This window comes from Diadema antillarum, unplaced genomic scaffold (assembly GCF_040938485.1).
Source record: "Diadema antillarum isolate AM-2024a unplaced genomic scaffold, OU_Dant_1.0 seq00002073_RagTag, whole genome shotgun sequence".
Classification (NCBI taxonomy): domain Eukaryota; kingdom Metazoa; phylum Echinodermata; class Echinoidea; order Diadematoida; family Diadematidae; genus Diadema; species Diadema antillarum.
Window position 1 is genome coordinate 13,461 of NW_027272720.1, and position 72,089 is coordinate 85,549.

At 38.3% G+C, this 72,089-nt stretch overlaps 5 protein-coding genes across 6 annotated transcripts in view; 2 read left to right on the forward strand and 3 right to left on the reverse strand.

The window, feature by feature from the left end:
• Positions 1 to 2,613: 2,613 nt before the first annotated feature.
• On the forward strand, positions 2,614 to 3,662 carry LOC139713830 (uncharacterized). Its single transcript, XM_071625535.1, has 2 exons — positions 2,614 to 2,675; positions 3,263 to 3,662. The coding sequence occupies exons 1-2, from the start codon at positions 2,617 to 2,619 to the stop codon at positions 3,621 to 3,623; spliced, it is 420 nt and encodes a 139-aa protein (XP_071481636.1). The 5' UTR covers positions 2,614 to 2,616; the 3' UTR covers positions 3,624 to 3,662.
• A 1,309-nt stretch (positions 3,663 to 4,971) lies between these two features.
• On the reverse strand, positions 4,972 to 32,980 carry LOC139713832 (neuronal acetylcholine receptor subunit alpha-6-like). 2 transcript variants are annotated; one of them, XM_071625539.1, is made up of 8 exons: positions 32,910 to 32,980; positions 20,365 to 20,452; positions 18,461 to 18,576; positions 17,697 to 17,741; positions 16,399 to 16,508; positions 11,725 to 11,857; positions 7,940 to 8,425; positions 4,972 to 7,701 (listed from the first exon to the last, which is right to left on the reverse strand). In XM_071625539.1, the coding sequence occupies exons 2-8, from the start codon at positions 20,423 to 20,425 to the stop codon at positions 7,582 to 7,584; spliced, it is 1,071 nt and encodes a 356-aa protein (XP_071481640.1). In that variant the 5' UTR covers positions 20,426 to 20,452; positions 32,910 to 32,980; the 3' UTR covers positions 4,972 to 7,581. The 2 variants fall into 2 exon arrangements, with proteins under 2 accessions (XP_071481640.1, XP_071481639.1); XM_071625538.1 differs by lacking the exon at positions 32,910 to 32,980 and adding an exon at positions 29,957 to 29,994.
• A 4,380-nt stretch (positions 32,981 to 37,360) lies between these two features.
• Positions 37,361 to 43,814, reverse strand: LOC139713837 (UDP-glucuronosyltransferase-like). Its single transcript, XM_071625544.1, has 5 exons — positions 42,699 to 43,814; positions 42,259 to 42,315; positions 41,789 to 41,954; positions 40,400 to 40,619; positions 37,361 to 38,590 (listed from the first exon to the last, which is right to left on the reverse strand). The coding sequence occupies exons 1-5, from the start codon at positions 43,659 to 43,661 to the stop codon at positions 38,311 to 38,313; spliced, it is 1,686 nt and encodes a 561-aa protein (XP_071481645.1). The 5' UTR covers positions 43,662 to 43,814; the 3' UTR covers positions 37,361 to 38,310.
• A 14,026-nt stretch (positions 43,815 to 57,840) lies between these two features.
• LOC139713833 (UDP-glucuronosyltransferase 2A3-like) lies at positions 57,841 to 58,719 on the reverse strand. Its single transcript, XM_071625540.1, has one exon. The coding sequence runs from the start codon at positions 58,717 to 58,719 to the stop codon at positions 57,841 to 57,843; it is 879 nt and encodes a 292-aa protein (XP_071481641.1).
• An 8,084-nt stretch (positions 58,720 to 66,803) lies between these two features.
• Positions 66,804 to 72,089, forward strand: part of LOC139713836 (regulator of microtubule dynamics protein 1-like) — a 9,239-nt gene continuing 3,953 nt past the window's right edge. Inside the window, exons 1-5 of the mRNA XM_071625543.1 lie at positions 66,804 to 66,959; positions 68,648 to 68,765; positions 69,520 to 69,794; positions 71,087 to 71,176; positions 71,877 to 71,932. Coding sequence (XP_071481644.1) covers positions 66,858 to 66,959; positions 68,648 to 68,765; positions 69,520 to 69,794; positions 71,087 to 71,176; positions 71,877 to 71,932 — 641 coding nt within the window. The 5' untranslated portion in view covers positions 66,804 to 66,857. The remainder of the gene's footprint in view (positions 66,960 to 68,647; positions 68,766 to 69,519; positions 69,795 to 71,086; positions 71,177 to 71,876; positions 71,933 to 72,089) is intronic.

Here is a 72,089-nt window from a genome sequence, read left to right on the forward strand (position 1 = left end):
TGGTGGAAGTTTGGGTCATGAGGTCAAAGGTCAAAGGTCAAAAGGTCAGGGTCAAATACATAAAATTTCACTATTTCCACCATATCTATTGAATGCTTGAAGATATTTGCTTGAAACTTAGTGTATACTTGTATTACCCAATTAAGATTCTCTGGTGAAAGTTTGGGTCATGAGGTCAAAGGTCAAAGGTCAAAAGGTCAAGTAAAAATATTAAAACTTATTTTTTTTCTCCGTACCTTGGAAAATTGTTCAAGGTATCTTCATGGAACATAGTATATACATGTACTGACTGGAAGTGATTATCTAGAGAATGTAGGGTTCATGGGGTCAAAGGTCAGGGGTCAAAGGTCAAGTGCAACACTTCAAAATTTTACTATTTCCCTCATATTCATGCAATGCCAGCAGGGTTATTTTTTTTTACACTTGGTGTATGCATGTGTAACCTAATAGAAATTCTCTGGAAAGTTTTTTTTTTCTTCTTTTTTTGCCTCAAAGGTCAAAAGGTCAAAGATCAAGTGAAAGTGCTGAACTAACTTTTTCCTCCATATCTCGGAAGTGGCTCAATCTTGAAACTTAAGTACATATTATGCATGTTCTACCTGAAAGTGATTATCTTATGAATTTTAAGGTCAAGGGCCAGATGAAAATGGTAACAATTTACTATTCAATTCAGAAATTGCACTTTTTTCTCCACACCTGTACCTTGAAAATTACTCAATGCCTAAATGTATGAATGGGTCAAAGTCAAGTTAAAGTCCTTAAATCCCTAGATACATGCTCTCCTATTCATCCAATTAAACCTAGGTCAAGGAAGGTGAACATTCAACACATTTGTGACAAACTTGTCATTTCAATATTTTGCCAATTTTGTGAAAATGTAATCACACATTGTCCACATGTACTATCTAGACCATAGAGATGTATACTAAGAACACTAGAGGGCGGACTCCGTAAAATCCCTGTGACCGATAGAAGGAGGCGTTCGCCATTTTGGTCCGGGCAAATTTCGACTAGCGACCGTACCGATAACGTGTAGCGCTACGGAGCATTCAGGGAGATCGACGACGGGATGCAACGGCAGTAGGCTGGCATCTATGCCAAGGTCTCCATCGGAGTTTGGAAATCGAAAAATGTTCTTAAATTCGCAAATTCTACTTAAAGTAGCATAGATCTATGTTGCAAAATGCCTGGTTCATGTGCTGCTTTTGGATGTAGAAACAGGAGAAAAGAAGGGGAGCGGAGATTCCTTTCACAAGTAACTAAAATTACATTTATAGTGTGTGTTAAACAGATTGATTCAAGGCAAAAAAAAAAAGAAGGAAAAAGAAAAGAAAAGGTCTTGCAAAATTCGTCAGGGGCACTCCGCCCTCCCTCAGCTATTCTCGATCTATTGCTACTATAATATAGATAGCTAATACAGTACATAACTTTATGCAAGGTCGACGGAACGGGGGAGGGGGCATTTGCCCCATTTCAAAAAAAAAGGAAACTCCCCTTTTTAAGTTAAAAAAGTGCTCATTTCTAAGTGCCCTATTTGGCCATTGAGCCTTCCCCCCCCAAAAAAAAAAAAAAAAAAAAAAATCGTTCCTCCACCCTTTGCTATACCAGCAGTTAATTTCACTAAGATAGTGTGAGAAAAGCTCAGAATACGTAATTATATGCCTGGTGACAGGACATATGCTCCGGCATTGATATCTTTCTGAAAGTAGAATTACCATCATGGGTCTGATTGGGCTTTTGGTTCTTGTAAGAAAGGCAGGGTGAGGATTAGGATTAGGGTCACCGTGGGTGTTATGATTTGGGTTAGGGTTTATGTAAGCTTCAACATTAGCATTTCGAGCTTGAACATCAATATGTCATGGAACCAATATGCCTACACGTACTTATAAAAATGATTTATTTCATTTCCACCACCACCAGAAAAAAAAAATACAATGAAACACTCGTATACACAGATAGGACTATAGAATGCAGTCCCCTCATACAGAAAAAAAAATATAACTGCAAAAAAAAAAAAATACAAATACAAAAATTGACGCAGTATACTGTATCACAAGGGGCATCCGGCAGTCTAGAGACCAAGAGAACCCTTTGTATTGCATGGACCATGGTCGTGTTGGTCGGCTTGAAAGTATTACCTCGTTGAGAATAAAGTAATTTTTTTATATTTTCATTTTCTTTACCACTCACAATAAGAGATTGCTAGCAACTTAAATTTTTGAGTTGTTTCCTTCTCTCATCTCCGACCCCCTCGTCTTTTTGCTGAAAGGCAATACGTGTTTGAGCGCTTGTTGTATACGTGTTCACGTGTCCACCACTACTGCGCTGCCCGGACCGATGCTTGTTTTTGCCCGGACAAAGATGGCGCGCGGCCTCTTCATCTCGGCACACGAGCACTGCGTACGCGCCACACGCAGTCCGCGCTCTAGTATATTATTAGTATACATCTCTATGATCTAGACCTATTTGGAAAATCATGCATTATGGCGGAGGCATACCAGTCGCCAAAGCGACATTTCTAGTTCTTCTTAATCTGACAGTAAAACCAGATGAAATTTGTAATTGAGTCTGAGGAATTCTTTCTTCTTTTTGCTTCGACAGGAAGAAGAACCTGCGATGCGAGTGTACAAGTCTGTCGTCACGATGAACTGCATCCAGTATACCTCTAGTGTATGGTGAGTCAACATTTCACAGTGATTTGGTCACATGACTGATAGTCCCTTTGTCACATGACTAGTGAGTGGATGGCACACACTGTACATGCCTCAACTGCACCATACCATTTTCTTTGGTAGATAAACAAAAAATTAGCCTATATTCAGTCTTAATGACTACTAGAAAAATGAACTGTTTCACTATTTTCTGATCAAAACAATATTATTCTTTTAAAGCTTATATTTGTTGGTGAAGACTCTGATGATCATATTATTTTACAGTGCAACATACAAACATGCTTTATGTAGCTATGTTTTAGGGGACAAAGGAATGATACAGAAAATTAGAAATGACGAGGTGCACAGTTTGGAGTCGGGAGCAAAACTTTTTTACCTTCTTTCTTATTTTACGTCAAAGTGTAATGAAACCTCTCCCATTGTCTTTGTCTGAATTTACTGGATTTATCAAAGCTTACTTGAGCATGATATGGTATTGAACCTAGCCCTAATTCTGCTTTCTTTGCCATTAATTTAAGTAATTAAAGGGTCAAACAATCCTCTTCCATCAAGAATTCAGGCCACAATGTCTCACATGTCGCCCTCTATAGGGAGAAGAGCAAGAAGAATGCAGAGCAGGCTGCTGCGGCAGTGTGTGCCATGGAACTAGGACTGTCCCTGGAGTGCCCAGTGAAGTCCGACAGCCTCGCCGAGCCGAAGGAGACCAGTGGAATTTGCGAGAGGGCGCTCTCCACTGGCACCGATCCCACGAGAGGAGAGTCATTCCGTGACGGCAGAAATGAACGATCCAATGGAGGAGCGGGGGAGGTTGGGAACAAGGAAAACACTCTGAATGTAGTGTTGGCCGGAAACTCTTCACAAGATTTAGAGTGTGGAGACTCACTGCAAAAGCCGGTGACAGAAATAGCCAAAACAGACAAATTTGAGGGACAGAGTGCAGAACAGAGGTGACATGCCGTGCAGTGGCACACACTCACCTTTTCTCATGGAATTATTTAATTCTATAGCATATAACCTTTTATTATACATGTGTGAAGCAACTATTTTTATAGTATTATAACTTGTAGCATGTCTTCTTGCAAAATGTTGTAACTTGATTACATTTTCCCTATCAAGATATCACATTTTTTGTGCGTTTCTGACAAGCGCTGTTGCTGACATTTGGCTGTCATATTAGTTAGAAAGCTCAAAAACTTTATTTGAATGTTACCAATAATTTTTTTCAAGCAAGGAACTTGGGGAAATGTTCCGTACCTCAACCACTGAGGAAGATGCTTAGTCTAAGATATGAACATGAAGTAGGCGAGGCAGACTAGGCATTGATTAGATAGGCCCTGCGAAAGCTGTCACAACCAATTTTATGAGTCTTTGCATACACACTTTTGATAGAATCTGTGATGCAATAGATGAATGCTTTGGTAGGTTCACATCAGTATACATTAAGTATACATGTATATACAGGTGTGTGTTGAGGTGGTCTAGAAGAACTACAGTCATGTTAGGATTGTAATGAGGTGTGACATTTTACTTGCTTATGACTCCTTGTTAAATTCAACGAATGCTTTCATTTCCTCCAGTGAAGTACCCTTCACAGACACATCCACAACACAATATGTAAATCATCCATAGAACCTGTCTTATATGAACTGTAATGTACTATTACTTACTAAGTTTGGTTTTGGGGGTTTGTTTTGTGTTTTTTAATAGAAGAAGAGTAGAGTGAGCTCCAAGGTATAGTGGGCAAAGCTTTGGATTTGTTGGGTTTGGAGTTCAAATCCTGCATGGTGCATTCATCTTTTCACTCTCAAGTGCAATTTCATCATTGAATTTTGAATAATCATAATTTTTAAACCAAATTACTGTGATTCTAAGTGTGATTTTGTCACCATTCCCATACTGGGACTTTTAAAAATCAAAATTTGCGTATTACAATATTCCAGAAGACAGACAAACACATAGGAGCATACACTGTATAACCTTTACCTTTTGTTATCAGAGATTCCTTTTTAATAAACACGCTGTTTGTTCTAAGAAGTGAACAAAATGTGTGTAAATGTGATGTCCTTTTAGTATCATCATGCAAACATTACTATAAACTACTAAAGGCTTGATGCTTTTTGTATTCATTGATGGAACTTTGAACTCGGCAGAAAACAGTAATCATAATATCAATCATTACTGTAATTCTGCTTGCAATTAAATCATGAAATTACATAATCAGCATTTTCATTTATTATGTTCGGTCACAAATGAAGAAAGACACTAGTTGAGGTTCATTTGGATGAAATATTCACTTTATTCACAGCAATTCCAGCCAACCAAGATAAGGCACATTATTCCTGAAAGCAGTATACACCAGAACTCTCTTTACACCTGCCACAGGTGGCGCTATGCATCAAAACACACAAACAACCTTGAGTGATTAACATTGACTGGCTTATATCACAAATCATCATACTAAATGTAATGATAGCAAGTTCTGAAGTATGTATGCCATATCTCTTATTGCTTACATGCTTAAAAATTAATGGATGCAGATTATAATCATACTTACTGTCTAAATAAGAAAAAAAGGAGATAGATATCAAATCATCAAATACACTGTACTCTATATGCAATTATAGAACCATATTTTTACCCTTTTTTCAATGTTTTTCAAAAAGAACTACATAATTATGAACCACATAATTATGAACCACATAATTATCAGGTTAGTGAATATGTAAATTGGTGCATCAAATGCATTACTTGATAGGTTCACATTGACTGATAACTGTTCCTGTATGCCAAGTTTTGACTGTTGAATCTTTACTGTATATGTAATATTAATGTACACTGTATTTGTATTTATAAATGATTGTGTAAACATATGGTGCTAGAAAAGACTTTGATATGTACTTTTGAACTGTTAGGTGATGGCATCATGTAGGACTGGTATGTTGGTGGATAAAAATTAGTGTACAGCAATTAGACACTGCTTTAAATCAACCAAGAATTGCAAACGCAGTCAAAGCAAACAGTAAATAAAATGAAAATATTACAATAATTTCTTTGAAAACCACTGAGATGCATTTTTTTCTTTGACAATATGGAAAGATTGAATACTGTAGCAATTTTACCACAATCACTATCCATAGAATCCTGAATGCACACATAATGTGTGCGTCTAAAACAGGTATGACTTGCACAATCTGTGTAGTGGAAAGACACTACATATGTACACTGTACCATATTTTGAACTGAGCAATGTGATAGTTTTGCATGTTCACACTTCTTCAAACAAAAGTAGCATCAACAGGTGACTCCCATTATGTCCTTGGGACTTGCAATTTTCTTTCGTTGTATTGAAATTCATTACATAATCTAAGGAAATTTTGCCTCAAACTTAATACATGTAATGATGATTTTGGTACCTGAATTCTTACTTTGTTTTTAAAAAATTATTTTATGCACTACAGTTTTGTTCATTGTAATGGGAGCACCCTGTATCTCTACTGACAGTTCTGTACAGTGCACTCCCGTTATAATGAAATGCTCGGGACGGGCAGTTTTCTTTCGTTATAACCGAACAAATACAATATAATCAAAACAAGGAAACCACGCATATATCATATTCTGTTTGTTGAATACTCATCTTACACTGTGCAGCTATGTGAAACGGGATGGTACACTGTACCTTTTAAATTTCGCTTGGATATTACATTGAAGAGAGCATAAAATTGACAGAAACTGTCCGTGACACACAGAGCGAACACACCGTGATGTGAAGCGTTTGCCCATGCTTGTTCCGCTACGTATTTTCGAAAGCGATCCACATTTCGTTATAATGGATCACATTTCTTCTTTTTTTCTTTGTCCGTGGGGCTCGGAAAAGACTTTGTTATAACGAATATTTCTCTATAACCGTGTTCGTTAGAAGCGAATTTTGTACCATAGACATTAATGGCGATAATTTTGGGACCAGAAGTTTTACTTCGTTATAACCGTGTTCGTTGTAACGGGAGTGCACTGTATTGAGATGAGAGAAGGTAGCCTGACAAAGATGGAATAAATACATTGATAAAATGAGCATATATCTTGAAGTAATAGTAGTACAAGATGTTTAATGTTTGATGTCAGATATTTCTACTACATAGTACTTTGTCTCGTTTCTTATCTTTATGTCACTGTGTGTGCGTGTTTGCTTTTGTCAAATTATCAGTCATAAGTTCACAGAGATACGCACCATGCAGGTCTACATGTTCGCTTGAATCTACAGTCAATTCTGAATATGAATAATGATATAAGTGGCCCATTAGGAAGCACTGTGTGCTATACACACACTCTATAATAATATACATGTACTCACAGGCTCCCACAGTCCCTTTCAAAGGACTAGGCTATGAGCTAAAGTGTCATGTCAAAGGTCAGGGGGGCATTTCATGAAGCATATTGTCAAGATTTATTTATTTTTTTCCTATTGACAAACTGATATAGGCCACTGAATTCCTTGTACGGTATCTGATTGGCTGAGAGCAATTTTGTCAGCAAATGTATCAGCCCTAAGTGCTTCATGAAGTGCCCCCAGGCACACCCGGTACTGTAAGGAAACTCAAACCAGGGACCTCAATGTTGAAAACATGTGGCTTATCCACAGATGAGACAAAACAGCTCTCACTATTTTATTGATTGCTGGTACATAACATCTTACCTATATATACCTATAGGAAACACAGCGTGACCCATGCACTTACTTTTATGCATAGAATATTTATGTGTCAATGGAGAAACTAATCTAAATTGGCTAATTACACACATCATAATAAATGTTAGTAATGCATAGTGAAATGGAAGATAGCTCGTACACACAATGGAAGAATCAGACACAAGATACACCTGTAAACTCCCACGGTATCATCATGGCATAAGCTCAGGAAAAGAGGGCGCCCGTGATTATCGCCAGAAGGATCGTGGAGATGAACAGGAGGCCAAGATTGATGATCAGGAAGAATCGACGTCGATCCTGGTTGGCTGGAGCCTCCTGTATATCCTGTCAAAGACAACAATGTCGGAAGAAAAACAATGTTGTGTTAATTTTACATATCAGACATGCATAATTTGTGTGTATGTGTGATTTGCACAACATGTAAGAATTATTCATAGAGCGTGTATGAAACAGTTTTGAGATCAATTGCATAATACATATACTGCTTTTGTCAATGCAGAGGCATGAAAAATTATGGTCTACTGGTATACATTACGGTATGCCAATGCGAGAGACAACCCACCTTTGATGGCAAAGGACTGTCCCGCCGATAGAAGCTGAACAGCACTGCGTTGATTAGCGTGATGATGGCAGTGAGAACCATGCTCGCCAGTAGATACCGACCGAGCCGAGTGGTCATGTACGCTGGCACCTCGCTGCTCAGCGCCATTGCCTGGACGACCAGGGCGATGAACACGATCCCGCCGAAGATGACTCTTTCCCCCGATCCCTCGGGCCTCAGGATGAAGACGACAAGGATCAGCCAGGCAGTGATGACGGCTGGTCCGATGAGGGAGCTCGAGTTCTTGCGGGCGATCACGACGGTGCCTTTGATCTGATCGTAAGATTCTGCACAGCACGGATACTTTTTACGATTCAGTTCGAGCTTGTAGTCGATCACATCCCAGTTTTTATTGTCGAGGATCTCGTCGAAGCCAGCCAACTTGTCAACTATGAGCGCGATGTTTTCAGTGTGGTGTGCCCACGAGCCCCATATTAGCTCACATGTCTGCAAATAAATACATAATAATGTACTGTAAACGATTCAGAGAGATACAAACCCTCGTAGAAAAACGTCACGACATCCTCAAAAACAAAACAAACAAAGCAAAGCAAAGCAAAAATCAAAACAAAACAAACGCTTGGTGTAAATAGCTGCAAGTGAGTATAACACCCATTTAAGTACGGAAATTGAATGCACTTAGGTTATGATAGAAAACCCATTTTCACGACAGCTGAGAATTTTGCCCTAAACATTCAAAGGAAGCGATAGGTTTGCAGGGTCAAAGCAAAGGGTCTAGGCTGCTGAATGAAAGCTTTTATGTTCATGAAATAAAATGTAAATACATGTAGCTTGTTAATAAAGTCCTATAAAACTCTAAGAACTTTATACTTCTTACAGTGTCGACTCCTACTACCTTGGTAAACTTTTCAGCTGCATCTGATGGAATTGACAGTGAGTTATGCAACAAAATCATTCCTTTTTCAATACAAATAAATTTGACCAAAAGATTAGATGCATGGAATTAGGAAAATCTTCATGGAAACTTCACATACAAAGGCAATAAATAAGACATTGTGCTGCAGACGCAAATTGATAATAATCAAAGAAAAAGTGAAAACAAATTGAATATAGGTCCGCAAAAACTCACTGTTCGTTTGTTTGTTTATTTGTTTGTTTGTTAGGACAGACTTGCAACAGCAATTGATAATTCTGTGCTGTTCCATCTCTGATGTTGTTGGATTGTATTGTGAATATAGAAAAGAGCGACTGCGGAGGTTATGACATGCTAGTTTAAGTATTCAGATGAGTCAATTGGGGGAAAAGATATTGAGGAATTTGAGAATTGGAGAACGCAGCTCGATGACAAATGTTGGTTTTGTTGAAATTCAAATGTGATTGGTCTCTTTCCTTGATACTTTAATCCCAAAATGTAGAAACAAATCTTTAAAAAAATAGTGAAAAGATGTGATACTTAAAGAACTGTGGAAAGTTTAATGGAAGCTACACATAAACAATACAATTGAAATGACGAAACGGAATTGTATTTTCTTTTTCTATAATATATAGTAAATAGAATATGATTGAAAGATGACAATTCCAAACCCCGATAATATTTCATCAAAATTGAATTACTGCGGAGAATGCAATACTGTACCTAATTCGAAAAAAAAAAAAATACTTTGCAATTAGTTTGATTTCTTTTTTTTAATTCTTTTAATTGTTTAGTATGAGTATGAGTACTAACAAAACACGTGGTCATGTTTTCAACTGTGGCATTATGTCACTTATCTTCTGGTATTTTAGATATTTTGTGTTCATCCATGTTTTCGCATATTTAGATTATCATTGCAACATGTCACATGCTTACTGATCATGTCATTATTGTTGTAATCCAATTGCTAATTTTCAGTAGTATTTTTTCATCTTCTATACCATGCGCTATTAATGTTTCGTTGCGATGCACATGTCAAAAGAAAAGAAAAAAAAAACAAACGGCAAATTTCTTGAGGTCATCTTCCTACATTTTTTAAATGGGCGCGCATTCGACAAGAATTTGAGAATTGATTTATTTATTGTTGCCACACTTTCAAGCTATGCTGAAGTGTCAACCCCTGTAATACTATGAAACATTCTGTGACAGAAAATATAATTCAAGAACTTGTATCATATCAGAATGATTTGTATCACAAAATCAAAACAAGGAAAAGCAGAAATTACGCGGTGCGTAATATATGTCCCCACCGGAAGTAGCATTTTGTAGCAAAATGTACAATATAGGTCAAAAATAAAGGTCAAAGGTCAAAGAAGTCAAAGGTCAAAATTCTGTGTAGAAGTTTTGAAGCCCTCACCTAGTGCCATCACATAAAGCAAACGGAATCGAAATCGGGTTAGAAATGGCGAAGGAGTAGCATTTTGTAGCCAATGTACAATAAAATGTAGGTCAAAAATCAAGGTCAAAGGTCAAAGAAGTCAAAGGTCAAAATTCTGTGTAGAAGTTTTGAAGCCCTCACCTAGTGCCATCACATAAAGCAAACGGAATCGAAATCGGGTTAGAAATGGCGAAGGAGTAGCATTTTGTAGCAAAATGTACAATACAGGTCAAAAATCAAGGTCAAAGGTCAAAGAAGTCAAAGGTCAAAATTCTGTGTAGAAGTTTTGAAGCCCTCACGTAGTGCCATCACATAAAGCAAACGGAATCGAAATCGGGTTAGAAATGGCGAAGGAGTAGCATGTTTTGTAGCAAAAATGTACATTATAGGTCAAAAATCGAAAGGTCAAAGGTCAAAGAAGTCAAATGTCAAAATTCTGTGTAGAAGTTTTGAAGCCCTCACCTAGTGCCATCACATAAAGCAAACGGAATCGAAATCAGGTTAGAAATGGCGAAGGAGTAGCATTTTGTAGCAAAATGTACAATACAGGTCAAAAATAAAGGTCAAAGGTCAAAGAAGTCAAAGGTCAAAATTCTGTGTAGAAGTTTTGAAACCCTCACGTAGTGACATCACATAAAGCAAACGGAATCGAAATCGGGTTAGAAATGGTGAAGGAGTAGCATTTTGTAGCAAAATGTACAATACAGGTAAAAAATCAAGGTCAAAGGTCAAAGAAGTCAAAGGTCAAAATTCTGTGTAGAAGTTTTGAAGCCCTCACGTAGTGCCATCACATAAAGCAAACGGAATCGAAATCGGGTTAGAAATGGCGAAGGAGTAGCATTTTGTAGCAAAATGTACATTATAGGTCAAAGGTCAAGGTCAAAGGTCACAACTGAAATTCTGTCTAGAAGCTTCAAAGCTCCCATGTAGGGCTATCATATAAAGCAAACAGAATAAAAATTGGCTCATAAATGACAGAGAAGTAGCAAATTGAACATTTTGATCACACACGGGCCCACACACGGACACACGGACACACACACGGACACACACACGTACGGAGCCCGTTTCATAGTCCCCTGCTCGAACTCGTTCGGCGGGGACAATGGACCATAAGTTTCATATTTTGTATAATATATATATATATTTTTTTTTTTTTTTTTTTTTGGGGGGGGGGGGGGGGGGGGTAAAATCATTGTCATAAGAAAGTTCCAGAAACGTTAAGTTAAATTAAATTAAATCAAATCAAATCAAAATGGCATTTGAAAGTGGAATTACATCTGTATTAGAGTCAAGCAAGAGGGTCAGGTCTGGTGACTTTGTCCGATCCCTATACCGTGTTATTCTTTAAGTGATTTTAAAATCACTATACATTTTTATCTTTGAAAGACCCAAATGTGTTCCCGCGTTGAAAGGGTCGATACATGTATTCACCTGTTCGTCGTATGGATACCTGGAGACATCCATGGCACACTGGGCTTTGATATTATGTGGCTGGATGTAGTGGATTGTTCCATCAGCGTACACCGTGGCTAGGATATCGGTCACACTCTGTGTCGTCTCTACACTGTTATCCGGGGGAGGAAAAGAGAAAAGACACAGTTTATAGTCTCAATAGCCATGTGCAAGTGGATTATACATATATAATACATGTATATATAAATAATAAATATATACACTGTATATATATATATATATATATATATATATATATATATATATATATATATATATCAATATCAAGGCTTGACACAAACTCTTCTCTGGTAGCCCATTCGGCCCATTAAAATCTGTCAATTTAACATTTTTGTATAACAATTGTGATATATAAGGAAGGAGAAATCGGTGCGTAGCTTTGACATCATTATTCCTCTTACTGTTCCTCCTTCTCGGAAATGCACAAGAGCTGAAAAATTGGGAATCGAACCCGGGTCTTTGGCATGGAACGCCAACGCCTTAAACTGCTCGGCCACGGAGACGTCATAGCGGTTCAGGCAGACCCAAGCTCGAATACTAGTACCCGATGGACCAACCTTTCAACCCTTTATGCGCATGTTCCTTTTTTGGGGCAGAGAGTTATAACTCTAATTAATTCAGGAGAAGTCAAAAAGCTGTTGTAGAGGTGATTTCTTTCTCGCACTAGATATATAGGCCTATATATATATATATAGACTGATTGATTGATCGATTGCAAAACAGTGTCTCTCTCACTCGAGAAAGGGTAATTTGTATTCATGTTATCAATAAGTCCTTAAAGTTTTTGTAGAAATCGGAGTACATCAATGAAAATTTGGGAATTAAATTGGACACATAAGAACAGTTTTGAACTGAATAGATTTAGAGAGTATAATTGATTGGGAGCTCTGTGATTTAGAAGTTGACCAGCTCTGAATTTGTTTGATACAAAACATTTTAATAATTCTAATTTCTCTCTTTCCCTCAAAAAGGCCCTATCCGCTTACAAGAAGCATGTTACTCTGTAAACAGGCATGCACTTTATACCAACAACTTGTCTAAATTAAAATATATAATAAGTAAAAACAAAAAATCGGTAGAAAAGTGAAAATTGGTAATCTTGTGTGTACAAACCCAAAGGAAAGCTGCTCAACGATAATCGACAAAGACTTCTTAGTTTATCTGATTCCCTAAACTTGTTTACACTTCATATCTTCTCTCCTTTTCTTTTCTTTTTTTTTTGGGGGGGGGGGAGGGGGGATTCTATATCCCGAAATTTTTGCTGATCTCCTGTAATCTTTTTGTTTAAATACATGTAAATATAATATTAGAATGGGATTTCTTAACGAACGACTTTTTAACATATTCTTCGCTGAAATACGAATTATCCATCTAAAAGAGCACCGTTGACTGATCCAAATGGCGGGGAAACGCCTCTCTCTTTTTGCTAGTTGCCATCTGTCAAAATCATATTAAGTCTATACGCTATGACCATAAGGCCCACCCTATACCACATGAGATGGAACGATCCGTAAGAAAAGGACAGCGGATAAGTGCAATGTATAACCATGCACATTGTTTCATGTTTTGTGACCCCACGCAAGGAACCATTTTTTCAGTATGACGCGCTCACAATTTTTCTTGCAATATCTGATCAGACGTAGAGCACTGAAAATTATGGTGAAATATTTCAAAGAGGCTCCGTATGACAACCATGTCATGAAACAAATCTCCTTTACAAAATCTTGCTATGTTGGTGAGGTGTATTAAGCGAGAGATTATCTTCTTCAGTTTTATGATAACGAAGGCATTTAGCAGAGTACACCAACCGACAAACTCACAAAGGCTTAAACTAATATAGTCACAGGCCACAGGGAAGTCAGAAATCTTCCATCATTTTTATCCCTCGTCTATTTCAGGCGTTACTGAGCAAAGATGACTTTATTTCACAACATTCTACATATTACAGTTTTAAAAAAAAAATCTCAGTTTGGACTTTATAGCAAGCAATGTGATCAGAAAAGCTGTTTAAGAAATTCTAAACGTTGCATACCAGATCTCAATGTTCCCTCTTATGACGCATTATACGGCTCAGTTCCTTTCGCAATGTACATGTGTATAGTGATATACAGGGTGTTTAATGATGAATTATTGGCATACATACAAACAAGACATATACAATTCCTATACAAAAAAGAGAATTGTATCTTTACGTTGGTCTCTTTCTGATGTGCAAAACGCCAAAAACTAGGGGAATTCATAAATAGCAAGTAGAAAAGGCAGAGTAACGATTCCATATGAAATGTAAAGCCCGCCGCTCATAATATACGACTCACGACTATACGACTGATAAACTTTGGATCCGAAATAGACGTGAATAAGAGAGACGAGTTCATCCATGCGATGTTTAACTCATAAGTGGTATTATATGGATCATTTCAACGAATAATACCGCAGTACACACCTGAGATCAAGAGGATGTTATGGATAGATTAGATATATAACAATTAATAGAAAAGGAGGAACGAAATAAGTATTTACAGGCAGCAATTGCTTGACATCAGTGGTGACAATGAATGGGTAAAGTAGGACCTACTAGAATAGGAGGAGTAAAGTCATACTTCGTACCATTCCACAACCCGGTAACCTCGAGTGTGTTCGCTCTTTTTTGACCTTTCCATTCATCCGGGGTTGACAAAAGGATCCCTTTTTATTCGTATGTTGACAGTGGGTTGTTTGCTTTGTGTTTGCCCATCATATGAACTCAAAAATGAGAAGAGAGGTTCCCCGTCTTCTCTTCTTCACGGGAAAGAAATAAATCAGGACGGAAGAGATGCCTGTAAGAGGGAAACTGTTTTTCTTTTTTTTTACGATACTAAATTCCTTACTCTTTGAATTGTTCTGTTTGTTCTATTCAATCGTCCAGTCTGTATATAATATGATAATACAGTAATACATGGTGTGAGGATCCCGACAAAAGCGTGTCCTCGTTTGTAACCGTGTATAGGTATCCATGTCACACGTACTCTCAGGAATTCGAATATACAATGTTCGATTCCTCATTCTCATCGTATTAGTTTCTCAGGAATTTGCTAACACGATGCTTCTCTCTATTTCTGGCATGTTGAATTATCATCCCCTGCATATGTCTGACCAATTCTGGCCAATAACAATCGATTAACGTCTTCTGTCTGAACACCACTGGTGCTACACGCTGAAGCAATAGTGATGTTTTGCTAAGGATCGATGACATCGGTTATTTTCATGAAGATTGTAGAAAAAAAAGTAAAGCCCTTCGAAAGTATACGTGGGAACAATTGACGGTATGATTCATCTTCCTCTTGGTCGCCATAGGATGGTTGTGCTGATTTTATGAGTACCATGAGACTTCTAATTCTACATGCTTCACCTATCTCGCTATATTATTTTTATGGAAATGGACTCTTCATAGGTTTGATGTTTAGACTTATTAGAAACAACAGAAGAAAAAGGGGGAACACCGCTTCATCAGTTGGTAAGACTGAGTGTATTTGGAAATGAAGATTCAAACATAGCAAGCTATAACAGAAGGACTGAGGATTTTCTCGCCAATGATGACTTCGGGTACGCAATACCTTGCCTATAGTGCAGCGTTCTTTTATATACTATTATGGGAAGTGGATAAATCATAAGACCCGGGTCCCGTTTCATAAAACTTTCTATCAGTGATAACAGCCACATTTCAGTGACAAATCTGCTCTTAGCCAATCAGATGCAAGGATTTCAGTAGTTTATAACAACTATGACAACTTGTCACTGATAACAAGTTTTATGAAACGGGGCCCGGTAAGTTATGAACGATATTGACTGCCCCCTTTATTGATCCTAGTCCGCGCCAACTAGTTATTCTCAGGCCTTTGAAGAGCGTGCATTCCTTTTGAAATTATTATGTTCGGTATAGACCGCCGATTGTACAAACTGCATACTTTTCTCTGTGTGCAAAGCAGCATCATACATTAACAATGACACACTTATTGCAATACATTGTCGTTCTGTACCACATCGAAAGACACTGTTTGCGCTCAATTGAAATTGATATACTTTGTATTTCCGTGTCTTTCAATCTGGCGCACCTTTATTGCTTGTTACAGGGACAGAAGCATGGTACACTATTTTCCTGCATGCCCCACCTGTATTCTGAAGGGCTCGATCCTTCCTCAAATTCTTTCTCAAACTTCCGCCTTCTGTGTGGCAAAGTGGTGCTGTGTTCCCATCCATGTAAAAGTTCACGGATGGGATATTTCTGGCTTTACCAGTCGTAACTTAAGATAGACTAATGTTACCTCAGAATTAGCCTTCACTACCATTTCACCAGTCTATCTCAGTCAACGAAAAAAGAAAGAATGCTCATATTTTGTTTGATTCCATGTTGCATGTCTGTTCTGTATAACAGAGGGAAATCGCCTCTCCCCAGTCTGTAATCATCCTTCATAATGATAAATTGGGTAACATGCTATAATTCTGCATGATGTCATATTCATACGTTTGCAAAAAGTAAACAAGCAAATAAAAAAGCGAAGAAAGTGTGCTTATAATGGTTCAACACAACTACAAAAAAAAAACAACAACAACAACGTGATGTGATCAAGAACCAATTATATCTATCTTCTATACCTGTTGTACAAAACGACATCAGGCTTCCACAAACTAGAGATGGGAATCCTCAACACGTCCACGTTGCTGTAGTCTTCCGGATTCCACACCAGGCGGGAGTCGCTCCACATCTGGAATCATCATTAGCGTCGTGAAAAAAAAAAAAAACAGATGGAAATTTGGAGTACAATACTTGCAGGGGGAAAATATTTTTGTTATGATCATCTGGCTGTCTTCAGCATGCAGCAATATTGCATAGGATCTCTATTTTGTTACTGGGGATATATAAAGACTGTATGAATTATCATGTGCGAAGATATATCATTATGTGATATACATAAAAGATATGTTATTCATAATGATCAACATTCCATGTGTTTATAGATTAGATAGATGGATAGATAGATAGATAGATAGATAGATAGATAGATATAGATTGATAGATAGATGGATAGATATAGATATAGATAGATAGAAAAAAAAGATTGATAGAAGTTTTACGTAATATATTGTATGAATGATCATAGACTTAAATAGGGGGGGGGGGGGATTGTCTATAGGTTGGCTGTATCAAGTTTTTCATACCATAATCTATGCTATACGACTTTTCTGCATACTTCGGTATGCCGTTATTCTCTCTCTCTCTCTCTCTCCAATGCAGCTCATGACTCTCATCGAATACAATCAACCAGTAGCACACAGACACATACATTTTGAAGCCCCAGGCAGAGACTCTAACTCTCCCTCTTTCGACAGGAGATCTCCCGTCGAAAGCCCATTTTTGCAAAATCTCCTGTTCTCCCGCATGAGAGTTAATTTCTCCCGCTTGAAATAATTTCTAATACTTTGTGTCATCGTATAGTTAAAAATAAGCCTTAGATAGCACGAGAAAGCATCTAGAACATGTAGAACCCTAGAGCTGGACCCCGGCCACAAGGAACTTCGCGCACACCAAGTTGGAGTCTCCCTTTTGCTAGGGGTTTCAGGCGGGAGAACCTCCAGATCAGAAGGTGCTTGGGGTTGGAGTCTCTGCCCAGGTGCACATTGCCACTATAGTGTAATTTAATGCCCTGCAGGAAAAACGAGTACAGATAGAGGGCCATCACGCGAGAAACAACAAGAGACTCACTGCTTGACTTTCTTTGTTCTTGAAAGACAGTAGTAAAAATATCCCAAGGGTCTTGTAGTAAGACTACTATTGAAGGTACGAAGAGAGCTACCGAAAAAAAAACAATGAAGAATCTTGGAACGTCAACATTTTCCAATAAAATTATTGTTTGGTTTGTTGTTGTTGGGTTTTTTTTTCTTTTTTGACTCACCAACGTCTCCCACACATCAATTTCAATTCTGCCTTTGAACAGTTCCTGCAAAATCAAGAAAAGGAAAAAAAAAAACAATCAGGTTAATTTCTGAATTGTAAGCGCAATTACACGTAAAAAACTAAAACAAAACATACGTTTATAAAGATAACAAAACAGTCTACCAAATCAGTTATATTAAGACCACAACTCTATAGTACAGAACACTAAATAAACTCGATATCTGCTCAACAAACAACAACAACGAAACTCTGAGAAATTTTTTCCGTTTTTCGACAAAACATAACACACCACAAAAAAATGACAAAATGATATTTGTTTATTTGCTTAATCGTTGTAAACTCTTTGTCTTTCGCAATGTGCCGTTTACAAATTTTTTTTAGTCACAGAAAAGAGAGTGAAGTGTATGCTATGTTCTGTCGAAAATGAAAATTAATCTAAAGGGAATTGAAATGAACTGTTGATTATTCACCCTAAAGTTTCCAATAAACTAATGGAGACTCAGGGAGGTATGCAGGACTATTATGAAGCTCAGGTTATTCGTTATATTGAAAACATTATTTCTCAGTGCTCTCGAATGTTTTGAAATGCAGCGCCACGTTCATTCTCGAGTAATGATCGCATTACATCAGGCAACTGATAACAACCTTTTGGATTTATGCAAAGTAGACATAATATTGACATGATAGGATCTATGACCATAATAATGATGATGATAATGATGATAATAATATCATGTTCTTCAATCAAATGAAAATACTCACAACATCTGCGATGGCTCGGAGTGTCGGTGAAAACGAAACGTTGTGCACTTTGTCAAAGTGCGGAATGAGATCCTTGTCATAGTTACCAAAGAGGTCATCCATCAGCCGCTTGTGGTCTGTAGGAATGAAACATCAAGAAGGGGGGAAATCAGATGACGGGGCGGGGACAATTACTTGAGATCAATCATCATTTTCAAAAGGCTCCCATTTCACGAATATCTTACTCGCAGCGACAATTTTGTCACAATGATGACAGTATGCATCGAAAAATGTTGTCATTTGAAGACTACACATTTCTATCGAGAACACAGAAGCGAGCTCCTCCCCGCGAGTGATTACTGTAGTATATAAAGACTTAACATGAAGACAATACTAACTTATCTTATGAACAAGGTTTGATTTCTAAATCTGCTATTCAAAGTAGCTTGTCAAGGTATTAAGTGAATTTTTTTCAGGTTCTTTTACAGAAATGGCATAAAAATATGCTCTATTCTTTTTATAGCATGTGATTCTTCTGCAAATGTAATAACAGATCCTGTTTTATGTTACTTTTCCAATGAGGTACATTTTATCATTTGATTGCAATCTAGTTTAAATTAAGTATTTTTTTCTACAGTAAGTCCCTTTAAGAAGTAATCATTTGAGTTCAGATTGGTATCCGGACTCTTGAGTGTTCTCAAAAATATTTTTCTTCAAAACACATTTATCCGTTCAATCGCATTATGTGTTTAATCAAAGAGTATCTCATCCTTTATATAACAATGTCCCTTCAAAGTCACAAAAATTTTTAACCACATTTCAACTAATTCTGAACAACAAATCGAAGTGAAAGGATCTATGAATGATATTCAGCGTTGTATTACTATAGGATGCTAAAAGTCTAAAACTTAAGCTTGAACCTAAAAGATATAACCCCAGCATCTTACCCAAACGTAATTTCCTGGAAAAAACAACAACAAAAACCCCGATGTTATTTTGACTGAAAGGCATTTTTTTTTTCAGAATTAAACTTAAAGAAGACCAGCTGTCGCTTTGGCCAATCGTCGTCATTTCTTCGAGATTCTTTCTTGATTTTACCCAAATAATCCCTAAGTGACTTCCATTTTCTACCAGATTACCAATGAGAGAGCACAAAAACAAAACCCACTGTGTTCTCCTGATCAGCATTGAAAGAAACAAGACAAAAGCTGTGTGGGGGGATCGAAAAAGAAGAAAAAAGATGAATACCTATCCCATTTGTTTGCTTCAAAATGTCTACTATTTTCAACTTTGAAACCCCCCCCCCCAAAAAAAAAAAAAAAGAAAAAGAAAAAAAAAGTCCTAGCTACGTGTCTGGACTTACATATTGACATGGACGCAGTAATTCTCTCTCCACTGCAGGCGACATGTTATTTCCCCTTGAGTGCTTTGCTTGTAATAACACTTCAGCACTTCCGGCCATCTTTTTTCCCCATTGTCTTCGTTTGTCAGTGTGTTTATTCTACTGTGTGATATGCAAACGCGACATGACGAGTGTATCTTTCAAGCTGAAATGAATTCTCTGGATCAAAGGTCCATTTGCACCAGCAAGTTTGACTGTCTCCCTTTCTCACACAATAGTAACACACGAAAACGTGTGTAAGAATATTTCAAAACTCTAGGTGGACAAGAAAATACGAGTATGATACAATGTTCAGTGGCCGCTATAAAATCATGAGCACTGAGCATACGAAAGAATTCCTTACAGAGAACACTGCATCATTATACCAATATGCTTCTAATCTCCCAAAACTACACAGAAACTATAAGGACAATTCTACAGTTGGACAAGACTACAATTATTGCCAAAGGAGGGAACAAAGTATAGGCCTAGAAGATATATAAAATCTCGAAAGGAGAATGGTGGAGGATTATTAAATACAAACCTTGGCAGGTGGCGCCACTCAAGAGAGCCAAACCAATAGCAACAGCACACAAAGACATCATCTTGATGGAATGTGTTTGATGTCACGTCTGAAAAAAAAATCGAAATATAACAAGGATAAGATGATTGAACAACTGCCCATTGCAACTGAGTTAGAAAAAAAAAGCAAAACATGATGTCAAGCAAGCACTGCTGGTATAAGAAGAAGATAAACATAAAACAGTAGAAACCAAAAGACAACAAAAAAGGCTCCTTATCGAGGTTTTTTTTTTTCAGATAAAAAAGAGGAGTATGGTTAAAACAGAAATGAAAGAAATTCCGAAAGCCTGACAATGCTGATAATCAAAACGATGGTATGAATACGGATCACCAGCTGTACTATATCATCATCAGTGTTACTTCATCATTACTATTGCGCCATCAATTCTTTCGTTTGTCATCGTTTGCACTGTTCTCTTTAACTTATTAAAAGACAAATTCACAGTAATATAATGCATGTCTTGAGTGAATGATCAGCAGTATTACTAGAGCACTTCAGTGACAATGATCCCTTTACAAGTTATCAATTTGTAAAGTTTATAACACATTACTTTTGATATATTATGCCAGTGACATCCACATCACATACTGATAGACAAATCCTATGTGCAGACTTGATACGAGTCATTTAGTGATGAAATTCGCAACTTATTTAGCAAAATTAATCGAGGAAAAAATGTCATGCGGTATACATCAAGCATGAGTGTTTGGAAGTCAAATCGACTTCTTCATATCTACACATGTTGTTTTTTTTTTTGTCAGTGACTGTTGAAAGTATAAACATTTTAGTACTGCTTAACTTAACCTCACGTGTGGAGTCGGTCGTTGACAGGATTTGAAACAAAAACAAAAATAATGTCTTTTCCTTACTTCTCCCAACATGTGCAGTCTAACATATTATTATATAAAATGTGGTTTCCAGCAGTGCAATTACAGCTAGTTGACAAGCAATTCCTTCTGCCGAGAGGGACAAAGTGGGTCAAACATCTTGCTAAGCGATCATGAGAACCCCGGGCTTCTTAAAAAGGGAATTATAGTCAAATATCACTTACAGTGTGGATTGAGCGAATGCAGCAATATCAAAAGAACACACAGGCGAAGTTTGAGGGAAATTGCATGATAGGTTCAAAAGTTATTAATGTTTAGAGATTTGGTGCCACCACTAGAAGACTACTGTTCGTGACGTCACAGCAGGAAAACGAAAAAAAAAAGTTCAACATGATTATAATGTATATATATATATATATATATATATATATACACTTTAAAGCACAAAGAGCACTTGACTTGTCTCTTGCAGAACGCAGAAGGAATAACATTTCCCTTAAGTTAGAAGCATAAGTCGAAGGAATGTGTACTTTTCAATGAAAAAACAACAATTGTTTGGGTGCCATTCCCTCTTTCATAAAGTATGAGGCCTACCAATTGTACCCCCACTGCTCCCGCTGCATGGTATGGGTATATATCCGTGGGTGTAATTCTATAACCTCTATACCAAAGTCGAATCTTCCGACTATTCCATAGTTTTCTTTTTGTTGTTTTATTAGGTGATCCGAGTATCCTTCGGATCACCTTCTGTATCTGTACGGATTCTTTCTTCTTCTTTGTTTCTTTATTTCTCCGCAAAAGTTGTGCAGAGGTTAGCTCAGAAAGTCCGCTGCCTATCAATTTCAAAATTATACCATGTATGCATCATGTCCCAAAGACGACAAATCTAATGTATCATTGTGATCAGTGGACCGTGACGTCACTATGACGTCATTATATGAAAACACATTCTCAATCATATCTCATTAATGGAATGAAATTTTTCAATGAAATTTACGTCACATATATTTCAAATTATGCGCATTCTACTCATGTTCTCAAAATTCATATATTCTCTTAAAACGTGCGCGTACGCGCGCGTTGAAATATTTGTATGCTCCAATCGAGCTCAAAATTTTTTTGCACACGTTTCAGACCATTTGGAGCATTTTTTGAAAAATTGAAAAAATCGGACGGACGCGTACGCGCGCGCGCATATACGCACGCACAGCTCATGTGCAATTGAAATTTCCAGTTTTTTCACTTTGATCGGATGTCTTAAATGTTAAGGAATATTTATACCAAGTTTCAAATCAATCCGACTCAATATGACGTCATACGGGCCCGTCAAAGTTGAAATTCCGCGCGCGCGTCAATGGCGATATACAGTGCAACTATGCCAAAAAACTGCCAATTTTAAATCCGATTTTACTCGTCAGGATGGACGGTGACCCCCCATTTTCTGTACATATTTTGAAAGCTGATGAGTTGTACATGTCATTTCATGGGGTGGCAATGCTGACAAAATGATTAAAAGATATCAAATTTCTTAATAAAGTAAAAAAAGTAAATTTTCAAAATGACGTCATCAAATTTCAAGTTCATTCGAGCATATCTCACTAGTCCTTTGTCAATTTTCACCCAGATTTCAGTATGATGTAGCTTATTTAATGTTCTTTCAAACATAAAATTACAATATTTTGATTGGATAACGGTATCACCTCGTAAAAATGGATTAAAAGTAATCTTGTCAAATTTGACCAGTTTACGTGTTATCTCTATGGGAGTGCAGTTTTTCTGGAAATGAAAATTGACATGACTATCTTTATCGAGCACTAGCTCACTTAAGCTTCGGTAAATTTCTCCCAGATTTTAATATGTTGTAGCTGAGACTTTACGCTACCGTAAGTGTGCCCTTTGTTTTTTCATACGATGTCAGAATCACGTCAAAAAATTGGGTTGAAATTCAGGCTTATCTTCGATGTATTGAGATATTTCTTTCTTTCTGCAACTTTCTTTGCAATAACTCAAGAAAAACGGCCTCTATCACTTCTATATTTTGCACATGTTTAGTTCATGTCACGTAAATTATTTCATAAAATAACAACTACTTGATCGGACACCATCTTGGGTATGTAAATTAGGGTCAAAGGTCATAAGTGTTTCACCCTGTATCTTAGTGAATACATGTCCTATCTTTCCCATATTTTGCATACGCAAAGACCATGTTACAAGGATCATTTCACAAAATAATCACTTTTTACTCAGATGCCATCTTGTCTGTACAATTTGAGGTCAAAGGTCATATGTACTTCTTTTTGTATCTTCGTTATGACGTGTTATCTCTATGGGAGGGAATTTTCTTTAATGTGAAAATTGACATGATTGTCTTTATCGAGCACTAGCTCACTTACCCTTCGGTGAATTTCTCCCAGATTTTAATATGTTGTAGCTGAGACTTTGCGCTATCGTTTTATTTCCTTTGTTTTTTCATACGATGTCGGGATGACGATAAAAAATTGGTTGAAATTAAAGCTTATCTTCTATGTATTGAGATATTTCTTTCTTTCTGCAACTTTCTTTGCAATAACTCAAGAAAAACACGCCCTATCACCCCCATATTTTGCACATGTTTAGTTCATGTCTCGTACATTATTTCATAAAATAACAACTACTAGATCGGACAACATCTTGGGTATGTAAATTAGGGTCAAAGGTCATAAATGTTTCATCTTGTATCTTAGTGAATACCTGTCCTATCTTTCCCATATTTTTCACACGTATCGACGATGTCGCAAGAATCATTTCACAAAATAACCACTATTTCATCAGATGCAATCTTGGGAGTGCAAAGGTGGGTCAAAGGTCATATGTATTCATTGCTGTATCTTCGTTATTCAGTGTATACAGAATTTGGTACCAAAGATGGCAGATATGACTCCCTTTTCTAAATGAGAATGCAAACATCACACGGACAATGTCTCTAAACAGAGATGAAACTTGTATGGTCATGCCTATTGCGATCAGGACTCGAATCATTGATAAAAAAAATCGGATCACCTTAATTTGTCAGTGATGACAAATTACAATCTCTAGTTTTTCATTCCATCTGACATCTAAACGTCACGATATCAGAACCAAGCCACAAAGCGTTGTTTATGTTTTCTTCTTCTCTTTTTTGCCTTTATATACCCTGCATGCACAGTAATATACTGAAGTGTCCTGTTAGAGGGATGGTTGTGGTGATGAGGATTAAAGTTTCAAAGTTTTTGCCACATACTATAAGAAGCCATTTATGAAATGTTGCAGAGCATGCCATTCTATAAAAAGAATTCAAAGTTTATTTGATGAAATTCGGTATTTGACTGGCTGATGTATCCAAAAACAAAGTAAAACGAAGCGCTCCTATAATAAAAATATGTAGTCACCTTTTAGTAAGATCGCCTCGTATATCTCAGCCAATTCGCAACCAAATTTCACCAAATAAACGTTGAATTCCTCTTTGAATTACATGCTCTTTTCTATTTTCGTAACAGGTTTCTCATTATCTCATAAAAAGGTTAGAAACCTGAAGCCAGGTCTCAACTAAAACTTTACCACCCCTTTAAAATCTAAACGCAGGCACGGAGGTGACCTCTCCGATGCAGGGATGAATGACGCTGATGTAGGTCACGAGTAAGGATGGGGTAATGCGAGAATGTAAGGTCGTAAGGTCATGGTATTCCCACCGACTTGAAATTCAATGCGAGTGCTGCAAACTGTCATTCCCACGGGTTCATATCTATAATCTGTGACACAGTTTGGGCATATAACCATATGAACATAATCTACATGTTTGTTACATTTCTAAAACGTCTTTATCAATTATTCTGAATATTAAAAAAAAAATCAATCTTAGTATAATCAAGTAATCAAACAAGTCAAAATAACTCTTTCCAAGTTAGAATCAGGTGATGTGGTAAAAAGAGGTCAATTTCATAATAGCATTTTGTAGTCTCGGCTTGTTACAAAGAAGCAACAACAATAACAACAAAGATAAACAGGTTAAGCTCTCAGATGCGTTGCATTGGGTGCTGTTCGTTATTCCGAAGGTTCGTTATTCCGAAGATTCGTTAATCCGAAACACACAAATTTCCTATACCTAGAGGTTCGTTAATCCGAAAATGAAATAGGGTTCGCTATTCCGAAAATTCGTTTATCCGAAATTGAAATAGGGTTCGTTATTCCGAAAGTTCATTAATCCGAAAGATAAGTGATATGGTCCGTAACGAACCTTCGGAACAACGAGCCTTGTTTCATTTTCGGATGAACAAACCTTCGGAATAACGGACCTTATTTCATTTTCGGATTAATGAACCTTCGGAATAACAAACGTCACCACATTTTCGGATTAACGAACCTTCGGAATAACGAATCTTCGGAATAAACGACGGACTAAAGAACCTTCGAACTAAAGAACCTACGGACTAAAGAACCTTCGGAATAGCGAACCTTCGGAATAACGAGCTGTAACCGTTGCATAAGATGGATATTGCATGGAATTTGAATGTAAACAGTATTTCAGCCACAATGGAAAACTCAATTGCGATACCACCACCAAGGATACCACAGAAACACGGGGTTGTCGTTCGATTGTCTGCTTGTATGAATGTATGTGTGTTTGGTTGGGTTTTAATTTCTTTTATTTTTTATTATTATTATTATTTTTTTTTTTTTTGGAGGGGGGGGGGGGGGGTCAAAGAGATTGCATAGAATTGTTGAACAATGTTCCCAGCCTGGAAAATGCGACCTGCTTGGTCACTGGTGCAATCCGTGTCTGTATAAATATTGTGTAAATATGGGTTCTGAAAGTTAATGAGGATTGAATATAAGCGCTAACTGATTAAAAACAAAAGCTAATTGATTAAAAAAGGTAAAATGCCTTTGTGGCGGGACTTACCATGCTCAATATTATGTTAGACACCAGCATGACTAACTATTCAGACTAACTATTAGCATGTTCAATTCAATTTCAATTCAATCACTTTATATGTGTACTTGTATGTAGATAACACTATTACATGTTGATAGATCGAAATGGGGTTGATCAAAGAGAAGTATGACGATAGAGACGAGTAATCATGATAGAAGATCAGAATGATGATGTAAGGTTGCCAAATTTATGTTAAAAACGAAGAAGAAAAAGAAGAAGAAGAAAAACAAACAAACTTACACTGTGACCGAGTATACAATGTATATATACTATAAAAGCATTAAAACTTTTTGATCAGTAAGACACGTAACATGTACAACTATTATTTGGTGCCTGCCGTCAAGCTTGCCCTATGCTAATGATGCAGAGAGCGATGCAAATCTGCAACGTGTTGACAAAATGTTTGATTGGACAATAACATACCACAGATAAGACATCACGACTGTTCAGTGTCTGCAAAATTTATATGCACTCAATGTTGATAGATCTCTCGATAGGATGTACACTGTTATGCAAACATATGCTGCAGAAGCATGCAAAGAACACGGATCTGCAAGAAATGGGAGTCGTTATCAAACATACTTATCTCCTTTCCAAATTTCGCTGTTAATGTGCTCGCGATAAAGAAGGTGTAAGCCAATTTCGTGGTTATTGTTCGTTCCAAAGGTTCGTCAATCCCAAGGTTCGCTATTTTTAATTCAATTCAAATTTATTTTTCATTTTCGTCAAATAAGCAGAGAAATTATATACATTGTGTAAGCAGAACTATTATTTGTAATGATTGCAAAAACGTAAAGTAACAAAGTACTTACGATTATGAGTAACAAACTGAAGAAAACATAAATGTATCTATACACTGTTGGTCATAAAGGTGGAATATTTCTTTTTCTCAAATTTTAACGACATATCTATTACAATGTGATTGAAAAATAATATGTTTGATGTATGTCAATCACTTAACTTTGTTATCATGCCGCTTACACACATTCATGGTGATTTTCAACAAGTAAATCATTATAAACTATGGGCATGAAAGAACATTGATAACATTACAAAAGAAACTTCATCAAGAATAATTATTTGATTTAAACGTCATTCAATTTTCCATATGACTTTTTTTGTGTGATTCCATTGACAAGTTCACATCAAATTTAAATCATTGTTCTTAAGATTTCACTAATATCGGGTATGTCCACCCCTGGTATACCCACCCCTAGCTCGAATTAGAGCGCGTAGGCGTTGTGACAGGCTGTCCACCAGGTTGTTGATGACGTCGACAGGTATGACTTCCCACTCTTCCTCAACGCAGCTGCCAACTCCTGCAGATTTTGAGGAATGACCTCTCTGTCGTTGATGGCCCGGCCTAGGGCATCCCATTCATGTTCTATGGGGTTCATATCTGGCGAATAAGTTGGCCATGGCAACTGCTCAACCCCCTCTGCCTTAAGGAATTCTCTAACTACAGCTGCCCTGTGCGGTCTAGCGTTATCATCCTGCAGTCGGATATATTGAACCCACACACATGTCTTGCATATGGAAGGCAGTGGATCTCCAATATCTCCCAGTAGACAGCGGCATTCACTGGATAGTAAACGCCACTAGTGGTGCCAACCGGCACCACTAGTGGCGTTTTTCCTCCGTAGATTCCGGCCCAGACCATCACGGGCCTCCTCCACATTGGGTTGTCTCGTAGACACAGTCATCCCGAAGGCTTTCCCAAGCTAACCGACGAACTCACTGTCTCCCATCTCTACGGTCAAGGATGAACCGGCACTCGTCCATGACAGGGCTTTTTACACTTGTAAATTTTTGCTTAGTCCCGTACCAACGGTGGGCTAAGGGGGGGGGGGGACCTTAGCCCCACCGTTGGTACGGGACTATCCTTAGCCCACTTTCTGTTTACACTCGTTTTTGCCGAAGTGGGCTAGCCCCACCGATAGTCCGGTACTATCTGGCCCTGCAAAATAGCAGGGTTATCACCGCAATTGCGGTGCCAAGCAAGTGAGTGTAACAGAACGAAAAAATAATCCTGGGCTAAGCGACGGAGACGAAGTCCGACCCTCACTGACCAATCAGAAACGAGGTAATCAAGTGCTGCCGGTGCGTGCGTGTACGTGTACAGTACACAGCGTAATTATGAATATTCATGTGCTTTGGAAAGTCCGGGGCTAAGAAATACGAGTGTAAAAAGGTAAGTTTTCTCCTTAGCCCCGGACAAGAGATAGTACGGGACTAATTGGCCAGTGTAAAAAGCTGAAAAAATTGGTACGGGACTAACGATAGTCCTGGGTCAGAGAAAGTCCGGGGTTAAGAAACACAAGTGTAAAAAGGGCTGAAGATAACGTGTTGCCAATGTCCAAGTTGAAGCGTCCTGTGCTGCCTGGCCCAAAAGAGACGAGGTATCCTGTGGCTAGCCGTCAGGCGTGGACATCTAACCAATTACCGTGGTCGGTAGCCATGTTGTATTAATCTGAGATTGACTGTCGATCTTGAGACCATGATGTTTCCTCACAAGCGTTGAAGACGACTTGCAGAAAACTTCCGGTTTCTGAGGCTAAGATTCAACAGTTGGCGATTATCTCTTCCTTTTGTCAGTCTGCGACGTCCTGGTGATTTCCGTGGCCGCACATTTCCTCTCTCACGATGACGCTTAACGATTTTAGAGACTGCACCTTGTGAAATCCCTAAGATTTATCCTGCACGAGTCTGCTTGTAGCCCTAGTCCTACCTAAGCGCTATCACTCTCTCGCACATTGCCACCAGCATTGGACCAGGCGCAGTCTAGGGGACTCTGTACCGATTTTTAATGCAAACAGTACAGGAAACTTGGAAAAATAAACTTTCTTTACACGGTGCAAAATCAGTAAAGAGGTCAATATTTCCACTGCACAGGGCCTTTATAGTCTGCACAAGGTAACTTTGTTACGTAATAACACATTCCTCATGTTCACATATAACCTGAATAATGTGGTAACATTACGTAATCAATAACATACCAGCTTGTCTACAGACAGAATTTTAAACGCAAAGAAAACGGCCGTCTTTTATTCAATACAAAATTACTCCACTTTTTTTTTTACCAACAGTGTATATAGCAATAATGGTGTCACAACAGAGGAATGCACTAAATGCCAATCTTAATTTTAATTAAAAATCAGAATTTTCGGGGGTCCTCCCTCCTGGGATGACAGTGCGAATGTGCATATATATATATATATATATATATATATAATTATATATATATATATATATATATATATAACGAAGAATCGAGAAATAAACAGTAATTCATTATTTAGCCAATATATAAGAAAGAATGAGTTTATTGAATATATATATATATATATATATATATATATATATATTATATATATAATGCATAGTACAAATTATATCAGGATGGGAATGGAAATGGAGGGTCCACTAAAAAGCAAAGCTTGTACGATGTGGAACATTCGCAAAAACACCACAAAATAACGTTAACGTTTGGATTAACGGGCATCTAGGTATAAGGAATTTCTGTGTTTCGGAATAATGAGGATCTTCGGAATAATGAGGATCTTCGGAATAATGAACCTTATGATTTCAATTTCGGATTAACGAACCTTGGGAATAACAAACATTACCCAAATTCGTAAGGCGCCACTGGAATTCGACAGAAATGATGAAATAAAACTCATTTCCTGAAGACTTCTCCTAAATGCTGTCAGTATAAAAGCTATTTCCCTCGGGATGATTACCGATGAACCTACCTTTGTCATATCTTTTTACTGACCTGTTCAGTTCTTTGCGACAAGGACAACCGTGTTGTTACGATGGTAACCTGCACTTTCTTTGTAATCACTGTCGGCGTCAAAAGAATGAACGAGAGACAGAGATCTGGTATCAAATGGAGACCAAAAGGAAATAAAACGAATCAAAATGTCGTCTACGTTTGCACTATATTATGTCTATACTCTCTATTATTCTCTATATTATGTCTGCATGGTGAGATCAGAAAGACGGAAGGTACCCATCCCCCTGGGCACAGTGCGAGGTTGTATCAAAATGCGCCTGTGTGTACGTGCGAGTGTGCGTGTATAATTATGCCTGGATTTTTTTTTCTTATGTTTTATACGTCGTGTGGGTTTATCCAAGCAAGCGTTCAGTAGACCAGCGGAATCGATTTACAGGTGGCTACTAACCCCAAAGGATATCATCTTTATTTTTTTTTTCAGTTGACATTTCCTGGCTACATGATACCATGGAGCCACTACCATGATGATACCAGGGAGGTGGAACACACACGGCTGTCTTGCTCATTACAGACCAATACCGTTATCCCAGGAGGTGGATTTCCACCTCCCTAGTTATCCGAACTACAATATGATCATTGTGGTGAAGCCTGTCTATACACTCTACTCTACATGAACAGATGCGTGTGTGTGTGTGGTGGGAAGGGTGTGGGGGGGGGGTGGATAACTTTCAATTTGGGCATGGATTTTTTACATATATATATATATATATATATATATATATATATATATCTTTTTTTGGGGGGGGGAAGAATTTTATGAAGCATTTTGTCCGACAAAGTTGTCGGACAAATTTGCTCTCAGCCAGTCAGATGCAAGGATTTCTGTTTGTCAGAAAAATATCCGACCAAAACGCTTCATAGAAAATGCTCCCAATGCTCCCCAGGTTTGTGCATTCAAATTAGTGTGATGGGTTCTACACTATAAGTACTTACAGGCACCTCCAATTTCGTCTTTGAGAAAGCGATTTTCACAATTGAGCACTGAATTTCGTAATGCATGTACACTCATGAATAAGCAAGACTGATCATGCGCAGCAAATTTATTATTGACTTTTACATTTAATTCCACCATCATGATCGGCATTGATTTTTTTTTAATGGAACATCCAGATTTTTTTTTTGCGTTTGCTAAACATGTTTTGTAAACTTCAATCACGAAATCCTCATTTCGTCATGTCATCACATGAATTTTTTATCACTATTGATTTGCATTTTATTTTCATTAAGATCACCATTATTGTGTTAGTAATTTTTCTTTCAACATCTTTTTTTATATATATTTATGATCATCATGTTGCGTTGTGATCTTCATTTAAGATAATATACTTATTTGCATCCTTACAATATGTGTGATTCAAAATGTATAGTCGTTTTTTAACATTGTATTTGGAGAGCACTACAAATAATGCACTTCAATGGATGTCGTACAAGTTTGCCTGCCCATATGTGAATTTAAGTACTAGGAAAAGAGCTGGCAACAAGTGCAGACGATGTTGAGTACGCAGCCAAAAACGTGCATGCACATTCACTGAATTAGAATGCGGCAATGCGCAAATGCGAAAACGATTGCCAAAATTAGTCAATTTTATATTTTAGAGAAGAAATACGATTTTGAGTGACAGCATTTCGATTCCTGAGGAATCCTTTGACGAAAATGAATGCAAATGACCGAGCAATTGAATCGGCCGGGAAAACCTCCTATATTTTGGACGGGAACATCAAAAAAAAAAAAAATCCATGTCCTGTGATCATCAATCTGACAGAGTGGCTTCCGTGTGCTCCTCTCCCCATCCCCCCTCTCTCCCTCTCTCTCCTCATCTCTCTGTTTATAAATCCCTATCTCTCTCTCTCTCTCTCGTTTGGCAGAAAGATGTAAAAGCATCTTTTATGATTTCAAATCATGGAGTCCCTTTTGCAAGCCCAAATTGGAAACCCATTGCACAAAATCGATTTCCATTTGCATGGTTTCAAATCCCCAAGGTCTAGCCCTATTCAACCCTTGTAGCCGTCTTTTGTGGCGGTATAATGATACAGTGTTGACACTCCCTCTCGTCTTCAATAGGGTGAGTTTCTACACCCCTGGGCCAGTTACCAGGGACCAGTAAGTATATAATTTTGCGAGAGGCCCAGCAGCCGAAGCCAAGGATGTATTCACTACGCGAGCCCCCATTTGAACCATGAAAGGACGACAACAGATATTCTTATATTGCCAGTCTAGCTCTATACCCGAGTGTTTCTCGTGTCCTAATTTTGAGGCGTAAGACGTGAATAATCATCATCAGGCGTGCAAAAATCCTATAGTGTATAATGATCCTTGTGGCGTGTAAGAATCTGGATAGTCTTCTTACGATATCTTTTCAATTTATGTAAATACAGTTCACACTGAGAAGTACACACATACGTACGCACACGCATATGGCATACTCTCCCACATACACACACACACGCACGCACACACACACACACACACACACACACACATATATATATATATATATATATATATATATATATATATATATATATATATGAGAGAGGGGGCGGGAGATATAAAGAGAGACTATAATCCTGTTTCAACTACCAATGAAATCACTAATCTATTGACAAAGCAAAATGTATCGTTTGCATCCGATCGAGTCTTTACTTTTGGCATGCACAGTGACAGTGTTTCGTATATGACAGATATCAATCCGAAGGATGGGACCTAAATTTGAGATGTCTGGCGAACTACAAACTTCTCTTACATTAACAATATCATGGTCTTGAAGGAAAAGGGTTGTTAAACACGAAGCTACATGATAACCGCAGCTATGATTACCCTGTTCTAAAGAAGACATTGTAAAAGAAGAAGAAAGAAGAAGAAGAAGAAGAAGAAGAAGGCGAAAAAAAAGAACGAAAGAACAGGATTAGTTACTAGTATGTGAATACTTACCTCGTGAAAAATGAACACTCTGCAGATAGCCACCGATCTAAACAAGCGATCTCTCTTGAACTGGATTCTCGATCGCACTACTAAGTATTTAAACCAAAGAGGGAAGAAGTGCGCCCTGCGTGCGCTTCTATACTCTTTATGATTTAAACCTCTTGACACGCTCTTGTTACAATAAGATGGCCCCGTGCTCTCCAGGGATCTGTCCAGGTGCGCGCACGCTCACTGCTCAAAGCACTGACAAATGAGATAGACGACCTCCCAAGGAGGGTTGAGATGTTGCCATGTTTGGCAGGGGGCAGGGCTTGTGTGCCTTCTCTTTCAAATTTCAGCTTTTGTTGATTTAAGAGGGCGCTATGATAAACAAACTTGGGATAACTTCCTCATGATCGAGGTCAACAATGACTCTTCCTACTTTTTGGAGGAAGCTTTGTGTGTGTGTGTGTGTGTGTGTGTGTGTCCTCTGGTAAGATAATCTGGTAACAGTTGTTCGTCATTCCGAAGGTTTGATAATCTGAAAATGAAATATTAGATTCGTAACTTCGAAGGTTCGTTCGTTTGCACCTTCTTTTCACTTTCGGAAAATAGAAAATGAACAAACAAACCAGGGGCCCGTTGCATAAAAGTTACTATTATGGTAACTTTGCCATCCAATGGTAACTACCATGGCAACAACACTCAACAGCCAATCAAAATCAAAAATTCCATGGAAAGAATTTTCGAAGAATCTGTTCAAGGGGGTGAACCATTTAATATGATGAAATAATTTCATATACACACATAGGCTACAATATTCATGTAGCCTATTAGAGATATATATGTGGTGTTCAAAGTGAATTCAAAAGGGGCCTGAGCTTTCGATCATATCAGAATCTTCAGTATAGGGACAAAATGTCTTATGCGCTATATGCGTGGTATATGCATTATTATTATTATTATTATCATTATCATTATTATCATTATTGTTGTTATTATTCCTAAGATTTCTTACACTGAAAATGAAATAAGGTATATACATGTATATTCCAAAAACTGAATAATCTGTGTGTGGTGTGGCGAAGACGGATGGGGAGGGGGTTCATCGTTTCGATTGAGTAGTTATACTGTAAGGGTGGAAGGGGCTGATTACCATAACCAGAATCCTTTGAAAAGGAATTAAGTGGCCTCTTGTTTCTACGTCATGCACAGCTCATCCTGATGATGATGTATAGACAAGGGGAGAAAGTTAGCATACGGGATAAATTTTGTTGTTTCATCAACCCTTCTTCAGTTTTGGATTAACGGACCTTCGAAATGGCGAACCTCATTTCATTTTCGGAATTACGGCCCCTCGGAATGACGAACCTTCGGAAAAATGAACCTCATTTCATTCTGGGATTATCAAACCTTTGGAATCATAAGCTGTATTCGACAAAGCAAAATGATTTTCTGTTCGTACGCATCGCTTTGCCCGATTGCCCTGCGCTCACGGTACTTCTGGACCACCCTGGATGATTCGATGACCACAATACAAGTCTTCGGGTTATCCTCTCTGGCGCCCTCTTTAGCTACATGTATAACAGTGTTCGATGAGGGCACGAGCTGTAAGTCTTTCGACTCCGAGCATTGTAGAGATGCCGTCATTCATGCATCAAATAAAGACGATGCCAAGTAGCAAGCATTCATGGAAACGTACGCTTGCGCGTTACATACATCTCCAAAGGTACAAACGATTCCAAGGGTGGGGATGGTGGTGGGGCTTGTACATATTTTATTTCTTGCCAGGACAAAATAGAAAAAAAGTCTTTTATGGTTTCAGAGTTGTGCCCTTTTCAGGGGAAATTGGCAGTTATTTAGTAGTCTTGCTTTGCGTTAATTAAACATGTGGCATGCAGCATTTTCAGTTCCTACATCTACAAAAAACATGAACAATAAATTGTTTTTTCTTTAGTATTATGTCTTATATTTTTCAGAAAGATTTCCTGTTGAAACGAATATTTGCACCTGTCTGCATATACAGAATATGACGGGAATTTGATCAGTTGCAAAAGGTAGAATCAATTTAGTAAAGTGAGATTATTACTATCAATCATCATCATTATCACTGTAATGATAACAATAATAATGATAACAATAATACTTATAATGATAACAACAAACTAGAAATGTCGCTATGGCGACTGATGCCTCCGCCATAATGCATGGTTCTCCCAATAGGCGTATAGTACAATGTCTTCACAATGTGTAATCCATGACAGTTTCACATAACTGGCAAAATATTGAAATGACAGGTTTGTCAGAAATGTCTTGAACTGGGTTTGCTATAATTTTCTAAAAGTGCAGGTACACATATTTGGGGAATTTTGGGGAAGTTTATGCATTGAGTAATTTCCAAGGTATGAAGAAAGAGTGTGATGACGGTACAAAATAGATTTTTTTTTTTTTTTGGGGGGGGGGGGGGGCATTGAAACCTGGCCTATGACCCTTAACCTCTGACCTTTTGGCTGGAAATTTCCCGGAGAATCTCCATTAGGTAATGCATGTATTAAGTTTTGAAGCTAATAATGCAAGCATTGCATATACTAGTATATGAGGGAAATAGTAAAATTTTGAGGAGTTGACCTTGACCTTTGACCCCCTGACTATTGACCCATGACCCCTAAATTCCCTAGATAATCCCTGCCAGACAGTACATGCGTATGTACCAAGTTCCATGAAGATACGTTGAACCATTTGCGAGAAAAGTGATATTGCAACATTTTCACCTAACCCTTGACCTTTTGACCTTTTACCTTATGACATGAAACTCTCTCTGGAGAATCTTTACGCAGTAGTACATGTTCACACCAAGTTTCAAGAAAATACCTTCGGGCATTGCATAGATATGGGGGAAGGCAACATTTGTAGCATTTGACCTTGACCTTTTGACCTTTGACCTCTTGCCAATGTCACTAAAATCTACTGAACTAATTGTCCCATCATACATCATCCTTGGACCAAGTTTGGTGAAAGCTGCTTCATCCAGATTTGAGTTATCACGTGAACAGATAAATTTTAGGATTTGACCTTGATCTTTGACCTTTGATCTCTGTCCGATTTCACTGAAAAACTAATTAAGTAATTGTCCCATCATACATCATCCTCCAACAAAGTTTGGTGAAATTTGCTCGATCCAATCTTGAGTTATCGCGTAAAGGATACAATTTCATGATTTGACCTTAACCTTTGGCCGATTTCACCCAAAATCTAATCAAATCATTGCCCCATCATATTTCATACTTGGACCAAGTTTGGTAAAATTCCAGTACATATTACTCAAGTTATCGCGTAAACGAAAGCGGACGGACGTACGTACGGACGTACGGACGGACAGACAACCTGAAAACATAATGCCTCCGGCACCACTTCGTGGCGGAGGCATAAAAAATGGTAATGATGATGATGATAATAATGATAAATAATAATAATCATTATTATTATTATTATTGTTGTTGTTGATGTACTTGTTGTTTAACTATTATTACCATCATTATCATCATTATTATGTTATATCATTAAAGGGGAAATCCAGTCCAAAAAACAAATTGGTCTCATAAAAGAAAAAAGTAAAATCTTACGAAACGTTAGAAATTGGACTGAAATCGGAGAAAAATAGGGAAGTAATACAATTTTGAAGTTTTGTTAATTCCCGCAAAACAGATCTTGTACAGTGGATATGAATATGCAAATGAGTGAGCTGACTATGTTATAACCTCACAATTTTCCATTAATCTTGTGCAAAAATGACAAAAATTCAATGTTTCTGTCATTGAAGTCTGAAACATGATGTTATTGATATTCCCGGTTGAATAACTCCAGAACAGTGATCAATTAGATATATCAGGATTTGAGCCTCAGGCATAATTACGTTTGAATAAAAAACTGGAAATGTCAAAATTTTATGTACAAACTATACGGCAAGTTGTGAGGGAATGACATGCTCAATTTCCATTTGCATATTCATATTGACCGTTGAAGAACTATTTCCTGAAAAATTGGCGAAAGTTCAAACTGTCATAACTTCATTATTTTTCACCCGATTTCGATCAAACTTTTTACCGTTGAGCTCATGATATCATACTCTTTCTTACCAGGCTAACTTATATTTGGACTGAATTTCCCCCTTAAGTTATGAAATTTCGTTAGGAGAGGGGCTTTGATATAAATCATATGTGTTCTCTTCACACCTATGATTCTTGTAGGTAATGCATTAAAAACATGCACACACACACACACACACACACACACACATAGTTTTGCAATTAAATGAAATACTTTATTGTAATTGCATAATGCAATCGTGAACATACATTGAAACTGCACTGAAAAGGTTTCAAAAGATTTCACAAATCTTTTAAGAGTACATAAAACATACAATATACACTTACATGCGTAGTACATGTATTTCAATCTTAATGCAAATAGTCGTCCACATTATATACATAAAATGCTCACAGCATTGATATTCATAAAACATCCAATGGATTAGACATTCAGTTCTCCCTTGATAGTCCATGGTCTCTGAACACACTAGCATTCATTATCACTGCAGTTACACCACACACCGCAGACTATACATTGTAACAGCCTCATCTTACCAGGGAGCAGGGAGAGAATATTGTGCCCTCTGCAAGCAGACAATTTTGTTTGATCGAACTCCTACACCCAGGGTATTTAGCACTGTTTTGGCTATAACAAACATGGTTGTAACAAAATTTCATTAAAAGGAAGTAAAAATCCAGGTACCCAAAATCATTGGCTATACATGTACAAATGTATATCTTTATACACTCAATTTCTTCTCGTACAACAAAATTTTGATATGATAAGAAATCTGCCCACTCCAAGAACTTCATTGTAACGGGAGTCGCTGGTTGTACAGACGCCGCCGTGTTTGCTGTTCGACAGTAACAATTATGGCTTATCACATAACTGTATGCCCATCGTCAGTAGTCAGTTAAATAGGCCGACAAGTCTTTCAGATATGTTGCAATGAATTCCTTGATACTTATTAAATCTGCCCTCACAAAATGAAAATTATGCAAGACATCTGCAGTTTGGATTATTCCATTCTAAATACCAAGAACATACAGATAGCTGAGCTCGTGCCATCTCTTACTCAAATAGAATGAAATCCATTTATCATAAGGCAACTGATATCACAAGTGCTGTCAATGGTAAAAGCTTGTTCGCATGAAATGGTTGCCCATGATTGGTCTTAAATTGAATTTTCACATGCATGCTTTACATACTGCATTTCGCTCCAGTCTCTATGACGTCACATTACTCTGTCATGTGCATGTACATATCAAAGAGTGTGGACGAGTTCTTTCAAAAAAATGGGTTGAAAAAATACACCAACTAGCTACCTGCATTCAATGCCAGTTCACTCTGCTTTCAACTTTGATTTTTTCCTTGAGCAACACAGTCTACAGCAAGTCCGAAGCACAAGATAATCGATATATATTGCGACGACCATAACGATGATCACGAAGGCGACCACATCCACAGAATTCAGCACGATAAAGCTGAGGTCACTCCCTCTGAGGCGTAGGTGGCTCCCGCCAAACTTCAGCACGTGCTCTATCCAGAAGACAGCGGTGTCCAGCGGGCTAGCAAGCGAGTGGTGATGAATAGCACCATAATGCTCCACGTTGGCCTTGTATCTAGCACAAAAGACAAAGAAAAAACACACAACAATTAAAATGAGATTGTTGATGGTGATGAAACTACAACGGGTCAATGATGATACAATGTAGCGACAACAAAGTTTATGGCAACATCATCGAGTACATGCTGCCACATACCCAAATACAGTATCACTAATGGCATAATATTGTTCCCATTTGAGTTTGAAATACTGATGAAGGCCCTGTCACACCTTTCTGGATAAGCTGCGCGGGCTTGTTGCGAGTATGGATTTTCCTGCGGGCGGACAAGGATGTTGGCGAGTTCCGTACTTGCGTCTTACCGCTAGACGCGTGCTATTTACCTGCTACTTGCGTGTATTCCGGTTGACCTGCGTGAGAGCTTTGAAACGAGCGACATACGAAGACTGCGAAGTACCTGTGTTACAGTTGCGAAGTACCTGCGTGGGAGTTGCCTGCGAGATGCTGCCGCTAAGGGCCTCCTACTGGTGTTCTGCGTGTACCTCTGCGGGCAAACCCCCGCGACTCACCCGGAATTTGTTTGAGCATGCCAAGGCCTTGTCACACCGTGTCTGGGGAAGCCTTGCGGGTTGACTTGCGGGGAAAAATATTTGCTACCCGGACTTCCCAGCAATTGGTCCGCACCTGACAGTACCTAGCGCGTATCTCGCCCGTAGTTGCCCGGAGGTGCGCACGCAAGTCTGATTTACCCGCAGCCAAGTTTTGAGCATGACCAAAACTTCGCAGTCCCGGCCCGTATGCGGTTAAGATAATGACATTCTGTGGGACTTCTGCCATTCCTTCAGAGGGATTCCTTCACCGAGTTGTCAGCCCTCACTCGCCACCCATGCGCCTGACACGCAGGTCACACGGAAGTAAAACGTAAGTAGCACGGGTCCAGCAGGTAAGACGCATGCGAAACTTGCCCAAAATCCTTGTCCGCCTTCAAAAAAAAAATTGTCCTGCGTGCTGGAAAATCCCCACACGCAACAAGCCCACCTATAGCTTGCCCGGAAAGGTGTGACAGGGCCTAAACTTGACTGCTGGTGAATAGGACTTGCGTGAGCAACTCCGGGTAACTATGGGTGAGAAACGTGCTAGGTACTGTCATTTGTGGGTCATCTTTGGGGACCTCCGGGTAGTAAAAATTGTTCTTCGCAAGTCGCACGCAATGCTTGCCCGGAAAGGTGTGACAGGGCCTTTATGTCATGCACTATTCACTGCTGGCAGCAACAGAGTTTGTTTCAATGGAGCCAAACACAAACCAGCAAACGAACAAACAACAACGTAAAAACCACAACATAAACCCTAGAAATATTGATATAATCAAACAACAATCACTCAAACAATCCCGATGATAATACAACATGTTTAATAACGTTGTGAATTTCGAATTATTTATTTCCGGCATTAACAGCAAGTTTTTGCTTGAACCTTTTCATTTCTCATATTGTATACTTACCTGTACTCTCAGAAAAACATTCTCGAAAATGAAAGCAGCACAAGTTTTCTCTTGGTATCAATAGCAGTAACCCCATGTGGAACAATGCAACAATCAAGCTAATCATAAACCTATGCTTCGTATAGTACCTTTCTAATCCATGCATCAATAATTTGCATTTGTATTGCAGTATTCTTAGCACCATTAGAGGACAATCCTTTAATGATATGCCAATCAAAGCTAAACTTAGGCTACCAGTCATTCTCTTTAGACGCATTATAAGCTTGTATTGTTAAGTACTTAGTACAGAAACAGAAAAGCTGACACACATGAAAGTAAAAGCAAGGAGACTATTAAGATAATAGCATAGCGAGCTCCCAGCATACTTTGGGTCATGGATGACTTCCTCAATGGCGCCTTTGACAGTGGCGTAGGTGAGAGTGGCCCGATCCAGAACCACGCCCATTCCTTTTTTTGACACCCGGGCCCCTATGGCAGGCTGGTCGGCAAAGATAGGCAAAAGGACCATGGGAACTTTGTGATAGATCGCCTCGTACACACCGTTGATACCGCCATGGTATATCAATAGTCGCGTCTGCGGGTGACCTGCATGGAGAATGGACAGAGGAAAGATAGATGAATTCGCATTGACTTTTACTGTTACTGCTAAAGGAACTTAAATAATTATGCCAGTCTTCTGTTCCTATGCTTGATTCTGGAAATGTTCCTCCTAATTTTGTAAGAGTTCAATCGAATGAAACTTCCATGGATAAGTAATGATAATGATAATAATAAATGTATAAAGGTTTTTTGAAAGTCAACTAATCTTTTAATGGGCGAGTTCTTGCAGGAAACCCCTGAAATTCCTGAATTGTTACCTCAAAGCGCTGAACATGTGATGAGACATTATAAGCCCATAACTGTAATTAAGCAAGATATTTCTGTGGCATGAGATTTTTGTGAATTGGAGCCATCGGCCTTTTCCACGGGAAGATTTTTTTTTTTTTGCAAATTGACACTGGCATTCAATAGTGTAGACACAAGAACTTTTGCGTGTTTTTCAATTGCGCGAATCTTCTAGCGACATTTGCAAAATCAAAATGCGCGCTAATATTTCTGGGTTTACAGTAATCAATGCTTACTTCACCTTGGGGAAGTTCTTACTGTTGTTTTTCCTGTATTCTGTATAGCCTCGTAGCAAGTACAGTACATGAATTTGTTTTCCTGTTTTGATCTTGTATACATTAGCATCACTGCCATGACTGTCACATAATTTCTTTACTTTTATGAACGTCACTAATAAGGCCCAGGTAATATTTTTCAATGTGTGTGTGTGTGTGGGGGGGGGGGTGGGGTGGATAGGCCCAAAGAAGGGGAGGGGGTGATCATCTTCTGCTACTGATAGGATCAAGGGGCACTCCCCCTCCTACCCCCCTCCCCCTTCCTCCTCGAGGAGGAGCCTGGTGGTAAAAATCGCAGGAAAACCTGGATTGCAGTGGGTTTATTTTTATGTATAAGCATCACTGTAAAAGTACACGTAGTATGATGTGTATGTGTGTGTGTGAGAGAGAGAGAGAGAGAGAGATGGGGCCCTACAGGACCTCCAGCAACCCCCCCCCCCCCACCATGCGATTGCCAATTTCACTGCCACTACTAGTATAGTGTACTATACTTCTCTACCTTTACTGCATGATTATTTACAATTAAGTTGAAATTAAATCCCTTTGATGAATAGTTAAACATTGCTGTTGTACATTTGGCGTTTTTTTTTTTACCTAGCAAATCGTTTTGAGGTAGCCACTCCATGAGACGCGTGTTGTTGCCAAGTTTGCGGGGAGGAGGTCCTACGAATCGCCAGATCACTCTCTGGGGCAGGTCACTGAAGACCTCTGCAAAGAGCTCGTTCAAGTCCTCTCGCATGAGTGATGTCACCATGGAACCCTAGGAGTTAAGGAGGAGAGGCATCATCACCATTTACATTATTCGTGCATAAATATGTAAATGAGCATCCCATAGCTTGTTATTACACGCAATACTTACACTAATATAATCAATATATCGGTAATACGATTTGGAAAAACAAAGAATAAGTATGTATGTAGTATGGGTAATAAATTATCATGAATTATCGTTCATTCTTTCCAGTTGTTTATTTTCAATCAAGCAGATGATTTGTTGGGCTAACTTGTCTGCAAATTGATATGACATTAAAATGGAGTGAGCCGAGTCTGAATCGGCGACTTACCAGACTAAACACAATAACTCCGTGGTTACCAGCTCCCTGGATGAACTCATTAAGATCCTGTAAAATAACAAAAAGCAATGTTGAAATTACATTATGTTAAAATGTATACATATCTTATATGGAACGTCTACCACCTCAAGCCGTAACACTATAACAGCAGAAACCCTTGCTGCTTCCCCGGAGGCTGCCCTTCCAGCTATCTTAGAAGGATGAAGTCTCCCGTTGGTAACAGGATGCTGTAGTTCGAGAGCATCTTTTACTTGAACATGCATCACATTTTGATTGTATATCTTGGTATAAACACATGCACCGTCACACACTGCAACTACATCAACCCATCCCAGTCTAGCTGTGTTGCACAGCTGCTATAGGGATTATTTCATCAAGACTCAAGATAGAAGATGGTCAGAACTGCAATGATTTGAAACAGACTTATATACCTGTGATAGCAGTTTTGAACTTTCCCTCAATAAGCCACCGATTTGTACCACATTTGGAGCTAGTGGTTTGGCGAAATCAAGTGTCGCGTCCCTGTTGGCCAACCACAGCAATGAAGAGCTTGCCATCTGAGTCCAGGAGAGGCCGACGGACACATTGTGCTTTCGCCTGATGATGTCAAAGGAGGAGAAGGCGTAGGACGTCAGGATTGGGCGGACAACGTTCCAGCTCAAAAAGTTGACCAGACGCTGTTTGAAGGTCATCTCATCAGTGAAGGACCGACCGAAGTCGAACGGGACGTACGAGGAGGGGGCAGGAATGGCGTATGTGGCCTCGTTTACATAGTAAAACCGGATGGATGTTGTCATAGTAACATAAGGGATACCAAGATGCGTTCCAATCAGGAAATCGCATGGGTTGAAGGCATCGTGGAGTAGGAGATCAAATTTTGTTCTTTCCAAGCGACCTAATGTCTCTGAGTCCCTAAAAATACCATCACAGCTCTTCACGAAGAAATCCAAATACTGGTTAAAAATCAACAATGGGTTGATGGGCCGAGAAATTTGGTCAGCAAGGGATAAATTGCCGGCAGCACGCACACCAACAGACGAGGACACGTAGCTGACTTTGAGCCTGTCAATGTCAGCTTGTTGGAAGACCACGTCGTAAGTGACGACTTTGCCGGAATCTCGTACGTCGGAATCTCTCACGCCTAATGAGGAAGGGTCCTTGTTAGCCGGTATGAGATAGGTGATCGAGTGACCTCGACTACCAAGTGCCCGAGCTATGGCAGTCATTTGCTCGGAACGGCTCCTCGTACTTGTAGGGTCGCTCATGGATACGAGAATGCTGGCGGGCTTCTCGGCGGCTCCAGAAATCGAATTCTGCTTGTGAGAAAGAGCAGCCGCCATTTGCATGCAGACGACAAGGGATATCAAGCACGATTCGCCAATCCTGCCAATCATGATGACGGGAATGGATGCCAAAATTCTTTGCTACTACAAAATGTATTCCAGGCCGGATGTACGTTGTCTTCAATTGTTGAGCCTTTCAATCACTCAACCACACAAAAGGCCCAACCTTTGGCCTTCTCCTAAGCTTACAATTACACCAGAAAATCCAACGGCCTGCGCTGAGCTGCGGCATAGCCATTCGCATGTGTACATGTAGTATACGGCCGCCTTTGGGGGCACGGGCCACTTCCCGGCGAAGCGCGTGGAGCAGACACCGGTACCCTACACTTGCCTCACATGCACGGGACTACGGACACCACGTGATTATTCCTTATCACGTGATTATCGGTCACCTGACTGTTTTCTCTTTTTGTTGTTGGTTTTTTTTTTTTTTTTTTTTTTTTTTGCTAACTGTTCGACACATGGGTGAGGGTATTTTCAGCTGCATACATGCTTGTGTATCATCTCGCAAAGTTAAGTCTTTCGCGGTGATATTTTAGAAGTCTTTGGGAGAAACACTTTGCCGATACCGTCAGGCACAAATTCTGACACCTGAAAAGACGAAATTTCAATCGCTCCTAGTCTAGCCCTTAAAAGGGACCTTATAGTTTTTCATTGAGACCTAATTTCAGGTTTCTGACATTTTTTGTGAGATAATGAGAAACCCACTTATGAAATATGAAATAAATGTAATTCTATGAGGAATTCAACGTTTATTTGATGAAAATTGTTTTTGAAAATATCAAAAAAAGAGCGATTCTAAAAGGTGTGGGACCTACAACACCTTATTACGATCGCTTTGTTTTTACTTTGTTTTTGGATGTTTCAGTCATTCTAGACCCGATTTTCTCCGAATAAACTTTGAATTCCTCGTAAAATGGTATGTTCTGTACTATATCATAAGTGTTTTCTTGGTTATCTCGCAAAAAGTTAAAAGCCCAATTCTCATCTCCACCAATACTGCACCATCCCTTTAAGCATATGAAAGAAGCTGAAATACTTGGAGGGGGTGGGGTTGGGGGAGGAGGACAAGAAACGCCAATATTACATTAACTAGTTAACTGTGATCGATAGAGTGAAATCCTTTGCACAATACACCCACCTGTAACTGACAGTCTACCATGGTCTGATTTCAAGTTATGTAAATGCTACTATTTTCAGTCATGAACACCAACGCGTGACTTATTCATAGACACTATAAGACGGAGGTGTAGGTATACGACACGTTAAGCAATTTGATGAGTTAAAATTGATAGCTATGATTACATGATGTCATATTGGATAATTCTCCAACGAAGCAGCTGTGTTAACCCTATTCTAACTAGGCTATTTGAGACCAAGTTTTTACTGGGGGGGGGGGGTCAATTTGACCCCCCCCCCCTTCAGATCTCGGCCGCCGATCGCGCGATCGCCGCAAAAATTTTGCCTGAAGATAGAGCCGGACGTCAACTACAAGATTACATGGTCATACAAAAGGAAAAATATCGGCTTTCTATTTTAGTAAATTGATTATGCAAATTTACGCATGAAATCATATTTTCATCTATAATTCCATTAAAATGACTGAAGGATCCCTACATCTTTGTGTCAGAGTTCCTCAAGACACATCGAACAATTCTTCTTGTAAAAAGATAGGGAAATCAAAATCAATTTCTTTTGATTTTTATTGTTTTGTTAATTTCTGATGTATTTTATTGTTTTTTTCGACCTTTTGTTTTTCTATTGATTTTTTGCCAAAATTTGTTGCAGGCACTTTTTCAAGCTTATCTACATTAGAATTGATTAATTTCAATGGTTTAAAGTTGAAATAATCTAATTCATATCAATTTAACAAAAAAAAAAAACACACCACAGTTTGCATTGGATTTGCACACGATTTCATGAATTTGAGCCGTTTTTGGGGTTGACATGCATATGCAAACATTACGTAACTTCAGAACAGTGTACCCGGACGTCGCAAATTTAGTCTCAAAATATGCGGAGACTTCAATGAAAAAAGTCAATGAAACGACGCGGCAAAATCTTTGCGCGTTGCGGAATCGTGGCGCGAAATGTCGGGGGGGGGGCCAATTTGACCCTCCCCCCAGTTGGAATAGGGTCAAAGCACTAATCATTGCCAAGATTTGTTTTCAGTTTAAAACAACAACAAAAAATGCCGTTTTGAGAAGTAAAAAAAAGGATGACTGTATTCAGATTTTTGTTTTTTATCTTTCATTCATTCCTTGCCCTCTATAGTGAACGCAGATACCACAATATTAAGTTACCTCGACCCTATAACCCATCAGATGTGACTTATACTCCAGTTATTTGTGTGTGCGTGTGTGTGTGTGTGTGTGTGTGTGCGTGCGTGTGTGTGAACCTCACGTGCAGTTAGCCTACTGCGTCTGTCTTGCTTTAAAAGGAGACCTCCGTATTTCAGACTTTTAAATTTGGACAATATTAGTTACTGCATGGGGTACAGAGTCCTGAATTTAAAGTGATCAGGATGAGGGAAAATAATGTTCTCAAAATTTATGAAAATCGCACTGGTGAACAAGGATGATGACATGGCAGAATCACCATAAGAATTCAAGAATGGGGGCTCAACGAAGAACCAAACAAAAGATTAAGAAAGAAAGAAAGCACAAATCCTTCATAGGTAAACTTGTTAAGCAAGCCGTAAAAATTGTAATTGAACTACAATTGTACATAATATACATTGTATAGCTACATTTCTGAAATGTGTGAGAATCTACCGTATTTCATTATCCTTGTTCAGGGTCATTTGGTGTTGTTTGGATTTTTTTCAGAAAATTGATTTATGTGCTCAAGAAATCTATAAATTCATAGCTATCAATTTACGTATTCTACACGATGTGAAATTATGAATATCGTCTGGAATTCTCCTTAAACTCTGTCTCCGTCCTTGCCCTTAATTGCGTCAGCTACACTGGTACGTGAGCTTATTACCACACTCAGATGAGTACAATCGAGAGGCAAAATGTTGTCTCATTCAGAATACAATGGCTGAACAATGAACAATGATTTAGTATAGACGTCTGGGGGGAGAGGGTCTATTCTTGTGTACCCTGGCCTTTGAAATTCTTCAGGGGAGTGATTTATTAAGGGGGGACTGGAGGGGGTGGGGGACTGGAGGGGGGGGGAGGGGCGAGACCTGGAAAGTCCCACCAAGGAAGTAAGAAGTTATACATGTATATAATTATGTACTATGGAACCTCCTTGGTCCTTGGAACGCCCTACAATATAAAATAGGTCTCTTTCTCGTCCACGCTTACACACTCAATATCTAATACCATGTCATGTGGCTTCGTTCAAGCACAGCTATTCAAACAATAAATATGTAGGTTAATGACAATGAATAAACAAATAACGATGCAGCGCTGGATCCAGAGGGAGCGTACTGGGCGCGCTCCCCGTTTATTTGTTGTTAAAACAAAAGAAATAACAAGAAAAATGAAATGAAAACCGGGAGTGGCACCAGAAATATTTCTTGCGCCTCCCTCCCGCCTCACCGAATTCCTTGATCCGCCCGTGCGATGATAACACCATTTACAAAAGTTCTATAGGGCTCACACCCATAAATATTTCCCCATAGGGACGTGTGTTAGAAATGAAATTTCAAAAAATTCTGTAAAATAGCTGGGAGAAATGAGGTGTTTCAGCTTCACTAACCTGGATAAGTTAGATGTAGGCCTACCCTTTCATCCATCAAATTCTCAGGGTGGATAATTCAGTTCAAATTCTGTTCAGGGGTCCGAAAAGCCAGACTACGAGTTCTTGTCACTCAAAAAGTCACCCATTTTCCGTACACGTACCCAATGAAATATAGTCCCCTCAAATTCCACCAGAAAAGCTTTCATCTTCTAACCAAAATGCAATTTGTAGAGGAATTCATACTCAATATCTACAGCTATTCAGTTTTTTGCCAAACTACATCATTGAATTTTAATTAATTTTTTTCTTCATTTATTTTGGTATCTTTGGTACGAATTTGTGAAGGGGTTTCGGACATTCCATTGTATTTACGGGTGTGAGCCCTATAGTGAAGGTCATATTTCTCATTTGACTTTTAAACATCATAAATGTGTTTTTGATGATATTTGCACCTACATCATATGGGAAATTACACATTCTAGGGTTATAAAGCTTCTCAAAGGGACACTTTTGAAACTCACACCCTTTGAGGTTTTTTAAAAAAATAAAAATGTATATAGTGTTGATCAGTTCTTCATAAGATGAATACCTAGATGCAGGCAGTAATCTTTGATTATGGGGGTGTCATCATCACATTATTGCCTACAAAATACTTGAAAAGACTTTGTTTTGTCAAACAGACTAACTTTATGAATTTTGACCTGTTCCAGTGGTAGCCAAACAAAGAAATACATTAAAATAACACAGGCATTCAAAGTTGTGTGATACTGATGACTGCTATGTACAAAGATCTATCTATACCACAACAACACAACAACATAATAAGAAAACAAATTATAGCCAAACAGAGTTGGGGGGGGGGGGTAGAGGAGAGAGAGAGGGGAGGGGTAGGAAGGGGAAGGGGGGAGGGAGGAAGAGATCTGACACAATACATCAACATAAACCGGCAGAGTTTGTATGGGATGAATACTTCCCATAGACTTGTGTGCATTGCATGCATCCTCTATACATACTTCCCCCATGAAACCGACAATGGAAGACAGGAAACATGACAACACCAACTGATTTGATGAAATGTCAATACTTTTTTTTTTCATGGCTAGCAAATTACACCATCATCATGGCTGAGAAAACTACAGTGTAAATGCTAATTATTGCTTTCCACACCACGATGCCTCGCGTTGTATGGTTGCTGCCTATCAAAAGAAAATCACTCGAATGAATGCATTTACATAGAAAATACTGCGTCATCAAGACAAAAATTAACAATATTTTCGGTACATGATATGATATCATGTTTCTGCTTTATATCCATCGATGATTTTACATACGAAGGATGGGGTTGCAACCATGACACGGTACGAAGAATCGTGTATGCAAAGTAATGATGAACAGTTAGTCTATAATCTTCTCAGCCATGCATAATGTTTGTTGCAATTTGCCAACGTTTAGCAAATATTGATATTTCATCTAACTGGTGTTGTCATGTTTCATGTCTCCACAATTGGTTTGATAGTTCACATGTCATGTTTAATCTTATAGAACATTTGTAAATGGTTTTTTATCTTCGTTTATTTGCTTATTCATCATATCGTCTATGCATATATACGTAATCGTTTAAGATAGCTGTGCTTGAACGAATCCACTGACATGGTTCTGTGTGTGTGTAGGCGTGGACGTGTGTGTAGAGGTATAGTAGGGGCTCCGTCCTGTTTATTCGTAAAATGCTGACAAAGATAACCCTATAATCTGCATAGGAAAAAAAACACATCACCTTTATCGGAAGAGAGAGGAAGAAAAAAGAACTGAGGCTATACCTGTCTGCGGACGGAAATGAAAATACAAACTTTTGTACATCTCTTTTGATGGTGAAAGGTAGTGCGTGCGTGTGTGTGTGTGTGTTTGATTTCATTTACCTGTACTTCACTGTTAACAAAAATACGATTACAATAGGAAATTTACACTTATTATAGTTACACACAATCAGCAACATATTGTAATGAAAGAAAAAATGCTGGTGAAAGGAGGTTTTATATGCTGTGATTTTTATGACAATTCAGAAACGAAGGAAATGGAGGTTACTGCTGTAAAGCAGGGCCTGCACAAGAATTTGCAGCCTCCGCACCGAGCAATTATTAATTACGTAACTTACAAGACTGTTAGAGGAAAAAATTGCTTTTAAACAAAAAGAAAAAAGACCAAGAAATAAAAACACAAACACACACAAAAACGAAGAAGCTGTCTTATAAGAAAAAAAGGGATATGTACGTTGCAACTGATTGAGAAATTGCCCTACATTGACGAGATGTTACGTCCAGTTGCAATGAAAACATCTCGACGGAAGAATTTCATGAATTTGAATAATTACGCAGTACCCGCTGCATGCTACAAGGATTAGAACCAACACTGCTTTCGGGCGAAAGCTCGGTGGTCAGATGACGCCTGCCCGGTGATCAGGAGGTCGTAGATTCGAAACCTGCTCAAGTATTTACCCTATTATTTTTTATGATGGCTACTATACTAAAAACACTGATCACTTCAGTACTTATTTCCGTCGATGTAAGGCAATTTGTCAATCAGTTGTGATGAAAACATCTCTACGGAAGAATTTCAAGAATTTGAAGGAAATACGTGTTTGGAAGAGACAACTGGAAGAGACAGGGAAAGGGGCGAAGGAAAAAGAATTGAGGCTTAAAACCCACGCGTTAAATACCAACGAGACATAATGTACATGAGATCACCGCGGCATTGGAGGAGATTGTTATATGGGATGAATCAAAGCTTTTAAGGAGAAGAAAATAAGGACTTAAAGACAAGAGTTATATAAGAGATATAACTCTCTTGCTATATAAGAATTATTGTAAAAAGAAACTAATACAAAAGTAAAAGTAAGAGCAATGATACTTCTATAGATTGACAGATTATGCTGTCTACGAGAATTTTCAAAATTGAGGGTCAGGACAGGATAGAGATCAAAATGATAGTCAATGGCAAGTGAAATTCGTTGGATTGCCGAGTAGGATGTGAACAAACAATTTTCTGTTAAACAGATACCGAATCGAAGAAAAGAGGGAAAAACAATAACGTTTAGTAATTTTGTCCTCAAAACATGTCCTAAGTGCAAACTAAGTGCAAACGATAACAATATCTGGAATGTGATTATTGCGAAATAAAACATCGATATGGCATCTATGTAATATTATATATTTTTTATTTGCAACTTATATGTATATGTACATAATCCAGGCTTGTCCGCATGTGCGTTTGTGCGCGAGTGTGGAGGTTGTGGTGGTGGTGGTGGGGGGGGGGGGGTGGGAGGGACGGCAGGGGATCAAGACTGGGAGGGGGAGGCAATTAAAGCCAGACGGGGGTTTCCCTTCGTCCGTCCCGCGGACGGGAGAGATCAGAAAACACCCCGACATTGAGCCATTGGAGACACATGCACGACTAACATAAACTTTTACACCATAAACAACAGCTCCATGAAAAACAATAATCAGGTTTTCATGTGTGCTGTAGTCTATACACTTCAGACTACTGGTATCAAATATTCAAAGCAATGTCTAATGCCCTGACATTTTAAGTAACATATGCCATAATCATAATCCGAAAACCATGAATGTGCTACCCCTCTCGACTATGCGGTCGAGCTCTACCCAACTATAAAATGGTCGTAAAAGTTTGGTGAATTTGACGAAATAAAAAAAATTGAGTATGACAACATGTACATTCAGAACTACATTACTTTTCATAATTGTATTTCATTTTTATACTTTTCATGATTGTTGCAACTGGATCATTCGTAATATCACCAGTGATAACAGAAATACAGAAGAAACACAATAGGCTGCATCTGTATTTTCTTTCTTTCGGGTCACTTGCAACATGTGATACTTTCGAACTCCCAACTAAAGCGTAGTTCTTTCTCATAATCATGGCAACACCAACTAGTAAACACCTTAACCAGACCATTTCACTTACCAAATTAAAAAAGAAAAAGAATAAACCACTGTTTTAATAAGGAAACGACAGCATTACCATTCTTTTTTTTTTTCCGTTCCACGGAATGACTGCGGCTTTGATCTCATGGAGGCTATAGTGATGACAAAAACTAAAATGGAAGACCTTACTGCAAACAAAAACAAAAACAAACAAAGAAACGAACAAACAAAGAACAACAACAAAACCTGACAATATGTTGCTTCAGTTTACATTGCATTACTTTCAGTGCATACCCAGAGAAGGAGGATCATAAACTTAATTCAGATATTAATCGTGTTTCTGTAAGTGTGCTTTTTTATATATAACATGCGCCTTAAAGGGTGTGTATAGTTCTGGTCGAGGTGTAGATTTAGCTTTTAACGTTTTGCGAGATATTCAGAAACCACTCTATGAGATGTCAAAGAGCATGCAGTTCTAAGGGGTATCAAAAGTTTACTCGATGAAAATCGCTTTTGAAATGGCTGAGATATCCAAAAACAAGGTGAAACAAAGAGATCCTAATAAAGTTGTGGCATGTCGCCTTTTATTATTAGCACTTTTTTGGATATCTCAGCCATTTGAAAACCAATTTTCATCAAATAAACGTTGAATCCTTCTTAAAATTACATGCTCTTTCATATTTCATAAGAAGCTTTTCATTATCTCACTTAGGAATGTTCAAAACATGAATCCCTACCTCAACCAGTACTGTACAGTCCCTTTAAAACCACAAAACAAAGGACTGATTCGCTGAGACATTTTGATCATTCAAAACGGTTTTTTTTTTTCCCGCGGGTGATGGAGTTTAAGCTTATAATCTAATGACGCCTGCTGTTTTAACTGCGTCAATGTCTACGGTTTCGGAGAGCGTAAATCTCCAGTTCACATGCAGTATGCAAACAATAGAGGCCGAAGCAACAGACTTTGCATTTTGCAGAAAGTATCACGCAACAGTTCCCTGGTGTAGCCCGAAAGACAATGGAAATGTTTCGTGCTATAAATATTAAAGTTTGGCCATCTGCTCTGCACAGCAACGATCTCATTGATCTCATTGGAATATAGGTTAACTTCATTTGAGTCCCGAAGCATTTACAGCCGTCGGTACAGAAATTATTTTGGAAGTAATAGTAATTCATTGCAAAATTATTTTTTTTAAGTAACCAAATACGTAATCATTCATCTGATTCGTGTATTTCAATTATGTAATTATTTCATCGTGAATTATTCCTGTGTTTTTATTCACGGATTAGCAGAAAAAACAACCATTGGTTGAGCCAAGTATATACCGTGAATAAATGAAATGAAACTGAAAATGAAAATACAGTAAAATATATAATATAGGCCTACTTGATTTAAATAAAGTCAAACAAATTAGAAGCTATAATAGTAGATTAGTTATAATATTGACCACTTATATGGAATCCTAATAGAGATGTTGCTTATAACTTCATAAAAGTAATCCTTCTTGTTTATGAAGTGTTTTTGAGGCTGAAGTTTTTCTATTTATACTTGTTACTCTCCACTAAAGGACTAAAGATCCATCATTGATTTTGTAGTTTAGCACAACTGGAAACAAAGGTGTTTGGAATATTTTCAGAAACAAAGAAACAACCCAACAAACCAGTGAAATACATCTGACTTTTCCTAAGATCCAAATTACCTCTTGCTCTTGAGTCTGTGCTACCATGTAGATTAGACCTACTCTCTGTTCACTTAGATATATATATATATATATACAAGTATATATATATATATATATATATATATATATATATATAAATACACTGTATATACATATATACGTATACACATATATATATATATATATATATATATATATATAGGTACGGTTTTATAAGATAAGACGTATAAGACAAGGTGACGTTAACTTCAAAACACATTCTCTTATACATACAAGATGATCTTACGTGAATTGCCTCGCCCACTTTCAAATTGTAATATCCTTGATATCAAGTAATCAACTTTATCCATACAGCACCCTTACAGATGTTAACATAAAGCAGTTACGGAGGCACGTTCGTCGAATGAAACTGCTCATAACGTTCAATTTAAACGTTTTTATTTTTAATAAAGGTATATCTTAACGAAAATACCTGATGATTTAGTTTTAGAAGTTTTAATGCATTGCCCTTTTGATGGTTACTTCTTTCGATGTAAGTCCTGCGGAGTATCCTAAAACGGATGATCAATGAACACCTATATATAGATGATTTAACGAAAGTTTCTTTGTTTTAGGCGTTTTTGTAAACATTCTTTTGTGTCACATTAATTATAATCTATCTGCATTTGTAATATTGTCCTGTTCTATCAATAAGGATCGTATATGCACGAGATCATATTCTCAGGCTTAATACTTAAATGGTTCAGTGTGGTAAATTAATAAAACGAAACAATAACAGCGAAAATATCTTCAACAATAATAGCATGGAGTTACAACAGTATAGCTCCTAGTACATGCCTCGCCGAAAGGAAGGTTCTGCGTAATTCTGATTAGTATTACAAACATTAGCATAGTTCTAATGATGTTTATCTAAATACACTTTATTTTTGTGCACATCTGGTAATAACTTTTTGTACATGTAATGATTATGCTGTCATATATCATGAGATTGCACTTTTCTTTTGTCCCTTTGTAATTTAGTTACCTGTATGTTTTGTCGAACTCTTTACAACAATGTAATTATACATTGTTTTGACTCGAGAAGCAGAATAAATGCAAAAAAAAAAAAAAAATTGTTCCATCTGTATGTAGTCATGTTTATGTCTGGTGTGTGTGTGTGTGTGTGTGTGTGTGCTTCGCTATTGCTACATTTTAAAGATGTATGATTCTCTGTCGAGGAAAGATTCATATTTATTTACAATTACGATGTTGCTAAGTTATTTTGTAAAGCACACTAATTCTATATGGAGATTTTGAAGGCCTGGCAAGAAATATTGAATCCCAGATATGAGGGTGGGAAAATTAATTCTATTATTTTCAATGAATAGAATTATGTTACACAAATCGAAAATAACCTTTTACGCTCATTCATATGATCATGAGATCCATTGTCTGGACCACATAGTTTTTATTACGGAAATATTGAATCATTTTGAATGTGTTACAATTTGGGTTTAAAAAGTGGAAATATCACTAAAATTTGGCGTTGTTGTTATAGTTAGGAAATGTGACATAAGATTATATGATGTAACAAAACACAATTGTTACTTGGTGGATATGACCGACTACAATTTATCGATAAATGTCTTAATACAGTTAGTTATGTTTAAAGATATTACATCAAGAACACACACACACACACACACATATATATATATATATATATATATATATATATATATTCGTATTTTGTATTATAGTTACAAAATTCGTATACTCTCTTATAGCATTTCGGAGAGAGAGAGGGAGAGAGAAAAGAATGTTTTTGCGAGTTTTGATTTCAGGTAACTCAGAAATGCAAATTGGCATTCTATACATTTAGGCATAAAAAGGTCATCTTTAAGAATAAAGTTAGTCAATACAGTCATTCTCATAATCACATACATTATTCATCGAGTGAAGACAAAATTAGCCGTTCCTATAGTGCATGAAGTCAAAATAGCAATAATGTTGTTTCGGGAAGAAGAAAAAAATGATGCTTATTCTACCAAGGTAGAAAATTAGGAGTTCATTTTGTTGTTGTTGGAATGGAAAGGTCTAGAATTTATTTGAGAACGCATATCCTTGTTAATTATTTAGGTCTTATAAAATAATTGTATGTATGTGCGTGTATATATAATGGTACCTGTACAAGCAGTGACAAGTGTATACACTGTAATTCATTTGTGTGCATAATCATGGGGAGTGTTTGGTGAAGTGTGTGTTTTGATGTAGAATGTTCACGTGTGTGTGTGTGTGTGTGTGTGTGTGTGCTTCTCGATGGTTTGGGTGAGTATTCTTCTTTTTCTTCTTCTTCTTTGTAGATCCCAAGTGAGGTATGTTTCATATTCTTTTTACAATTGTTTTTGTGTTCCGAAATTATTCTGTAAAAAATGCAATATTGTAATACAGTGTAACTGGTTTTATGAAATTATATTGTAAAAAGCCTAGATACAACGAAAAGAATTTATACTGCAGGAAATGAAGAGGTTATAATTGGCTCTATGATTGATTTGTTATATCATAAGAAGGAAATCAAATAAAGATTTCAGAAAAAAAAGGAAGAAAGATCTCAACGGAGGCCGACCTCAGGATCGGACAGCTAGTAGATGTCTACCCATCAATACCTAGACCTCTCCAATGAGTGGTTCAGTCAGACTAGCGTATATAGGGGAGTGACTGAAAATAACCAGCTTTATGAAGCAACCCCAGGACCGTTTCCACTGGGAATGATACTGAAAAGAAGCAAAACCGAAATAAAACTAGACATGATTTGATGTCGATTGTTCACAGTGATTGACGTCGACGTCCAATATAATTCACGGAGATATTCGAGACCGGGGCTGACCCGGTCATGTTAGTGTTGTTGTTGTTGTTGTTTTTTGTTTTTTGTATTTTTTTCCTTTATGAACAGAATGTCCACGTTTTCCTAGTTTCTTTCTCAGTACATCCCCTCACCTAAAATGTCCCTCAAATAGAACACTCCTCTATGCATATTCGTCAAAGTCGATTTCCATCGACTATCATAGGCCTTATTACAGTGCAAAAAGATGAAAATGCTTAGGCTATGACTGCGATTCGACATCATTGTCGCTAAACTTAAGATGACAATAACTAGAAAGAAGACAAACAACAGCAAACATGTATATATATATATATATATATATATATATATATATACAGAGAGAGAGAGAGAGAGAGAGAGAGAGAGTATGTTCCACCCCCCCCCCCCAAAAAAAATACAATCAATTTGTCTGAATCCTATTTCAGGGTCTAAAATATCACATCTTGCTTAAATTTGCAGAAAACGCCATTCAATGTGGTTAAGTGATCACAGAGAAATGATGATTGTTGTATAAAGCATGTCATGGGTCTGTTTCTTTCAAGTATAGCACTTTCATGCTCTTGGAACTGCATTAATGTGTAAAATGTGTGCACACAATGAACAGAATTTGAAGGAAGGGATTCCTGACATGCTCTACAAAGGTCCTCATTTCTCTTTGACCACTCTGCAACAAATCGGATGGGGTTTTCTCCAAGACGTGGGTAAGAAGTTATAGTTTCATACCCTGAAATTATACTTAGATTGATTCACTCTTTTCAAAATTATCACTGCGGAGGGTTCCGTTGTATTTTACTTTTTTTTTTGGATGGGGGCATACGGTATATATCCATATATTTACAGCGAACAGACCTTAAGTATATTCAGCTATAAAGAAGAAGAAGAAGAAAAAAACCTCAGTTCCAATGTCGTTCTTTCACATCTTACAAGGACAATACAATCCACGAGGCCTATGGGCATACTAAAGATAACACCAGGGCCTACACCAGAATAGTTGTCTGAGAAGTATCTATTTTAATTTACAGGAAATGAATTACAACATTTTTCGAATGGAGTGGGGGGGGGGCAGAGAAAATCATAACATTCAAGCTCGTTTTGCGTCAGGCTTTCAGTGAGAGGAAAACGTGACTCTTGATTTTTCGTTGTGATAGAAAAAGGAATGACTACCGCTAAATCCTGTTCGTTTGAACCTCCTCCCCCCCCCCCCCGGCTCTGACAAATTTGATAATAGGTGTAACCCACTTTCTGGTCACCTTTGCACGCCTTTGTACGGACTGAGGTCACAATATTAGTCTACGCCCTTCAGCTGATTGGGTGACTGAAACGCGATTTAGTATGCCTCATTAACATGCGCTCTGATCCATTCGGAATAATCTGATAATAAGCAGGACTTCTAATCCCGCGCAGAGGAAGAGAGAGGAAAGGGGAGAGAAAATAGGTCATGTCGTTTCGTCCTATTTATGGAAAATTTTCATCAGCCATAAATTATGACCCGTATATTTTCTGTTTTCAAGCAAAAACACACAGACGCACACATCCTTCTATACAAATGCGTGTATACAAGTTATATATTATGTTTGCTGTGTGTCAGAGGTGATGTTATAAGACTTCGGAAAATATTTGGATTTATTAATGTAGCTCAGCTTTTTCACCATAGTTTAAGTTAAAAAAACAAACAAACAAACTCTGTTGGCCTATAGGCAAGGCGGAGCCCTGCCCCTCTCCCCCCCCCCGAAAAAAAAAAAAGAAACAGTGAACGGAATTCAGTACTGTTTTCCTCTAAAATTTCAACAACACAGATATTACCTAGTACGCATACTTACGATCTTTTAAATACACTAAGACGTGACCTGTATTGTAGGTATGTGACTAGCAAATATAGAGATATATTCAGAGAGATTATGTCATTAATTTCATGTCAAATATAAAAGGTTTACTTTTGATTATACTATAGCTGCTTGTAATGAATGGCATTGATTATGTAAATCTACGTATACCTTTGAGAAAAGATGATGAAGTAGACCAACAAACTAGAATAATTACACAATGTCGTGTCATACCTGCTGTAATAGGTCTGGAGGTTTGGCCAAGAGACCGCCGACAGGCACCCACGCCGGCGCCGTCGGGCGAGGGAAGTCGAGGGCGAAGTTAGTGTGAGCCAACCACAGCTGCGTCTTTCCAAGTATCTCACGGATGGTCAACTTTGTCGAGATGTTGTGTTCCATCTGCAGGGCCACGAAAGGCTTGGACCAGACGTAGGTCAGATATTTGACGAAGACAAAGCGGTAGAAGAGGTTGTAGAGGCGTTGGAGGAAGGTCATTTCGTCCGTCAAAGCTTCATAGAGCGGGAACGGAACGTAGGCATTTGGCGTCGGGATTCCGAGCAGCTCTTCGTTGAAGGTCTCGTAGCGGAAGGTCGCCGTGAAGGCGATGAAGCTGGTGTCGAGGTACTCGGCCAGCAGCGCGTCGCAGGGACAAAAGGGAATCCCGATGATCGCATGGAAGGATCCATTCCGCAGTCGTTGCAGATGGGAGGGTTGTGCGAAGAGACTCTTGCAACCGGCTGCTACAACGCCGAAGAACTCCTGGGCAACGGGGAGCACCTCGGCATAATCCAGGATGGACTGCTTCCGGAAGGACACCCTGGTGAAGGAATCTTGCAGCGCGTCCGTCTCCTCCCGGGTGTAAGGGATGGGGTAGATGATGCTGTCGTTGTGGGATGACTTCCGGAATCCCATGGTGCCTTTGTTGGAAGCCGCGAGCACGGTGACGTAGTGCCCCCTTTCGATGAGTCCTTCGGATATCCTGGCCAGGCTGTAGCTGTGACTCTTAGTGCTCATGGCATTGGTGAGCGAAATCAAAATATTTGCACCAGAAGAGCAGCGGATCAGAATGACAGTCATCAAGCTAAAGTGGAGTGCTGACCAAGTCATCTTGATAATTCCCGAATGTTGTTCAAAAAAACAAAAATAGTATATAAAGTAGGGGAAAAAAAGGAATATCTCACGAAAGTGTCCATACAACTGCCAAAATCACATACTCCCCAGAAAATTTTTGAACCATCTCTCTCCATACCTGGGAATTAAAGTGTCGAAAATCATACTACATACGCCTCTCTGCCTGCATGGTATTGCTTCGTGCTGTTCATCTTTCCCTCAGATCTGTGCCGTATCTGCAATTACCCCAGATCCACATTCTTCGTCTGAGCTGAACACAGGTTCCTGCCGATCTTCCCGTCGACGCAAGGGAACTGGCAGCGTTCGCTTCCCAACGACGCTTCTCAGCGAAACCTCAGTCTAATTTTTAAGGAACCCTGGAGCCAGGAACAAATGCACAGCGCCCGACTTACACCACGTCTACCTTTGTTGTGCGCGATTCATCTCAGCGAGTCAGGTGCATTGGACACGAGGAGGATTCCATCAAGACAGGGACATCACTACTGTGCGATTTCAACACGATGCTGATGAGATCACACCTCCCTGGATCAACATAACTTATTGTGGCTACATTGTAGTCCTACACTCACACATCCTATTTCTGCGGTAACTCGTATGCGTTAGACACTAAACTGTTTCGGTAGAGTAAACAAATCTGCAATGCATATCATCCCACGTAAGTCAGAGAGTGTGTTCTGCTGAATACAAGTGGAATTAAACGCGGAATGAATGCACCACGGTAGTGCATAATAGCTCAATACAGGCTATACGCAAAATTCACCTTGAATGTTTGAACTCATTGGTTGATAGCAGTGTCTTGCAACGTACCAGCACTGTATAGTTAATTCAGTCATAAACACGACAATACTCACTCATTGAAATGGCATTGCCATTATAATAGAACACTCAGGGAGGGAATTATGAGTGGGGGAATCGGCGGGCCTCTGGTTCTCTTTCTATACGTCTAACCCGCAAATATCAATGCATTGACCGATCACAAGCTTCTTTTAGAGGAAGTGATCAGCAGTCAAGCAGTTATACACTATTATTATTTTCATATTTTCCAGTCAATATACCTTTAACATGTTTGCATATTGTAATGTTCTAATTTTTGTTTTATCATGTTTGTTTGATGTGTTGTTTTCCCTGTAATCATACGAAATTTGTATATTCAAGTTTGTAAATAAGTTCATTTCATTTTTATATTTCTTATCTTTTCTGTAAAATATGTATCTAGACTAGATGAGATAAAAAGGAGGGCCTGACGAATCCTACGCTCGGCTTCATATTTCTTTCGCATTCATTCTCAGATTCCAACTTTCATAGATCGACCGCTATATGTTTTATATGTTTGCAATATTCTATGTATGTCTCCTAGCTGGATATCATGTATTTCATTTTGTAATATTATGCCTCCTAGCTGGATATCATTCAATTTTGTTATATTTGATGCATTTTTTTCACCGAGAAATATGAAAATGAAATTGAAATTGAATTGAAATTGCAATCCGGCATTGACAGGAAAGACAGACGGAAAGAGTGACAGAGCAAGGTAAAGGATATTTTGGATGACCAGATAGTCTAAATGCATGCATCAGAGAGATTTAAAAGGGCATCAAGAATTGAAACTAATTTCAGCAAGGGTAAAAATAGAGATTTGTGGCACGCCATGATTGCCTGCCGTGACTGTATCTCGGGATACGGCAGAGAGAGAGAGAGAGAGAGAGAGAGATAAAGATTCACTCATTCGCAATGTAAATGTTCAAGGGTTAGTAAGGTTCTAGAATCTTGTCACTAACACAAACTCTCGCCGGGCGGCTCATTTCTGATTGGTTAAAGTTCTTCGTTGCGTCATCTCGAAGGGTGCTTCGGGCAATATGCTATTGGTCGGCTTGTGCGCACGCGTCATGGCTCAGCGGGTGAAATGGGTTGTAAGGTCACACAAGAGTCATAAGTCATAAGTCTTCGTGACGCATTTCGATGGAGCCATAACATTGTCTGAGTCTATCTTGTCTATAATCGACTCAGCCAAAGCATAATGATAGAAAGCTGTAAACGAGCATAATTGTGTATAGTGTTTATGCCTAAATCGAAATCAGTTTGAAATCATTAACATCGATCTTGAGATAGGGACTTAGTGACGACTTTAAAGCAAATAATGATTATTCATGAGAATAAGATTTAGCCGTCATGAATATGGATGACTTCAGAAGGAATTGAACTTTGCAGCTAACTCCGTATTTCTCTGGATGTGTCATTTTCTCTTTCTTTCAAAAGTGATTTAGTGATTTCATCGCATAGATTTTGGACACACATAAAGCACGTGCGGTATAACCTGTACGATGATTTAAGTGATGAATTAAGCATAATTATTAGTTTGTGATCATTCGTTAAAATCTAATTGAAAATGTAGCTAATCAGCAGTTTCCGTGATTTTTTCTGAAATGAGTATGATGTAAGAAAAAAATATGTAAGCCAACCTTGGGGCATTCATGCATAACCGTCCGATATGGCAACAAGTGAGTGTATCATGTAGTTTGTTCGCCCCCACCATCAAATAGGAATTGTTCGTAAACTAAACTCGTGAACATAACATAACAATGTTATTGCTAAACAAAAGGAGCAAAGAAAATGACATGTCGTGTTATGGAAATTGTCATGATTCTCATTGTAAGAAAAAAAAGAAAAAAAAGGAAAATGGAGAACAATATACTATCGCTTCGGTGTCCTGTGAGAATGGTAAAGCAAAAAATGTCAAAAATGTCAAAATACCTTTGACATTAAATTGTGTTCACATCTATACCATCATGGCGTTCTATCCCGTATACATATGTATGTGCCAATCTATAGGATTGCCGACACAGACGTAGGACAGTGCGAAAGAGTCAGAGAACACAATCCAAAGGTTAATGCTGCTCGACATGCTTTTAAATCTAGGTCACATGCACTGGTGAACTCGTGTGTTAATTTCCCGTTACGTGATGTTTGTTTTGCTTTCTTATCTCAAGTGCTGTTAAAGTGCAAGTCCTTCACCTTAAACAACTTGAATGGAATGCAACAGACGAATGGTAGAAGTTTTACTAAGATCGGATGAAAGATTCAGTTCAATTCAATTCATTTCAATTCAATTCAATTCAATTTAATGCAATTCAATTCAATTCAAATTTTTATTTTATTTTCAGAAACATATACACATTATTTTTTTTTTTTTTTTGGGGGGGGGGGGTTAACAGAGAATAAGGTCTAAGTAAAATTATTTGAAATGAAAAGAGTATGTCGAACCTTTTGATAATTATGTATTGTCATTAAAACTGAAGTGATCAGAGCGAGGTAAACAATACGCAAAATTCGAAAAATGGAGGGACCCACTGAAAGGACAAAGCTTGTATTGAAGAGAAAAAGTTTGGAAAATTTAAGGTTTGACATGTTGCCACATTTGGTCACTGCCATGGTGCGAAGAAGATGTGCTGGTGATGTCACAACATAATATCTATAAAAAAAATCATGATTTTTTGGTTGAAAATCTGTATCTGCTACAATATCCTTCCCCGAAAGTCACCATTGCCTGGTATTTCCAAGGACACAGTTTTCTGTCCGAGTTCATGTCAAAACAAAAGCAAATTTAGATCAGTAAGAAATGTGCCAGGATATGACGTCACTTCATCTCATTTGCATAATTATTATGCAGTTCCTTCCTAGTATATGTCACTGTTTTATAACATGTGACAGGGGCAGATCCAGGAATTCCGAAAGGGGGGCGGGGGCTTTACAAAACTAAAGGGGCCGCACCCCCACCCCCCCATTTTTTATTTCTATTGTTTTAACAAAAGGGGGGGGGGGCGCACGGTGCGCCCCTGCCTATAAGATCCGCCTCTGTGTGGAACTAAATTTAAAACTCCATAACTTTCTACATTGATATCTCCATCATAGGTACATTCTATAATGAAATCTCAAGCTATTATGTTTGTTAGGTTTTTTTGCCAACTCAAAAATTTTGGCGTATATGTATAGAATCGCGCTTTAAACCGCATAAACTCGTTAAACTTGACTTCGAAGATTAATCTTAATGAGGAGAGCAGGAAATGTGGAATGCCCGCCACCATAACGAAGATCGAACAAACAGATACACTGAAACAAAACAAACAAAAATCTCCGCTCTTTGGTACACATTTTACTTCAACTTAACAATTTTGACTGCCTGTGGATATTTATCTTTTTTTTTCCTCTCCCTAAAAGTTCAATATACTCTCACGTGTATCGTAGGTTGATGGCATGGAGAAATACGGTGAAGTAAAACGGGTGCGAAGATCCGTCAACATCGGCTGCTTGTTTTTCTTTTGTGTTTGTTTTTTCTTTAGTGGGGATGAATTTATGGACGGTAGTGTATACAAGAAAATAAAAAAAGAGAAAGTTTTGTTTGTAGTTGATACACACTGTAGACCAAACATAAGATAATTGTGAAGTAACTAACGTAATCATGTCGTTATTTATAAATCACCGTCTATCACCATTATGTTTACGTCGGTGAAACCAATATCACTGTTCCATGAAAAGTTGAAGTTAAAAGATTACTCTCATTATTATCGTTTTATGTCCGGTTTTAATGAAATTTCGCATTTTGGTTTCCTCGATATTGCTAGTCTTTAATAATCATCATAATATATACCAAAAACCGTGAACATAGCGCATCAATGAAGTTTTATTCTTTCTTAATTCCGCTGTAATGATATGCAAAGTTGAGCAATTAAAACATACAAATCCTTGCCGTGTTGTTTTCTGTATCAAACAAGCTATTATGACTATATATACTCAGTATATCGCTGGGAATATTAGATATTAGCAAAAAAAAAAAAGATACGTGTATGACTGTTTCACGTCACAGCAATGGAGATACAGATAGAGAGGAATATGTTTTGCTCTATGCCGAAGGGTTCGAAGAAAAAATACCAGCAGGCACTGTGAACAGCGGCAGCAGCGTATTAGGATGAACGTCACCAAAACAGAAATCTTCAAGGGTCATGAAAATCCATCGCTCATCAGCACTTATCAGAATACTGCAGAGTACAACAAACCTTCCAAAGCCCGTTGCACATGTTGTTACATGAGAACAAAATCGCACGCACAGCGATTTTTAGGATTTTCCCCCCTCATTTCCTTTCATCAGTCGCTGCTTCTTGTTTGGTTTCCTCCTGAAATGTCGATGAATCATTCTCGATTGCATTTCCCGCATTAAAATCCAGAGGTCGGGATGTGTTACAGCGATGTATAACATAAGTTGACACTTATGTCAATTTTCTGGAATTCTTAAGAAGAAGGACAAAGACAAAATATTTTTTTGCTCATAGAAACTAAGTAGGCTTAGTAGTGATCTGGAGTTAAATGCGCCTCAGCATGACAAGGGCAATGACTTGTAGATAACATAAATGCCTATACCACAATTTGTGTATTAATGTGTAGGTCAGCTGCTGATAAAATCATTCGCAGATGATGTTTAGAATTTGGTATATGATATAAAAACAGATTTCGTACAGTGCTAAAATGCTAATGCTAATGATTATGGTTATAATGATCATAAATGACTCAAACAACATAATGATAATACTAATGAGAATTATTGCTGACTACAAGGATAGGCCTATATTATTATCATCGTAATTGTCCTGCTGTGTATGCACTAGCTTACATGAGGCCCTTGCCATCATCACAGTGGCGTATCTAGGGAAAACGGCGCCCGGGGCAAGCGCGAAAATTGCGCCCCTTATTTCTGAAAAAGACTATTGTTCAACCCCAACCCCATCCCGGTAGGGACTTTAAGCAAAGTCCACATGATATGCTTTTCAAGCCCTTAGAAGGGGTCTTTTGAGGGTGATTGAAATGTAATGAATTTTGATAATTTTGGCGAGCTAGCGCGCAGCGAGCGAGCCGAAATATTGTGCATTTCAGCTGACAAAGCATGGAATTTGATTTTTTGCTTATCAAATCTTACAATATTAATCAAGATAGTAGTGACGGCCTTATAGATAACGATTTATCTATTACCAACAAACTGAGTACTTTAAAAAATATTCTAAAATCAGAGGGGCATTTCATGAAGCATTTTGTCCGACAACTTGTCGGACAAAATTTGCTTTCAGCCAATCAGAAGCAAGGATTTCAGTAGCTTTTAACAGTTTGTCAGACGAAATATCTGACAAATTGCTTCATGAAATGCCCCCCCCACCCTCCATGTTACGCGCGAGTGAGCCGAAATTTGTATATTTCCTCGTCATCATCACGTTTTGTTCTTATCTCCTTTTTAATTTTGATAAATTTTGGCGAGCGAGCGCAGCGAGCGAGCCGAAAATTTTTGTATTTCAGCTTACAAAACATGGAACTCTTGTCATTTTTTGCTTATCAAATCTTACAATTCTAATCAAGATATAGTGACGGCCTTATAGATAACGATTTTTACCAACAAACTAAGGAATTGAAGAAAGACTCTAAATTAGTACGAGCGAGTGAGCCGAAATTTGTATATTTCCACGTCATCATCATCACGTTTTGTTCTTATCTCCATTTTGTTTTGATAAATTTTTGCGAGCGAGCGAGCGAGCGAGCCGAAAATTTTTGTATTTCAGCTTACAAAACATGAAACTCTTGTCATTTTTTGCTTATCAAATCTTACAATTCTAATCAAGATGTAGTGACGGCCTTATAGATAACGATTTTTACCAACAAACTGAGGGCTTGAAGAAATACTCTAAATAAGTACGAGCGAGTGAGCCGAAATTTGTATATTTCCACGTCATCATTACGTTTTGTTCTTATCTTGTTTGATTTTTTTGGCGCCCCCCCCCCCCCCCGTATGTTCGAAACCGTTGGCGCCTTCTTTTGATCCGATTGGCGATCGCTTCAGAACGAAAGAAATTGCAGCCGCTGCTCAGTGAAACATTTTACCTGCTAAATATAAAATGACATGTGTGAACACAATAGACATTGTCATTTTGTCCGCTTCATCATCACATTTTGTTCTTACCTTCTTCTATATAAAATTTAGAGAGCGAGCGCAGCGAGCGAGCCGAAAATTGTATTTCAGCTTACATAACATGGAATTCTTGTGTGAACACAATAAACGTTGTCATTTTGTCCGAGTCATCGTTATGTTTTGTTTTTATCTTTTTTTGATTTGGTTTTCTGCCCCCCCCCCCCCCTTCCGGTGAGTTTCTTCTTCTTCTTTTCTTTTTCTCTTTTTTTTTTCTTCTTCTTCGTTTTTTTTTTTTTTTTTTTGCGCCCCACGGAGTGGCGCCCGGGGCACGTGCCCCCCTTGCCCCCCCCCCCCCCCCCCCCTAGATACGCCACTGCATCATCATCATTACATTGAATAATTGCCGGTCAACTAGTTTGAAAAGGGTGAGAAGAGGACCCGGGGAAGAGGAGGGAGAAAGAAGAGGTGGGGTGGAGATTCGACTTCTTCCTTTCGATCCTTCATTCTATTGATTTAAAGAAAAAGAACATCGAAGAAGAAGAAGAAGAAGAAGAAGAAGAAGAAGAAGAAGAAGGAGAAGAAGGAAATTAATGATGATGATGATGATGATGATGATGATGATTAATATTATTATGATGATGATGACATGATGATGATGACATGATGGTGATGATGATGACGATGATGATGACGATGATGATGACATGATAATGATGATGATGGTGATGATGATCATGATTAATTACGATCAAAAGAAAAAGAAGAAGAAACCACGAAGGTTTCGGCTATTGACGGACGAAAAGACAACGTAATCATGGTAATCTGATTATTCTACGGAACTGGACGTGGCTCGTCTTATATTTTCCTGAGTTACAAAAAAAAAAAAAAAAATGCAGGAGAGAGCATCATGTTTGTGCAGACGGCACGGGAGACGGCACCGGTTTTCGAAGCAAGTTGTTGATTTATGCATGAAGAGGTTATTTTCGGATTGAGGTCGAGTTTTGGGGACGGACCCAGCTTGGCTAGCTAGTGTAGCTAGACGTTGAACGGCGTGCCGCCCCGGAGCGCCGCGGGCGGCGCATCAGTGTATAAGTAGTGTAGCGGTGGTCTACGGTAGTGTTTTAGCCAGGTAGGGCTCCGTATTTGTGGCGCTGATATCCTACCCAAGAAGATGGCTGTCAGATTTAACGCTAGGAATATCTCCCTTCTCTTTCGTCAGGCACACTCTGCGCATCGTCGTTTGACTTCTGCTCCTCTGTATAACGTGATAAAGGTATGACAAATATCGCAATCATGATTTCTTCAACGCAGCCGTTCGCCACGCCTCACTAGTATATATAAATGGTGCAATGAATGAATGTGTCAGTCGTCTGTACTAAGTATGCACCTGTGTTGGGCGCTATCCCGACTATTCTTGAGTTCGCTTTTGTGTGTCATTACTGGTAATCTTGTTTGCTTGTTTTTAAAACATTAGATGGCACTTACCTCACATAAGATCAAATGACACATCTTGAATTGTAATAGATAGTTAGATTACAATGAATTGTAGTACTAGATGCCCATTTTGTCAGTTTACTCACCTCATTTTTGAAAATTAGAGGAATCTAGTGCAGTGGCTAGTGCTTTTTTGTTAAAATAAAAAAGTTGTAGGTCCTAATGTTAGATCTAATAACGTGGTGAAGATGAGGGGCATGGTCTAAATTTCTATGTATTGTTTTAAACAAACAAAAAAAAATAAAAATGGCAGGGTAATTCCAAGTGGCATACTTGTACATTAGACAACAATTGAAAAGGAAAAACAAAATCTTGTAGACACTTCCCCATGCCAGAAGCTTGCTCGTTCATGCCAAGATAGTAAGGTGTTGCCTTGGAAAAAATTTAAGAATTCAAACTAGGGTCTATGACTGTAATAAATCCGTGAGTGAATATAATGTCAATAATGGTAGGATAGATGGTGACAATAGTATTCAAATTTAGTTTGTTTACATGCAGGTTCTAGGGCCTAGCTATATGTTTACATATTATGAGCTAGAAAAGTGTAACTTACAGATAATATGCCAAAATCTGTTTATAGTAGAGGTCTAACAACATATGGACTCCATGCCATGGAAACATCTCAGATTGTAATACTGACTTAAATACTGTACTTCTGTAGTATCAAATTTACAATTAGGTTGAGATTAGCACAGGGACAGGGCTGTGTATAAAGTTAGGTGAGATATGCTGTGCATGGATCGTGTCAAATGTCGGGGGGGGGGGGGGGGGGGAGTTTGATAATTATACTTAGGCGCATTTATGGTTAGGGCCTCCAGGGAATGTGGGGTCCACAATTTGTTTCATATCTACTCCATCACTTGGGTCTCCTGCTTAAAAACTAGAGTGCTAGTGAGTAGACAGGTTGATATTTGAAGACCTTGATAAGGTGTGTGGATGTGTGTGTGTGTGAAGATGGGTAGATGTGATAAGGAGGGATCTGTTGTGTCTATAGTGTAGGTTATATCGAGGGGAAAGGGAGTAGGGAGAGAGATAAGGTGGGAAGGGGCTGGGGCAGTGTGAAGATAGTGGTTCCATTAGAAAATGTAAGGAAATGAAAGCAGAAGAAGATGTAGATGCATCGTGCATAACTCATTATCATTCTCACAGGTCTGCAAATTATCATGTCACTGTAAACAAACTGTTCTTGTGTTTGTGAGAGCACTTTTTACTGGTTGGTACTTCATCGAATGTGATAATATTAATGCATTGCAAGTCAACTGCAGCCTTGCTCAAAAACTGCACTCAGCCATCCTGTCATGTTGAGTGAATATTTTTGCTCTGAATAGGGAGAATACACTTGGATAGTGATTACAAAGCTGCATGGTGAATGCTTTCATTTTAATGTGCCTAATCTATTTGGATACAATCCATGTGGTACAAACTTTTCCCCCTTTGCTTATGTTTGGCTCTGTGAACTGTGGCTAGGTCACCCGGCTGTGGCAGATTTGTGCCCGACACTCCACCAAACTCAGACTGGGATCTTTCCTGTCTTCAAGTCTTGGAGTGTCAAGAGCACTCAGCCTATGGTCAAGTAAACCTAAAGGTGAATACCACCAATTTTTATCTGATTTCTTTTCTTGATATTCTTTCCGTTCCCCTCTGCCCCTCTGTACAACTGTACCTCCATATTTTCCCCAACAAATTTAATCATTGGTTGGTCTCTCCAGCTCACTTTAGCTGCATCCCATCTGTTTGATGTTGGCCTCTTTTTCTCAGTGCTAGGTATTTTGAGCCCCCCCCCCTTTCTGAGAACTTTGGCTTGTCTGTATCTTTATCGTACGATTTGATGTCAGACTTGTGTATGTTATGCATTCCCCATCTTCACATTCCGTTCACCTCGCTCAATGTCTTGGTAGTGTGGATTTAAGTTCCTTGACTCATGAATCAGAATCCACAAGCTCAAGAGGAGCTGTTGTGGCTCAATGGGTGTGACCTTCAATTATGAGGTTCCTCGTTCACGTCCCTTGGCTACACCAGCTGTGCCGGTAGACAAGGCATTACATCTCCTCTTAGAGCATTCAGTCTGATGGTTGTTTTCTTACAAGCATTCAATACATCCTTAGCAACCATGTAGAACAAAGTGCAATATGTGATTAATCATAAAGTCCTGCCAAGTCTGTAAATCCTTTACATACGGCATTTTACTCGCAGTATCCTTCTCAGCCCTGGTGTACATATTGAATGTGGAAATACTTGGGTAGTGATAATGGCTTGTCTCTTTGAAGGAGCAATGCATACATTGAATTGGCTTCCAGTCCTGAGGTAATTAAAACATTTTTTTTTTATCTTCACTACAGAGCCAGAGCCTGCAGTACAACCAGTTCAAGTGTCACCTGCTGAGGAAGCAGATCGCCTGTACAATGACAACAAGACCTTGGAGCTCTACGACCACCTGGTCAGGTTCAAGGACACTAGTGATGACGAGTTGCTCTGGCGGCTGGCCAGGGCCTGTCGGGGTGTTGCCCAGCTGGCTAGCACAAAGGAAGAAGACAAGAAGAGGTTCACCTATGAGGCTCTAGACTTTGCAAAACGGGCACTCGAAGTAAACGACAACAACTTTGCTGCCCACAAGGTCAGTTTAAGAGGATTTTGACTACTTTCCATCAGGCTTCCTACTTAAACAAAAGCTACCAATAGTAAACATCAAGTATCCATCAAAAATGAATCACTGAAGATCTTGGCAAACTAAATACTATCCAAAAAGATTAAAAGATGAAAGTGATTCAGAGAAATCAGCGAGAGTGCATTTTGCAATACAGTACAAATGTTTCTCCATGTACTCTAAATGTTTCTGTTGTTTGAAATGTGATACTTTAAAATTATTTCCAAGAGAAATTTGTTTGAATAATGTAGTTCTAATCAATTGCAGAACTACCACTAACAAGTTAATTGAAAAAAAAAGTAGGAATATCAAGAAAGTTAAGAAAAGGATTATTTTAATCAAAATGATTGAACAACATATTGGGTGGCCATAGCTAGTTGTATCAAATTAAACTACATACCATCCGTTACAACTGCATTCTGTCTGGTGTCAAATTTTGGAATATCTTTTGTCTATACATGTGTATTTCACTTCTTTGGAATTCATTTTTCTCTTAATCCCATAACCAGTTTTGAAAAGACCAAAGCAAAACTGATAAATAAATAATTTGATAATAAAACCAAAATAGATATCAGTTGATGTGCCTTCTGTTTACAGTCCAAAGAAAACACCCAACAACATATTGTGAAGAGGTCATGGTGCATAAATGTCACATTTTATCATAATCAAGCAAAGCTTATGAATTCATATCAATGAACTATCATATCAGTGAGAATGGTACTAGTTATAAAAAGACAAGATGAAATGTGTCTTGTTAGTCCATTACTGCCATGACGTAGAAAATGGTCATATACCTACTGTGGTTTGCATCTGTTCCAGTAAACAACAAGTTAAGTGATGTTGGTCAGCAATTTGTGTAGGGATACTGCTACAGAAGAACCTCATTATAATGAGCTGCATGAAACCACTAAAATGTCCTTGTTATATCAGTCCGGTATCATATCAGGGGGCATTTCATTAGGCATTGTGTCAGATTTTTATTTTTGTTTTTTGAAAAACTGTTAATACGTTACTGAAATCCTTGCATCTGATTGGCTGAGAGCAAATATGGCAAAAAAAAAAATGTGACAAAATGCTCCATGAAATGCCCCCATGGATAAAACAAAAGAGCATCAAAGTAAGAATGGGACCTGCAAAATTCCATCATTATATGAGATACCTTGCTATATATGACCTTGTTATAACAAGGTTCCATTGTAATGTGTTACTGCTGTGGATTAAACACCCTTTCACTCTATGAACAACATGTTTTCTCTTCCTAGTGGTACGCCATATGCCTGAGTGAAGTGGGCGACTATGAAGGCACCAAGCAGAAAATCTCAAATGCATTCATCATCCGAGATCACTTCCAGGTAATCCCATCGAGATCGCTGCGCAGTGCTGAGAATACCCCACAAAAAGCCTGATGTTCTTTATACATAATAGGCTAATCGAAAAGAATCATTGGACTGTTGCATGGATTTTGAGCTTACAGGACAACTGTTTATGCCCTTATTCATTTGTATTTTAGTAGTGTCAAATGATGTAATGGCCCTCTTTAAAAAAAAAAAGCCCCCAGAAAGCAAAAGATATACACACAAAGATTTTTTTTTTTCCACAGGTGTCTAGCAAGTTGATAATAAAAAGAACGCACTGTTCATGGGGAGTTCTTAATTAGCATATAAAGCGATATGGTATTTCTGATGTAAGAAGTAATGTTATCAATGTGATGGCAGTTTCATGTTGTTTTTGTTTTATTTTCTAGGCGACTAATGGATTGTAGTGAACTATGCATTATTTTGAGATCCCAGACAAGTAGAAAGTCAATAGGATTCAGGACATTTGGACACCTGTATCTTGACATTATAAAGTTTTCCTCCAGTTGGAATTTGAATCTAGGGACAAAAAAAAAGCTGGTGGAAACTTTTTGTTAGTGATAGAGAGCCGGCAGCGTAAAATTGAATCAAAGGGGGCCTGAGCTTTTAATCCTAGCAGAATGATCATCAGAGGCAAAATGGCCACATCAGAGACAAAAGTCTGAACTCATCATCTTACCTTGTCTTCTCCCTGCAGCGAGCAATCACTCTAAACCCACGAGATGCGACATCAGTGCATTTGCTTGGACTGTGGTGAGTGCAGAACCAAAAAGAGCTGAAGAAAGGATTGCATTCCACTTCTTCTCTGTTTAATTCCTTTGTTTTAATCTTTCACTTTCTTTGTGGTAACGTCTAAAGGAAATTGGTTGTAGAACACAAATTGTTCCACGGCTTACCTGTTGTAATTTAC

Bases quoted from the DNA above. Each gene is read 5' to 3' on its own strand.
- LOC139713833 (XM_071625540.1), bottom strand. From the start codon at position 58,719: ATGACTTGGTCAGCACTCCACTTTAGCTTGATGACTGTCATTCTGATC.
- LOC139713830 (XM_071625535.1), top strand. From the start codon at position 2,617: ATGCGAGTGTACAAGTCTGTCGTCACGATGAACTGCATCCAGTATACC. The intron at 2,676-3,262 runs GTGAGTCAACAT...CGCCCTCTATAG, and splicing joins CAGTATACCTCTAGTGTATG to GGAGAAGAGCAAGAAGAATG.
- LOC139713832 (XM_071625539.1), bottom strand. From the start codon at position 20,425: ATGATGTCTTTGTGTGCTGTTGCTATTGGTTTGGCTCTCTTGAGTGGC. The intron at 17,742-18,460 runs GTGAGTATTTTC...TTGATTTTGCAG, and splicing joins TCCGAGCCATCGCAGATGTT to GAACTGTTCAAAGGCAGAAT. The intron at 11,858-16,398 runs GTATAGAAGATA...CCCGGATAACAG, and splicing joins GATGTCGTTTTGTACAACAG to TGTAGAGACGACACAGAGTG.
- LOC139713837 (XM_071625544.1), bottom strand. From the start codon at position 43,661: ATGATTGGCAGGATTGGCGAATCGTGCTTGATATCCCTTGTCGTCTGC. The intron at 42,316-42,698 runs GTATATAAGTCT...GTTATTTTACAG, and splicing joins GTTCAAAACTGCTATCACAG to GATCTTAATGAGTTCATCCA. The intron at 38,591-40,399 runs GTATGCTGGGAG...CTTTTGTGCTAG, and splicing joins GAAGTCATCCATGACCCAAA to ATACAAGGCCAACGTGGAGC.